This window comes from Schistocerca nitens, chromosome 5 (genome assembly GCF_023898315.1).
Source record: "Schistocerca nitens isolate TAMUIC-IGC-003100 chromosome 5, iqSchNite1.1, whole genome shotgun sequence".
Taxonomy (NCBI): domain Eukaryota; kingdom Metazoa; phylum Arthropoda; class Insecta; order Orthoptera; family Acrididae; genus Schistocerca; species Schistocerca nitens.
Window position 1 is genome coordinate 92,825,844 of NC_064618.1, and position 72,089 is coordinate 92,897,932.

Genomic DNA, 72,089 nt, shown 5'->3' on the forward strand with positions numbered 1-72,089 from the left:
ACGACCATTTCACGAGTGTACCGTGAATATCAGGAATCCGGTAAAACATCAAATCTCCGACATCACTGCGGCCGGAAATAATTCGGCAAGAATGGGACCATCGACGACTGAAGGGAACATGAACATTATTGAGCATATCTCGGATGCTTTGCAACGTACTATTCAGAAGATATATGTACCTCCTCGTACTCTAATGGATTTATGGACATCCTGCAGGATTCATGGTGTCAATTCCCTCCAGCACTACTTCAGACATTACTCGAGTCGGGGAATGAGATTTTCACTCTGCAGCGGAGTGTTCGCTGATATGAAACTTCCTGGCAGACTAAGATTGTGTGGCGGACAGAGACTCGAACTCGGGACCTTTCGCGGGCAAGTGCTCTACCATCTGAGCTACCCAAGCAAGACTCAGGACCCATCTTCAAAGCTTCAATTCTGCCAGTACCTCGTCTCCTACCTTCCAAGCTTCACAGAGGCGGTTCTGCGAACCTTGCAGAAGTAGAACTCCTGGAAGAAAGGATATTGCGGAGACATGGCTTAGCCACAGCCTGGGGGATGTTTCCACTCGACTCTAAAAGTGAAGCTATAGCCGACTGCGCTCTTCAGTACGACTTCTATTTTTTGCTGAATTGGCCCCGGAGTTGCAGCAGTGTTCTACGTGGCGCGTCTTGGAACATGTCAGTGTGTCCAAAAGCTGTTCAAATTCGATTCCCGTCTTTCGAAACTGACGGAGTCATGATTTACAACCACTCCGCCACATAACGGAAGTAAAGATTGAGCAACTAAAGGAGCCAATTCATATGAAGAACGTAGCTGAAGACAAATCACAAATGAATTGTTGAAATTTGGTATAATCCAAAGTAGCCAGCAATGTATGAGAAAAGTCTACGTACCAGTGTAACAGCTCTGAATAGATAAGACTTATTCAGTCCTCCCACTCTCGAAGATCACGTTATTCGTACGGAAATTAGCGGCGCCCTCACTGCTTAGCAGAAAAAATGCTGTAGAAGAATACATAATCGTAAAAGAAATAACTTAGTCAGAGTTGGTGCATTAATAACTAATAAAATAAGACAACCAAACGAACGGTTTATTATTTATTACCAGGTACACAATACAGTATATGCTTCACAAGTAGCTGCATATTAAAGGATGTTTTCTAAATTGATCAAAATCATTTGTCAGTGCAGTCGGTAAAAATGGTATTCTGTCTCGTCTTTACTGTACTCGTGCGTGTTGCTAGCAGTCGGAGTGCACACATCGTGGCTCTGGTGGATATTACGATAATAAAGTAATCTGGATTCAATAGACAGCCTGGCACAAATTTTAAATTATCACTACGCATTCATTCATGAATTTCCCACTAATTCAATCACAAGTAGGCCATTATTTCTTTTCTAAACCATTTTAGTTGAGTTTCAAGAATTTTAGTTAATTCGTTTTGCAGATTGCATACTTAGTAAAATAAATTCTTGTAGGCACACACGAATACAAAAAATTCTGAAATCCACTTTTTAACGCTCGACTGAATTCATCGTATGATATTACCCGGTAGTTAATAAAAGGCATAAAATATTCTGTTCTACATGTCATACCTTAGACAAAGAGTGTTAAATTTAGTATACGACATAGAGTTAGTAATCCCAGAAACCGCTTTTACGCTCATTTGAACTGCTTGCGTTTGCCACATCGTAGCCCATCTTACAGTGAAATAATCTCGTGAACGCTTTGCTAATTTCCACTTCTTATTGTTCTTAGGAATAACATCCTAGATCAATCCATCCTTAAGAAGATAAATGTTCAAATGAACAGTAATTTTCATCTTTCGGGAAGAATTCTGGTTTTACACCTATATCTATGTTACTCGCTTATATATAGTCCCTGTCAGACATTATCCACATATGCTGGCGCTTTTTTGAACCCAGTTACACTTCTGGAGTTCGATATTCGAGACAGCTTTTAGCTCTCCCAGCCATATGTTTTTAATCTCACCTAAGCTTTTGAAACGACGGTCCTTCAAAGTTTTCTTTATTTTTGGAAACAGGCAAAAATTACTAGCGGGATGTCGTACGAATGGGCTGGGACATTATTACAGCGTTGTTTTTGACCAAAAATTTACGAACAAAAAGGAAGTGTGAGCAAGTTCTTTATCACAGTCCTTACTAATCGAACTTGGGGTAAGAACTCATCGCCTACTACTTCATTAAAGTATAAAACCACAGTGAGCGTAACCTTCACATTTGAAATCAATTCTCGTGGTTTTTTCAAATTGCGCTTTACAGACTGTTTTGACTGGAGTGACTGAGTCTTACTTTCGACGTAGACCAATCTGTCACTGCCTGTTGTAACAGGTTTCAGTCGCTCTGTGTCTTTGTTGACTTCATTTAGCAGTTTCAGAGAAACTTGACTTCGCCGCTGTTTTTGATCTAAATCCAATAAATTTGGAATAAACTTTAGTGTCACATGATTTGCACCCAAAACAGCCGAAAAAAATCAAGCAGTGAGCTAATGGATACCCCAACATCATCAGGGGCGTTTTTCACTGTGACTCGGCAATTGTTCGTAATCATTCTTTCACGTTTTCCCCGAGTTCATCAGTTGGTGATTTGTTGGAGCGTGCAGGGTGCTCCTCTTCCTGAAGTCCCTTCACGCCCTCCTTCAGAATGCTTGTAACACACGTAGAACCTTGTTTTAATAATGGTTGACTCACCTAAAGCAATATTTAATAGCCTAAAAATTGTACTGACCATTATTCCGTTATCATACCAATATTTAATAGAAATTTTATGAACCAGTTTTATACAAAATAAATACGCTACCAAAACACATGGAGGAAACAAAACGTAGAGTTGTGTAGAACACCCAAATTATCTTACTTCATTTGTTAAGATGTTAGTATTCAGCAATTTCAGATTTATTCGAGTAAAAAGAATTAAAACATTGTCAACGTGTCACTTATCACTACAAAAGCTCAACTGCAGGCTAACGTAGTGAGTAGTTAGGAACGTTAAAGTTTTCTGTTTTTCACCTAAAACTCATAAGTAAAAGTAATTTTATTTTGATCGCATCCATGTTACTTCAATGTTAGTGCTGCTACACATATAAAGATAATCGATCTCATTATCATTGTTTTGGATTGTAGAGAAGTAACTCATTCGTTTTATAATTCTTACTTTTTTGTATATTTTCTATCCAATTCTTTTGAAGACAATATCCATTCCATGCAACTGATCTTCCAAAACCTTCGCTGTCTTAGGTAGACTTACAGTTTCATCGGGAAGCTTTAAGTATTATTTCCGTCTAGCTTGAAATTAAATTACCTTTCTAAATTTAGTCTGGGTATACGTCGACTTTTGCTCAATTTACAGACTGAGTTGCATAGGGGAGAGAATAATACCCTGTCCCTTTCCCTTCGCAACTACTTTCATAACTGCAGTCTGGTTTCTGTGCAACCTGAACCTTCCAGCCCGTGCTAACTTTGTAACTTCAAAGAGTGTAATCCACTCAACGTCGCCAAAAGCTTTCTCTAAGTCTACAAAAGCCGTAAATATAGATTAATGTTTTGAAATCCGTGTTCTAAGGTAACTAGTAATGTCAATATTAGCTCATGAATTGGTACACTTCTACGGAACCCAAAATGGTCTGCAGATTCTACCAGTCTTCCCATTCTTCTGTAAGTAATTCGTGTTAGTATAATGCAAGCAAGTACTACAAAACGGTGATTTGCTGATATTGACGTCTGTCAGCACCTACCTCCGTTGAAATTGTTATTATTATATTCTTCTTGAAGACTCAGGGTGTTTCACCTGTCTTACGTATCACGCATACCCGGTAGAAGGTTTTACCACAAATGATTCTCCTCACAATGTCCGTAAATATAAGGTACTGTCACCTCTGCTAGGTAGCTTGTTTCCATTTAGGTCTTGCAGTGCTCTGTAATAATCGTAGTAGCTTATACGTGATTTATTGATCACGAAGGTAGAGTTGTACGATGCGTATCGATACGAGCATCGACTCTCTTCTTTCCTGCCAACATGTCGTAAAGGAAAAACGTGGAGGAAAAAGTTCCTGTGACATAATGCGCCCTTCTGCGTGAGTGGTGGGTTACAGAATACCTACGTACGTCTGGAAGCAAATGGAGGCGTTACGATATCGTGTAAACAGCTAAGGAGTAAGACTATTAAAGACATGAAATTGTGCGTACCTTTGAATTTAGTGTTAATGGTGAGAAGCGAATTATTTAAATTCGTTGCGAGTATACAGATAAAGTACGGCGTGTTTCTTAGCGAAAGAACGTAGAGGAATGTATTGCAATCTACATCACAGTAAAGTTGCTTTATCTGGAGTCATTATGTAGTCAGCTTGAAGGAGGGGGCAGTCGAGATTCCAGACCTAGCAAATTTTCAAAAGGACGGTGTCGTCCATACGAAAGTGTAACTAAGTTGCTTCGTTAACTTAAACAGGACTTTGTAAAAGAACGATGAGGTTGATATCAAGATATTTTTTCTGGTGAAAGTAGAGATAAAAACATTCGAGATCAGCAGTGCAAAAATTCTAGTTAGTCCGTAGTGCACGTCGCTTAGGAATCATGAATGTGACAGAGGTTTGAGTAGGGCTTATATGGAGGCACATAAGAATTTTTATTTTGCTCCTCCTCAGAACGGAAAAGGACAGAAAATCGGGCACGACACGATTCGTGACGAAAGACAGGTGATGTCAAGTATATTATGGTTCAGGTCCGAGCCGCGAAAAACGACCACTGGATGACATCGCGAATAACAAAAAAAAAAAAAAAAAAAACAAAACAAAAAAAAACTTTGACGAAAAAAGAAAGAAACGAGAACCTCTTTGAGGGTAAGATGTTTGGACGACAACGTATGCGAGGCCAGGATGAATTTTTAACTTGCAGCGGAGTGTGGACCGATTTGATCTTCCTGGCAAATTTGAACTGTGTGCGGGGCCGGGACTCGAAACTGGAATCCTTTCCTTTCGTGGGCAATTGCTCAACCGACTGAGCTATCCAGGCAAAACTCACAACCCGCCCTCACTTTTTCCAGTGCTCTTTCTTAAATACCTTCCAAACTTCACATAAGTTCTCCTGCATAATGTACATGTTATTACCTTCTTGGAAGTAACAGATCACAATAGGGTAGGTAACCATGGTTTCGTAACGTACGAAACAAATAATGTAATAATTACTACAACAACACACAAACCAAACTTTATAACCAATCGTAGTTCTCAACTTATCCTGTAGTTCAGTCTCTCCCTACAGGCTTAATTTATATAGATTATTTCCGTGATGCATTCTTTGTCTTCGCCAATTTTCAACTAAAGTTTCAAATCACTACCTAATTTAGACGACAGCCTGTGCTACACATCAGATAATGACCACAGCCCCACGTTGAAATAATTAATAAGAGAAAGACAATGATACTACTAGTCAAAGCAAAACTACATTATCGCGATCTTCAATCAGTCGACCATTTCCTCTAGCCATGGATGTATGATATACTGTAGAACAGAATGAAGTCTTCCGGCTTCTCGGATTGCCATTTCCATTTGACAAATATAGGTTTCGTGAAAAGCACAGACAAAGCTAAAATTCACTGGAACCAAAGAACATGGTGTATACAAAACATGCCGCCCGCGGTGGCCCAGCAGTTCTAGTCACTTGTCCGGAACCGCGCGACTGCTACAGTCGCAGCTTCGAATCCTGCTCGGTCATGGATGTGTCTAATGTCCTTAGGTTAGTTAGGTTTAAGTAGTTCTACGTTCTAGTGAATGATGACCTCAGATGTTAAGCCCCATAGTGCTCAGAGCTATTTGAACCACTTTTTTATACAAAACATATGATCGACATCTGCAGCTGAATCATACAACATCGCCGACGCCGCTCTGAAGAAGTGTTGCGTTGTTTACCAGACCCGACAATCGCTAATGTTGATACTGAGTGTTTTCAAACTTAGTTGGTTGGGTGTTTGGTTGGTTTGGGGGAGGGCACCAAACAGCGAGGTCATCGATCCCTCAAACTTAGTGGTTGAAATGGCTCTGAGCACTATGGGACGTAACATCTGAGGTCATCAGTCCCCTAGAACTTAGACCTACTTAAACCTAACTAACCTGAGAATGTCACACACATCCATGCCCGACGCAGGATTCGAACCTGCGACCGTAGCGGTCGGGCGGTTCCAGACTGAAGCGCCTAGAACCACTCGGCCACTGCGGCCGGCTCAAACTTAGTGACACATGGGTAATGGTAATGTAAGCATGTTCCCTGAATTCTTATCTTGTTTAATATCACGCTATCAGTTCTCGGACGAAAACAGGCAGTGGACCGAGAAAGGAGTATGATATACAATAGATCAGTTCCTACGGATTCCCCAATCAAAAAAAACTCTTTCTCACCTATCATATTCGAGATTTCAGTCTAGAAAGTCAGTGTGGGATCTCAACAGTACCCACCGACCTCCTTCTTGACATTTACAACAGTGCTGGAGATCTAATAGCGCATGGTTTTCTGGGAACTTTACTGCTTACGGGCGTGAAATCAGCATGAAGAAGTCTGGAGCTACCTCAATCGCGTCAGGACCGAGCATGTAAAATGCAAAGCCTTCCTTTACGAATGGGAGATGGCACACAGCCCTGAATACGGTATTATTTGTGAATGGCTAATAAAAAGTGTTCATGGTCACTGGAGGGCCATCATGATATGCTCTCAAAAGGCTATTCCGTGGTTAAGGTCCCTGGATGTAGAACCTTGAAATTAATCTCTGTAAATGCACATGCTATAATTTGCCATAACTTTGCTATACTTTTCCACTAGTTCGTAAATTATTTCCTTTGCTTGTTTTATATCTTATTTCCTTCTTGCTTTTTTCTGTAGTTTTGCATCCTGTGTATAAATAAGTACCGGCAATCTGTAAAATGGACTTCGCGTATGCACGTAGATATTATTACTTTTGTGCAGCCTGTGATACGGTCTACATCGGGGGAACGTTTAAATTTCCTTCTAATGACTTTCTCAACTACGTACCTTGAGACTTCGTAACAAATACACTCCTGGAAATGGAAAAAAGAACACATTGACACCGGTGTGTCAGACCCACCATACTTGCTCCGGACACTGCGAGAGGGCTGTACAAGCAATGATCACACGCACGGCACAGCGGACACACCAGGAACCGCGGTGTTGGCCGTCGAATGGCGCTAGCTGCGCAGCATTTGTGCACCGCCGCCGTCAGTGTCAGCCAGTTTGCCGTGGCATACGGAGCTCCATCGCTGTCTTTAACACTGGTAGCATGCCGCGACAGCGTGGACGTGAACCGTATGTGCAGTTGACGGACTTTGAGCGAGGGCGTATAGTGGGCATGCGGGAGGCCGGGTGGACGTACCGCCGAATTGCTCAACACGTGGGGCGTGAAGTCTCCACAGTACATCGATGTTGTCGCCAGTGGTCGGCGGAAGGTGCACGTGCCCGTCGACCTGGGACCGGACCGCAGCGACGCACGGATGCACGCCAAGACCGTAGGATCCTACGCAGTGCCGTAGGGGACCGCACCGCCACTTCCCAGCAAATTAGGGACACTGTTGCTCCTGGGGTATCGGCGAGGACCATTCGCAACCGTCTCCATGAAGCTGGGCTACGGTCCCGCACACCGTTAGGCCGTCTTCCGCTCACGCCCCAACATCGTGCAGCCCGCCTCCAGTGGTGTCGCGACAGGCGTGAATGGAGGGACGAATGGAGACGTGTCGTCTTCAGCGATGAGAGTCGCTTCTGCCTTGGTGCCAATGACGGTCGTATGCGTGTTTGGCGCCATGCAGGTGAGCGCCACAATCAGGACTGCATACGACCGAGGCACACAGGGCCAACACCCGGCATCATGGTGTGGGGAGCGATCTCCTACACTGGCCGTACACCACTGGTGATCGCCGAGGGGACACTGAATAGTGCACGGTACATCCAAACCGTCATCGAAACCATCGTTCTACCATTCCTAGACCGGCAAGGGAACTTGCTGTTCCAACAGGACAATGCACGTCCGCATGTATCCCGTGCCACCCAACGTGCTCTAGAAGGTGTAAGTCAACTACCCTGGCCAGCAAGATCTCCGGATCTGTCCCCCATTGAGCATGTTTGGGACTGGATGAAGCGTCGTCTCACGCGGTCTGCACGTCCAGCACGAACGCTGGTCCAACTGAGGCGCCAGGTGGAAATGGCATGGCAAGCCGTTCCACAGGACTACATCCAGCATCTCTACGATCGTCTCCATGGGAGAATAGCAGCCTGCATTGCTGCGAAAGGTGGATGGATATACACTGTACTAGTGCCGACATTGTGCATGCTCTGTTGCCTGTGTCTATGTGCCTGTGGTTCTGTCAGTGTGATCATGTGATGTATCTGACCCCAGGAATGTGTCAATCAAGTTTCCCCTTCCTGGGACAATGAATTCACGGTGTTCTTATTTCAATTTCCAGGAGTGTAGCTCCTCCTTGGCTACTCGGTGAATGTTTTTGTGCCTACCAGCTCTAGAATTCTGATTCACCACAGATGCATCCAGAAAAAGAAAGATGGTTGGCATCTACCGTAAGCTTTGGCGGCCATTTCCGAATCTTCAAGCGCTAATACACTACAGGCCATTAAAACTGCTACACCACGAAGAAGACGTGCTACAGACGCGAAATTTAACCGACAGGAAGAAGATGCTGTGATACGCAAATGATTAGCTTTCCAGAGCATTCACACAACGTTGGCGCCGGTGGCGACACCTACAACGTGCTGACGTGAGGAAAGTTTCCAACCGATTTCTCATACACAATCAGCAGCTGACCGGCGTTGCCTGGTGAAACGTTGCTGTGATGCCTCGTGTAAGGACGAGAAATGCCTACCATCGCGTTTCCGACTTTGATGAAGGTCGGATTTCGGTTTATGGTATCGCAACACTGCTGCTCGCGTTGGTCGAGACCCAATGACTGTTAGCAGAACATGGAATCGGTGGGTTCAGGAGGGAATTACGGAACGCCGTGCTGGATCCCAACGGCCTCGTGTCACTAGCAGTTGAGATGACAGGCATCTTATCCGTATGGCTATAACGGATCGTGCAGCCACGTCTCGATCCCTGAGTCAACAGATGGGGACGTTTGCAAGACAACAACCATCTGCACGAACAGTTCGACGACATTTGCAGACTATGGAGACCATGGCTGCGGTTACCCTTGACGCCGCATCACAGACAGGAGTGCCTGCGATGGTGTACGCAACGACGAGCCTGGGTCCACGAATGGCAAAACGTCATTTTTCCGGATGAATCCAGTTTCTGTCTACAGCATCGTGATGACCGTATCCGTGTTTGTCGACATCGCGGTGAACACACATTGGAAGCGTATCACCCGGCGTGTTGGTATGGGGTGCCATTGGTTACACGTCTCGGTCACCTCTTATTCGCATTGACGGCACTTTGAACAGTGGACGTTACATTTCAGATGTGTTACGACCCGTGGCTCTACCCTTCAGTCGATCCCTCCGAAACCCTACATTTCAGCAGGATAATGCACGACCGCATGTTGCAGGTCCTGTACGGGTCTTTCTGGATACAGAAAATGTTCGACTGCTGCCCTGGCCAGCACATTCTCCAGATCTCTCTCCAATTGAAAACGTCTGGTCAATGGTGGCCGAGCAATTGGCTCGTCACAATACGCCAGTCACTGCTCTTCATGAACTGTGATATCGTGTTGAAGCTGCAGGGGCAGCTGTACCTGTACACGCCATCCAAGCTCTGTTTGACTCAATGCCCAGGCTTATCAAGGCCGTTAAAACGGCCAGAGGTGGTTGTTCTGGGTACTGATTTCTCAGGATCTATGCACCCAAATTGCGTGAAAATGTAATCATATGTCAGTTCTAGTATAATATATTTGTCCAATGAATACCCGCTTATCATCTGCATTTCTTCTTGGTGTAGCAATTTTAATGGCCAGTGGTGTATGTTCGTCGGTTACCAATTTCCAAGCGTAAGTAAATCTGTGCTTGCAAGCCTTGAGCAGAGATAATTGCTTTTAACCTTGTGGCTAGTCAGTGTCCCCCTTCCCCCCTTTCATCAAAAATAATCCAGCTGTTCGGCGCACGTACTTATTCTCCTACACTGAATAACTATCTATTAGTGCTGTCTACTTCAATTTGAACAACTGTAAAACCTTCCTCATAGTGTCTAAATAACTTTGAAAGACTCCCATCGTGTGTGAAGTCTTATCTAAGATGGAAAACTAATCTCCTGAGTCATTGTTAGATGTAGTTGCTGGCTGTGCATCCCTGCTGTAGCAGACCTGACTCACGAGAGTGCTCTTTAGTCGCCTGTGTGGCGATGGACAAGACAAGGCTGCATAAGTCGGCCCAGTTGGGAGATAACGTCATGAACAGAGTATACAAGGGGATTCTGGGAAGTTCTTGGCTTTATGAAGAAAAATACAGTTATATGTTTGAAAAAAAATTATTTGCTCATATTATTCCGCGAGCTCAACACATCTGCGGTGACTATGATCGAGCTTCATTAACTCATATAAACGAATTCGATTGCGCAGCAAACCACTTATGCGGTGTCTTTCTGGCTCCTTAGTATTCATTCGAGATGTTCATTGAGGTTCGGGACCAGATAATAGTCTGAGTTGGCGTAATCAGGTGAATATGGTGGATGTTTGAGGATCTGAAAGAGAATACCTGCGAATTTTTGGTGCTTGATGCCCGCCTTGTGACGAGGAGAATTATCTTTCGGAAACAAGATTCTCAGCTTTGTTCGACGTTTGGACAGCAATTTTTGCTTCATTTAGTCGATAAGGTAACGTCGTTTTCACCGTGATGGTTTTACCATGTTGTAAGCAGTCACTAAATAGGATTCCATCCTTATCCCGGAAGATGGTAGCGAGCTATTAGTCTGCTGATCCTTGTGTTTTGTATAACTCTGGACGTGGAGAACCCCTCTGTCTCCCATCTTTGGAGTGTTCTTTGGTCTCTGGATCATAAGTGTGTAGCCATGTTCCATCCATGGTGACGAGACGATGTAAAATTCCCACAGGATCCCTACGTAGTTGCACGAAAATGGCCTGCGAAGCAACCATTCATTCACCCATTTTGTCTTCATTGAAACATTGGAGAACACATTTGGTTGCGAGCTTTCTCATGTCAAAAATTACATGAATTACGTGACCTACACTTTCTCGGGATTCGCTCAGGGTCTCTCCTTGCTTTTTAGTGCGTGGCTATCCTCCGATCATTAAGTATCGTGGAATGAACAGCACTCACGGTTTCCAGAACTATGAGTTGGCCTTTCGGGACTGTCTACATCTTGTTTCAAATGCAGCAACCCAGTTCTTGAAACCAGACTGGCAAGGGCAATTACCATCCAATGTACGAGACGTATCAACATAAATTAGTTTGACAGTGTTGTCTTTTAAATAAAACCACTTAATCACAGAACGACTCTCTTTCGTTGTGAATTCTTTATTTCGTTGCTCCATGTTCATTTAGAACCTGCACTGAAAAGTAATAACGAATGCTAATGCAACGCAGTTACTATGACATATAATGTAAAGACGAAAGGTTAATCCCAACACATCACAATCTACGTCAGTCTTAACTAGGAAAAGCCAAGGACTTACCGAAGTAAGAGGCCTTTTTTCTTATCAGTTTCTACATAGCTCAACATCATTACTATTCGCTCTCATGAGTCGATTAAATGTCGGGGACGCGGAAGTGGCTAAATGGTGTGGATGTCGCTAACTCATAGCAAGTTGCCTGATTGCGGCACGGGCCACACGGAGTGACCGCGCGGTTTGAGGCGTCATGTCACGGACTGTGCGGCCCCTCCCGTCAGAGGTTCGAGTCCTCCCTCGGGCATGGGTGTGCGTGTTGTTCTTAGCATAAGTTAGTTTAAGTAGTGTGTAAGTCTAGGGACCGATGACCTAAGCGGTTTGGTCCTTTAGTTATTAACACACATTTGAACATTTGATTACGGCACCGATTTACCATACATCATGATCGTGTCACTACTTCACAAACATCTTTTACAGTAGGCATAGGGGTTTATTTATCACTTACCTGTCATAACGTATGCGTTTGGAATAGCCCAGCAACGCTATAATTCAATCATATGAGGTCCGGTTTATCGGGGAATGTAGGACTAAATGGGAAATAAAATCGGATTCACACGCATGTCTTATACTAGGGATGCTTGCAACAGTTAACCTATAGCTTTCTGGCTGAAAAGGGACGGAACGTATTCAAGAACCTTGACTGCACTGCTGAACAACAGGGAGAAATGCATTAGTGTGCCTCTTGAACTCATGGGTACTACAAGGATGTGGCAACCCCTAAATATTGCAGTGAATCGCAGAAAGACCAACGGTGCGATGACGGTAGAGGATACTGAAACTGAATCAATAAAGCGTATTGCATATAAACAAAGTTCACTGCTGTACGATTACGATACTGGTAATAAAGCCCTGGAAATATAACTTCTCACAAATATCACGGAGCACGCTAACCATCGGAAGCGACCTACAATGACTACATGGAAATGGCTGTAAGAAAAGCGTATCCATTAGAATAATTTTAAGGAAGTGCCATCCACAACAGCCCGGCGGTATGGCTGAGCGTTTCTGGGCGCTTCAGTCTGGAACCGCGCGACCGCTACGGTCGCAGGTTCGAATCCTGCCTCGGGCATGGATGTGTGTGATGTCCTTAGATTAATTAGGTTTAAGTAGTTCTAAGTTCTAGGGGACTGATGACCTCAGATGTTAAGTCCCATAGAGCCATTTGAACCATTTGAACCATCCACAACAGAAGAGCCTAACAGAATACTCGATCAACTTATTGCTCGTCATGTATAAAATGCGTATCTGACGATCAGCTGCTTTTTTATTTAAAATTCAAATATCGACCATTTTCAGTCACAGACTATCTTCACAGACTGCGGTTAAGACATCACGATTAAAACATCACATCTGTCATTACATGTTGCTGTGCTTGCGCACCTCATTGGCATGGATGCCTTCCAAAGTCCCGGCATGCCATGCTCTACGTATGAAACGTGGCCATTATCCATGTAATGACAGATATGATGTTGTGGCTTAAACTGTTTTAACTCTGATCCGCAAAGATCGTCTGTGACTGAAACTGGTCGATATTTGGGTTTTAAATAAAAAAGCAGCGTTGGTCAAAGATGCACATTATACATTACATGATGGCTCCTGATAGTCACCTTCCAAAAATGATCATTGCTAGTCAGCCTGTAACCCCTGCCAGGTCTGATTAGTTCAAGAGACAGAGGGGTTCAAACGAAGACTGGCGTGTTTCGTCACGAGATCGTTTACTCGGAGTGACACCGTTACGGAGAAGCTGAACAAGCTCCAGCAGCAGACGCAGCAAGAGAGGTGTCGTGCATTACAGATTGTCTGACTATTCATATAAAGAGAGACTATGTTCTGTTAAAAGTGGAGCAGTATAACATTGTCTCCTACATATGTCCAGCCAAGAGATCACAGCGAAAAAGCCCGTGAAATTTTAGCTACTACAATATTCTTCCCACGTGTCACTTGCGAATGTACCAGAGAAGGCGTGAACAGATAGTGGAACCAAAAGTACTATCTGAAACACTCTGTAAGGTGGCTTGTGAATTGTGGATGTGGGTGTGGATGTGTTAAAAGTCGACCTAACAAAGAGAATGTAGCAAGCGACAAAGCAAGTGACAAGCAGAATCCCGCCCGACCCCGCAGTACTTTTCACGATGTGCGTATGCCACTTCTGGAAAATCTCCCAGTGGAACACGTCAGCTGCGCGGACTGACTGTTGACAGACCCTAGGCGTTTAGACCGCGCGGCCTCCAAGTGGCGACCCGGCCAGGAGCGGCCAGGTTTACAGGGCGTGCCCGCAATCGATGGCGGCAGTCGGAGCCGTGCTGTGGCGTGGCGTGGCGTGGCGTGGCGCGGCGTGCGCACTGCACCACCTGTTCACGGCCGGCCGTCGGCCCCACTCGCTACTCGCCGCTGCCTGCTCGCTACGCTGCCCTCGCTGGGCTCCGCCCGTGTAGGCAACCCAGCGCAACAGGCGCAATCCAGCTGCGCAGTCGAGACACCCCACGCAATTCTCTAGTGCAGTGGTTCCCACCGAAATTTTCTCGAGGACCCCCTCATCGAGCATGATTGTTACCTTGTCATATCACAGTATCAAGTACCTAAAAAAGCCAAATTAAGAGTATTTTTATACGTTTTCTGTGTGTCAGTTGGATTCTAGGAAGACGCTAGACGCATAAGTTAGCATTCGCTAGAGCTCAGCTCACGCAGGAAGCCGCCAAAACAAAAAATCTGTTATCATACGAAATATATTTAATGTATTTTTAATTCTAATAGCATCTTGCGGACCCCTCTGGCATAGCTCGCGGACCCCTGGGGGTCCACGGACCACCTGTTGCGAACTACTGCTCCAGTGCTTTTCATAACAGATGCTGTTAGCACGTGAACTCAATTACAGACACATAATCGAGACATATTCTACACCTCCATCAAAAATCCGTGAGCTTATACACAGCCCTCACAACACCCGATGTTGTTCAGAATGTTCAAATGTGTGTGAATTCCTAAGGGACCAAACTGCAGAGGTCATCGGTCCCTAGACTTACACACTACTTAAACTAACTTATGCTAAGAACAACACACACACACACACACTCCCATGCCCGACAGTGGACTCGAACTTCCGGCGGGAGGGGCCGCGCCGCCCGTGATATGACGCCTCAAAGCACACGGCAACTCTGCGCCGCTCGACGTTGTTGACACAATAATATTCTGTCAATATATTGCGCCATAGGACGACGCCAAGAACGATACAATATTTTTGGGAAATATTTATAATATATTTATAATATATTTTGGCCCTACCCGACATATCTGTGTCGGTTTTGGATGCGGACTACACCAACGTGTGACTGTGGAGCAGTGCTGGGCCCTCCAGACCATGTGGTGTATGAGTGCCCCCTATTCGACGATGTTGCACAACAGTTTAGAGAACAATTACCCAACAGCGACACGCACCACGTGCTCAGACAAGAGGACGCATTTAATGTCTTGACCAAACTATCAGATGCGATTTCAAGTAAAGTTCTCAGGGAACAATTAAGATACAATTAAAAGAATAAACAACACCAGACTTAGACTCCGTACACCTTCCCTGTTCCACCGGGACATGGAACTGGCAGGGCCGCCTCACGGCTGGAATTCGCCATGTTTTTTGGATTAGGAGGGGGGGTTGTACATCATCACCGGACTTGACAACGCACCGATCACGACAGTAGAGATAGCGATAGACTAGTTGTAGGATTAGAAATAGGAATGAAGACTAGTATAGAACTGCAGCGAAAAGGTCATCGGCCAGCCCAGTGCCAGGGACTCTCCCACTGGGGTTAGCTCGGTGGGAAAGGCCAGCAAAATTAGGTTTGTTTCTACTGGCACACCTGTGACGCTGCAGGTACAGTAATCACAGTAACATACCAAAAGTAGTATTCTAGTCTGTTGTAGAGGAAGATATAATCCAATCATCTTAAACAACACGTATAATAAACAACAGTAGGTCCACATAGTGGTGAAGGAATTGTAGTATTAACCTGTAGTGTTAGAAATTAAAGCTGCAGAATTGTCAATTGTTAATAGTTGGAATTATGACCTACTAATGTATTTAGGTAGTAGGTAAACATGTATAATTGTAGTGACCGAATAAAGAATTTTTTTAAAAAATATTTATACTCAAGATGGGTTAGTTGTAAGTAAGCCTTAAAAGCGAAGATGTTCGCGCTCGACGATCTCAATCTCTCGTATATAGTCACTGAATTGCTTTTCTTCCTAAACATAATCAGCAGAAAGAGCTGAAACTCCGAGAATATTTCAATGGGCCAGGTGCTCTTTCATGGCAGAATGGATTTGTAACCGCAGCAACTTATTATAAATTAAAGAAATGAATTGTATAATTTACCTCTAATGTAAATTCTGTTGGAAACGAAATAAATGAATTCTGTTGACTGAAATTTTGTTGAATCTTATGTACATACTGTGGCAACACTTGCATTGAAAATGAACACGTTTTTCCTCATTGGACATCTGCTCCAATATTATTTGTAAATTCTGAGAACAGCTACAATAAATACATCTGCTTACTGTAATTACTTCATGATCTTCTGTGTCTCCTTCTATTGTGGACAATGAAGTATCGGGCGTTTCTTGATCAATCAGGAACTTCGTTTCTTCAAATCACCAGACGGTTCTTGCTATACATCAGCTGATCATTTGTCATTTGTTTTTTCAGTGTTTTGAGGAATTTCGTTCGGGGCGAATTGAGTTTCTCTCGGTCTCAACAAGAACTGACGCGTGCAGCACAATACCAACCTTACACGACACAATATATCACACGATAATTGGATGAGCGTCAATATTTTTCAAGCTATATGATCTTGCTCTATATATTGCGCAAACCGCCAAGACTGATCTCAGACGGTGAATATTATTTTAAATATTATTGTGCAATAATATTGGCCGGCCGCACTGGACGAGCTGTTCTGGACGCTTCAGTCCGGAACCGCGCGACTGCTACCGTCGCAGGTTCGAATCCTTCCTCGCGAATGGATGTGTGTGATGTTCTTAGGTTAGTTACGTTTAAGTAGTTCTAAGTTCTAGGGGACTGATGACCTCAGATGTTAAGTCCCATAGTGCTCAGAACCATTTGAACCAATAAGTATTGAGCCTATGAGGGACCCTTATGAGAACATCAAATGGATTGAACACATAAGCTCATTGATATGACGATATCAGGCATGTGGCGCTCATCGAGCACCGAGCAAATGCTCGTCGAATACCAAGTAGTGGGGATGTGTCGTCAGCTGTTTGCTGGGGTTCCTTGTGGCGGGGTAGTTGTTACCCGCACCATGTCGGTCTATCATGACACATCACAGTGCTCTGGTATTCGTCTAAAGCGTGTACTGTGCTATGCCACTTTCACCTACACAGAGTGGCGTATCGTTTCGTGACGCTAATCTGTATACTGACAATAGTCTTGCGTTCAAGACTATACTCACCTCGTCCCAGTACTAACATAAATAGTTAAATTTTCGTCCAAGATGTTTTACTGAGTGAAAAAACTACTCATCCGACTAAAACAGAAGTACACAGGTTACAGGTCCCTACTACATTGTACACACTCTGTCAATACTACACTCGTCAAAGGCGTTGCAATGCGTTAAAGCGGTGGAGGGCCAACACACATTACAGTAGCACACTAGCGCGTTTCTTCATGCGACACGTGAACACCAGTAAACTTTATCCACGCTATTGTGGCGTGAATTAACCGATTCCTCCACGTATTCGATCGTAGCAAAAATCTCTCCAGCCCTGCGACCCGAAATAAACCCAAATCAATTAGTTTAACGTACCCTACTTTATCTCGCAAAACAAGATAAACTGAAGCATATACACTGGTAAAAACGTGTAACAACTCGGACACACTAAGTTCTCATCGACAACACCAACCGAATACCAACTCAATACTTCAATAAACCCTCTTGACGATACTCTCACACAGTTTAGTAGTCGCGATCCTACCTGGTTCCGCGACCTGTTGCCTTTCCCAGTGATTGTTAGACATTTCAATTAATTAGAACTTGCACCTACCAGCTCTAGGGTAGGATTCCCTAGCAAGACTCAAATCAGAACTGAACTTCTAAATCCCAGAATCCAAAGGAGAACCAATTTAGACAATCACTTCGCATTTCCATTGCTTTAAACAATTAAATGTAAGTTCTTCGGCGGCCTTTGTGTCGTTGAACAGCGGCCAGCTCGGTGTTATTCTATCTCTGGCTCGGATAGCTGATGTCTGCTGCTACCGGCGCGAGGAGACACTTTGCCGAAACTTGCTCTTTCTGTCATCTGTCAAGCGCGGTCGAAAGCTCGCTTTTCTACATGAGCTGCGCACATAAAGACTTTAGTTACACAACATACAAACATTTATAACCGTTCATCACGTATTTAATACGAGCCAAACGCGAGGTTGAAGCAAATCAAAGTCTGTGACGGCACTCAAAAACTTTTGTCCCGTCACAACCTGCCTATCAACGCAGACCACAATTCGGTTCTGCTTTCCACAGTTCATGGAGCGGCATTCAGTCACCAACCCAGTTATTCCTTACAGCATTCACTCTCGTGGGAGCGTAATTTTGATATATTTGTGCAACAAGTTAAATTAATCTTCATTTGTATTTGACCGTCGTTATTTTCTTTCAATAGTAATGACGCTGACTTTGGAAAATACCGTTAGTCACTCTTAATTTGAGTCGTTCGTATTTACCACTAACCGATTCCTAAATCTACATGTACGCTTTGTAGCCCACGTACACTGTTGTACTCCACTCACATATAGCTACAGGAAAAATGTACGTTCGACATCCCTCCGTGCGATTGCTTATCGTCAACAGTTTCAAAAAAAAAGTAACGAACAATTTTTTATCACAAAGATGTCGGTCTGGAGAATTTCCATGGTCCTTGTACTGTTAGTTATTGTTATTGTTAACATAGTTAAACTCTTCATTAGACATTCTAAAGGATTATTCGAATTTTCCTGATGGTTCTGTTAGTAAGTCTGTCATTAGGTTTGTGTCACTTTACCTATAGCAACAACAGATTTCAATAGAATTCCCAAATCTACATAAAATGGTAATTTAAAAGATAAATTCATGTTGCAAAAGCAAGTGATAAACAGAAATTTACCTTTAAGTGGTTAATACTTGTGTTTCTCTGCCTTAATTGACAACACCCACTGTCTGCTTCTTCTCTCTTCTTCTTCCTCGACATACTGCCACAGGGCAGTACTAAAGAAACAGCCGAACTAACACGGGGCTCTCGCTTTCTATTCCCTGTACTGAAGGAATTCGTCGTTTCCCAGGAGACTCGGTGCACGGCAGTGTGTACAAGCTAATCCAAGGCACCCGCCAGCTGTGCGAACCCATCGATACTGCGGTGAGCCCCCGCCTGTTCGGGATTCGGCGAGAGCTTGATCGCTGCTTGCCGAATCCATGAATCCATCTCTGGCCCCGGCTTCAGGTAGAGCTGGTGGTTAGTCTTCACCAAATCCCTCATGTCTGGCACCGCGTTTAGGTAAAGCTGACGATAGTATTCGGATCATTGCTAGGATACTAGGAAACATTCCGACTGTCTTCGAAGAAAATTCCTTACAAACTGCTAGTGGTCTCTATCCAGTGAATCAGACGCATAGCAGACTGGTCTAGTGAGCGATATCCAACGAAATAAATATAGCCACAGCTTTGTCTACCCGCGTAAATGGTGAAAAAACTGAATCAGCAGATGATTGCAGGTAGATGTCAACTATTTCGCGAATCATTATTTACAAAGATTCAAGAGCCAGTATTAGATGACGATTATACTACAACCTCCGAGTACAGAACCCAGATAGATATCGGAGAAAGGATTACGGTAATTAGCGTGCGCACATAAGCATTTGGCGGCCATTCTTCCCGCGCTCCGTACGTGAATGAAACTAATGTGCTACGATGGCTAGTACTTTCCGTCTTGCACTTCAGAATGATTTACCGAGTTTGATTGCAAATCTAAGGGTAAACCGTTACGATATTTTAACTACAATATACATCTGAAACTTCGATAAATTAATTTCAGCTGTCTGAACAATATTCATCGAGCAACAACTACAATTACCTTTCCCCTCCTCCGCTCTGTGGAAACAACCTGCTTCAATACAAAGCATTACTAACAATTTCGACACGGTTATTGTTACTATTGTTCTAAACTTAATACGTCCATTAGCTCCACTGGAAACCGTTTCCGTAGAAACTAACGCAGTTAGTTCTCTTCCAATGAATTTGAACGTTTACCAGAATCATTTAGAGAAGGTATAGCAATTTTTAGTACCAAAAAATTCAAATTATTGGAATCTTAAATTGAATCGTTCCGAACCTGGGAGTATTTACCCCTGCGGGGTAAAAGGAATTATGTAAGGTATCCAAACAAAGGGGTTCAGTTGTGATTTAGTCACGAAACTAAATTATATTCAAAACATCATTACTATCTTTATTATTTCGTAAAAGTATAACAGAGATTATATAAGTTACCAATAATTATTTTGTTTCTTTAAATACTAGGACTAACGCGTGGCACAAAGTGGTGGTGGAAACAGCTAGTGAAAGCACTGAATGAACACCACCTTTCTCCCACAGTCCACCCACTTCATACATACTTTCTACTTTCACCATCCATGTATGGCCGTAAAACTGAGAGATATACATCACGTATGCTTAAACATCTCATGAAAAACACCTCCTACCAATTGTGTCTAGCTCCAGTAATGGGCCATAAATTGCCTGATTATTCACTTCACAACAGTAAACGAACTAACTGACAGCACAACACAAGAGAAACTATGTAATGCCAAATGTACTGTTGCAGGATCTACGCTGTATTGTTATCATTATTGCTAGTGGCAGAAGTCGAACACAAAGCATTGGCAGCGTGAAGGCATACAATTTTGCCAGGCTGAAGTACGGAGTCCAGTAATAATGTGACTTACAAAAGTTAGGCCAAAGTATAGTGAACAGATTTTACGTCGGTTGGTTTTAAATGATTTCCAGAGCCATGTGTCGCTAGGGAGAGGCGAAGAGGAATCAAGTTTTGTAATTGACCATGTGACAAGATCACATGGACAGTTACGCTGCTAAAAGATCCAATCGCCATAGGGGAAAGGTAACGAGCATGATGTAACACAAGTGGTTCACAATAATGTTCGCTCACTCCACAGCTGCAGTGGGGCATTCGGTCACTACCACAGGTCCCATGGAAACCCAGCTGCATGTCACCCATAGTGTAACACTGACCCCACCAGCGTATATCCATGGCGCGGTGCTCGTTTCAAGCAGCCATTTGCCTGAATGATGGACTATGTACACACGTTCATTGATTTCTTATATTATTTAAATAGACCAGGCGACTCGTTTTCATTAACCGGTGCCCCAGTCTAAATGATTCCTTGGCCGCTGCCTACGATGCTATCCTAGGGATTTTCTGCTGCTCAAACCCATTGTTTAACAATGTGCACTACACAGTGTGCTTTAAAACACTTGCGACTGCACCAGAATTCTGCTCTGTCATCATATCTGCCACAAATTGCAGGCTATCCTGGTTTATAGATCGGTGAACCCTCCCAACTTCACTTTCTCTTATGAGGTGTGGGTGGCCAATTCTGTATCACTGATTCATGGTTTGGCCATAATTGTGAAACTTTTCACAGATGCTCACGGCAATAGAACCCAAAGAGCTGACTTGCTTCAGTTTCCAAAATGTTCTCAGGCTGAGGGCTATAACGATCTGCCCCTTGTCAAAGGTCCTTATATATTGGACGTGGTGGAGACCTGTCATCGCTAGAATGACTCCCAGTTCGTCTCTGCTCTACTTATACAGGGTGTAACCGGTATAAGTGCACATACTTTTGTATATGGTATATAAACACACATTAGTGTGATGGTTAGTTTTTGTCTGCGTCGAACAGTCTTCCCAGAAATATATCACAAACTTTACAGCCTGATATTTTCTGAATAGTCGTAACTGCACGAGCAAATGGACTACGCCTGTCGATACAGACTGACCGTTTTCGTCCTCGTTTCCAACCTTCAACGACTGATCCGCTGCCCAATGGAAAATAAGCACTAATGGCTTCCTCTTGCCCCACATACTTGGATGTATTAGCGAACCTACAGACATATGTCTAACCTTTTGTAGTCTGCAAATGAAATAAATACTGATGTAATGTTGGTCAGCGATCCGCCCTCAGTCACCAATGGAAATAGCTGCACTTTACCCGAACACCCTGTATACTGTAATTACCGGGTCACACGCCTGTAGCGCCCCCAGACACCATCCAGTCTGCTGGGAGTTTGGTCGTTGCAATGTTACGGATCACCACTATAGGTGAGACACCGTTTCTGTGCAGGCTTACCAGATAAACAAGTGCAGGAATTGTCTCTCAAATGACGAGCCTGACCTTAGGAAAAATATGAGTATAATGAATAGCTTTTCCTTATTCTCGTTCTGCTTTCCTGTACTTACCTGTTGACATTTCAAACCTGTTCTTCCTCACTTTCGCCGGCCAGTGTGACCGAGCAGTTCTAGGCGCTTCGGTCTGGAACCGCGCGACCGCTATGGTCGCAGGTTCGAATCCTGCCTCGCGCATGGACGTGTGTGTTGTCAGGTTAGTTAGGTTTAAGTAGTTATAAGTTATAGGGGACTGATGACCTCAGAAGTTAAGTCCCATAGTGCTCAGAGCCTTCCTCACATTCCCCGTGTCATATTTCTCTTCCTTCACCCCCATGCGTCTGACGACTGTTGGCGACAGTGCTTCATAAGCGAGTCAGCCGGACGCATACCTACTGGTGCAGCCGACCAGGCCTAACAACGCAGCGAAGCGTGCGGCGGCACGCGTCGCTAAGTAACGACGCCATTACGGCTGAGCTGTTGGCCGCGCGGACCGTCGCTGGAATATAATAGCCGTCTCCTAATGAGCACGCCAGCTCCCTCCATCCTCGGCAGACTGGGCCACACTGTGATACAGGAAGTCGTGTGAAGTTAGCACCCCTTTTTCAAGAAATATACATTTTTTTCACAGTTCTTGATAGATGCAGCATAGTTCTAGAGTTCTTTGTACGAAATTTCAATAGTTCTGCAGAATTTAGCGAAGAAAACAATACTCGAAAAAATTTTCGTATCGAAAACATTCTTTGGCAATTTCCGCAAAATGTAAATAAGTACAAGAGTTCTGAGCACAGTTATGAACAGAGCTCCAAGAGTTCTTTCGAAAATCCAAGTAACATTTTTTTGGGCAGCTAATAGTTTACGAGATAATTGCATTTTAATGAGAAAATCTTTTCACTTACTGTGAAGTTGGCACCCTTTTTTTCAGAAATATATATATTTTACAGAGTTCTTGATAGATATGGCATAGTTCTAGTTCTTTGTACAAAATTTCAATAGTTCTGCATAATTTAGCGAAGAAAATAACAATATTCGAAAAAATTTTCGTATCGAAAACATTTTTTGTCAATTTTCGAAAAAATCATACTTGTACAACAGTTCTGAGGACAGTTCTGAACAGAACCCCAAGAGCTCTATCGAAAATCCCAACAACATTTTTCTATGGCGATAATAGTTTATGAGATAAATTGATTGAATGTGGGACACACTTTCTCTACGGAAAATATAAATATATTCGTACAACAGTTCTTATGACAGTTCTGGACACCACGTGAAGAGTTCTATCGAAAATTCTAGTAGAATTTTTTTGTGCAGGTAGTAGTTTAAGAGGTAATTGCAACTTAATTAAGAATTCCATAAGAGCTCCTACTGTGAAGCTGACCCCCTTTTTTTCAGAAATATATATTTTTTCAGATTTCTTGATAGATAAGTCATAGTTCTAGAGTTCTCTGTACAAAATTTCAATAGTTCTGCGGAAATTAGCGAAGAAAACAACAATACTCGAAAAATTTTCGTATCTGAAACATTCTTTGGCAATTTCCGCAAAATGTAAATAAGTACAAGAGTTCTGAGCACAGTTCTGAACAGAGCTCCAAGAGTTCTTTCGAAACTCCAAGTAACATTTTTTACTGCAGCTAATATTTTACGAGATAATTGCATTTTAATGAGAAAATCTTTTCACTTACTGTGAAGTTGGCACCCTTTTATTCAGAAATGTATATTTTTTTCAGATTTCTTGATAGAAATGGCATAGTTCTACAGTTCTTTGTACAAAATTTGAATAGTTCTGCAGAATTTAACGAAGAAAACAACAATACTCGAAAAAAATTTCCTATAGCATACATTCGTTATTAATTTTCGCAGAAAGTTAATTCGTACAGCAGTTCTGAGGGCAGTTCTGAACAGAACCCCAATAGTTCTATCTAATATCCTAATTACAATTTTTTGTGCAGCTAATAGGTTACGAGATAATTGCAATTTAAGGAGGGAACCTCTTCACTTACTGTGAAGTTGGCACCCTTTTCTTCAGAAATATATATTTTTTCAGAGTTCTTGATAGAAATGCCATAGTTCTAGAGTTATTTGTATAAAATTTGAATAGTTCTGCAGAATTTAGCCAAGAAAAAAACAATACTCGAAAAAATTTTCGTATAGAATACATTCTTTGTCAATTTTCGCAAAAGTAAATTCGTACAACAGTTCTGAACGGAACACCAAGAGCTCTGTCGAAAATCCTAATAATATCTTTTTGTGGCGATGATAATTTATACGGTAACTGTTTTGATGTTAGACCCACTGTCTCCACAGGAAAAAGTAAATTCGTTCAACAGTTTTGATGAACAGTTCTGGTTAACACCTCAAGACTTCTATCGATAATCATTATAACATTTTTTGTGGTTGTAATAGTTTGTGAGGTAATTGATTAATTGTGGGGCTCACTTACTCTACAAAAAGATTATGTCTATTCGTATGTTCTGATGACAGCATTGTAAGATAGCATTGTAAGAGTTCTATCGAAAATACTAGTAACATATTCTGTGCAGGTAATTGTTTACATAGTAACTGCATTTAATAAGGAATGCTTATGAGCATTTCCCGTGAAGTTTGAACCCCTTTTACGAGAAATATACATTTTTTTCATAGTTCTTGATATATATGCAATAGTTCTAGATTTCCCTGCACAAAACACGAATAGTTCTGCAGAATTTCTGGAAGAAAACAATAACTCGGCAAAATTTTGGTATGGTAAAAAATTATTTGTCAGTTTGGAAAAAATAAATTTGTATAACAGTTCTGTTGGCAGTTCTGGATAGCACCCAAAGAGTTGTATTGAAAATGATAAGAACATTTTTGTGGCGATAATAGTTTATACAATAATTGTTTTAATCTGATACTCACTTTCTCTATGATACCCAAATTCGTAGAATAGTTCTGATGACAGTTCTGAATATCACCCACAGAGTTCCACCAAATACTATTATAACATAATTTGTGACGATGACATTATATGAGATAATTAATGTGGGACTCACTTTTGTCATGTAAAAGTAATAAATTCGTATAAAAGGTCTGATGGCATTTCTTAATAGGACCCTAAGAGTTCTACCGAAAACTGTAATAACATTTTTTGTGGGGATAACAGTTAATAAGATAATACCATTTTCGAGAGACCCATTTGGTCTACATTATAATAAATTGGCACAACCCTTTTGCTGACAGTTCTGGATAGCACCGAAAGAGTTCTTTTAAAAACCCTCATAACATTTTTATGGTGCCAGTAGATTATGAAATAGATTGTGTGTTCACTCTGCAGTGGGTGTGCGCCGATGTCAAACTTAGTGGCAGATAAAAAGAGTGTGCCGGACCGGGTCTCTAACCCCAGGCTATGACGAAGGAATATCGTCACAATATCCTTTCGTCCAGGAGTGCTACTTCTGCAATTTTCGTAGGACAACTTCTGCGAAATTGGGAACGCAGGAGATGAGGTACTGCTGCAAGTACAGCTATGAGAAGGATCGTAAATTCTCACTTTTATTTTGGAAAACCGAAATTCGAAAACCCGGATGTATATTCTACTAAATACAAAAAGTCTAAATTTTCAGCACTATACAAATGCCAGTACACCTTCTTAAGACTGACTGTAGTAACTGTAGGTGGAAGCGTGGGATGTGCACTCTTAGATGATTCAAGGAGAGAAGGCTCGTCAGTGCAAAACAAACAGATGGATGAGAGAGCAGATACATTCACACGCGCCACTAACCAGATGGTGTCACACCTGTCGAGAATCGCACCAGAGGTACAATGAGCTGTGGTGGAGTGCTGTTGGCGTGGTTACTATGCAACTTACTTGATGGGCATCAATACACCGTTATGTTAATGTACAATACTTGAGAAACAATGTCATTCACACACTCTGAGTTCCTTATCACTCAGTACTAGACTAAATTACCGGCCTAGTGATAAGCAGCCTATGTAGCTCACCGACTACACATCTTCGTGTTATAAAGAAAAAAGAGAAAAATACCAAGGGACACAAATTATGACTCCGGATAAACCTGAAATCCGGATTACTGAGGACCAAATAAACGAGAGCCTTGCTTACAAATTTCGAACTTCTTATTAACTTTAATACTGTATCCCCTCAACATAATAACACCTCTATCAGTCATGTATTGGATTAGGATTTAAACATACTACTTAGTTTGTTTGTACAATATATTCATTTAAATATACTTACATTTCTATACATTGTAAAGACTTTTGACTCTCGTTGTAGTGTAACTCATCAAACTTCCACACTTCCTTTCTAACTAGAACAAATGTTTGCAACAATGTTAATGACAGCAATTTCAAATTTATTCGTTACACACAGCACATATTTTTATGTATCCTAGCGTCTGGTGATGTTGCCACATAACTTTCATCCATGATGGTCCTGGGCATATTTTTAGCTGTTAGTGGATCCTGGATGTCATGAGAGCTTAAGACAATTACTGTTTTACGTAATAAAATTCATCTGGTTCTTCCTGATTCTAAAAATATACACTTCATGTACAGTACTTCGTAATTCTCGTGCTTAAATGTCATTTTGTTTAATTTGGCGTGCCGCGCCAGATTAGCCGAGCGGTCTAGGGAGCTGCAGTCATGCACTGTGCGGCTGGTCCTGACGGAGGTTCGAGTCCTCCCTCGGGCATGGGTGTTTGTGTTTGTCCTTAGGATAATTTAGGTTGCGTAGTGTGTAAGCTTAGGCACTGATGATCTTAGCAGTTAAGTCCCATAAGATTTCACACACATTTGAACATTTGAACATTTAATTTGGGTGCCGCAGTTTCCGTATAACCTCGTTTATGTAATACCTTTGAAGAACCTGTCGACTGTCGTATGTGCAGGAAAAATGTTTACACGGCATAAAACAAAATCAGAATGCGTTTCAACAGTTGCAATACGTTTTAATGGTGGAGTAAAAATGTTACAAAATGCCTCTGAACACTATGGCACTTAACTTCTGAGGTCATCAGTCCGCTAGAACTTAGAACTACTTCAACCTAACTAACCTAAGGACATCACACTCATCCATGCCCGAGGCAGGAATAGAACCTGCGACCGGAGCGGTCGCGCGGTTCCAGACTGTAGCGCCTAGAGCCGCTCGGCCACTCCGGCCAGCCTGATGGAGTAAAGATTAAAAACAATGAGCAGAACAGGCATAAAAACTAGGAACAACATGAAAATTGTGCTGGTATGGCGGACAGGCAACATGTTACATAAACTGAAGAAGCTGCTGAATGCATGAAAAAGGAGGCCAGAATAACAAAGGAAAGAAGCAAAACTAAAGAAAATGAAAAGGACAGGAATCGTATCAACAGGATTATGGAGCAGGAATGGTTTGCAATGTCGTCATTGAGAAGAAAATGACATGCAAATCTTTAGTTACAATTTTCTGCAATCAACGTTTTTGCATACAGAGATACTGTTACCAGTATCTCATCCACTATTAAAGCTACATAAACAAAGCTATGGATGAATAATAATATAGTGCTTGCCTACACACTGAACCACATTATTCAAGAATGGATTAAATATTTTAAGCTGTAGTATTTCATATTATGTTCTTAAATTATTAGGAGAAAACATTTTCTCTTAAAATACATTGTTTTTAAAATAATCAAAACATGAAACTGAAAAATATTACTGGTTTGCTGTTTCAACAAGGTAATAATTCAAAGAATAAAATTTGTTTTTTATCTTTTAGTTGGAATAGCGTGTAAGTACATTGAACCTAAAATAACAATTACGTATAATTCTGTATGTAAGAGAAACGTCAATATTCACTGCACAATTTATTCCACAGATTTACAATGTATTTCACCTAGAGCTCACAATATACCAATTCTTTGATAAAAGTTTCATTCCTAAATCTATTGACAGTCTTGCATTATTAAATTTCAAAGTACCTGGAAAAACTACAGGCCGTGATGTACAGGTCCCCTTAACAGCTCTTCTTCAGGATACACTAAAACCCAGAAGGAAATACATATGTAGGGAATTCAGTAATAAACAAGCATAGAATTTATGAGGTGTGAAACAACTATGAAAAATAAGTACAAAAAATATATACGTGAAATTTAGGGCATAAAATGCTCTTATTCTAGTAACTAAAACAGGAGGGCTGTGGTTCCAGAAACATAAGAGCTGTATTTGTAATATTTTGATACCAACTTTTAGCAGTTGCTTACCTTATAAAGCAAAGTTCCAATGTAGGAACTACTTGTTTCGTCTCGTCGGTCTTGTAGCTGCCATTTGAAAATTTTCCTGTCTTGACATACATGAACAGGTGTGGAGGAATTATCGTTTCTTTTGAAACTCTCTGTACATCTTTATACAGGTCATCGTACTGCTTCCAGTAGGTTCCATCGAAGACATATGCCGTGTAGTGTTTGATGGAGCTATTATAATGAATGGCACCAACGAGAGTGTACTCTTGATTCTCGACTACGATTTCTTTCGTGATCGTTTACAACACACATTTCTTCCTTTGATTCGGAGGAAACTGATCTTCAGTTAGTGGACAAGTTGTTATACTTGTATCCATCATCAAGTAGCATCCGAATTTATTTTATTCGACTGCTTCTCCTTTACATTTCTTGCATTTTATGATAGTCTTTAGACCTTCATTTGTTGCATCTACAGCCTCTTGCATGAAATTATAACCAAGTCTGAAAAGCACATACGTATCAACGGAAATATAATGTAGTTTCACACAGCGTTAATTTAGGCACGTCAGACACGATATCTTTTTGTTGCAAATCGGGTTATCTTTTAATATTGTCTCGTATAATTCCCGAACATTCGACTCTGCATTCAGAGACAATATTTTTCAAGAGATTACTCCTTTTTTTAGGAACGGTATCACATATAAAAATATCAAATCTCTGCTTAAAATGCTGGGAGTTGATAATTTTTTTGTCCAAAACATCCAAAGCCAGATCCAAAAATGGATGGCTCACCATTTGAATGGTACTTTTGAAATCATCACTGAGTGATATTGCTTGCATGAGTAAGGTTATCAAAGAATCGAAACCGCACGTTCCCTTCAAGTTGTAGGTAGCAGATTTGAATTTGCTTGAGGACCCATTTGCGAAAAGTGGCAAATTAATGTCTATGAATTTCTTAGTCGAATTCCAGTTTGGGCAATCATCTAAGTAGTTTTTCTTGCTCTTAGTTTGCATGCTCTATGTGACAATAATTTCATTCTGAAGCTTTTTCAGCATTGCACTCTCCTCCATTTTATTGTTACAGGTCTCTCGATTTTCTTCTGTTTTCGAACCACAGGATGAAATTTCATTGACATCCCTGGTGAAGCTTGATTCTCGATAGTCTTTTGTGGAATGACATATCTCTTTAGAGTCCAAATTCGGCGGTAAATTATTATCTGAAGAGCGCTGAAAACACACACTCTCACTTTTGACTAAGGGACAGTTGTTCTCCGCATTCATAACAAGTGCGCTCGAAGTAGGAGAAAATCTGTGTTCAAAACTATTAAAAATTTTGTTTAACTCTGTCTTATTGGCATCATCGAGTTGGGTCTCACTTCTTAAGGTATTGTTCAGTGTGCTCTCAGAATTATCAAGGATATGGTTGCTTTTGGGGTTTGTTATCTTCAGCTTCTTATTTTTTCCTCTCCAGTTTTCTTCTTCATGGTAAGGCAAAGATGCTTCAGTTGGTTTGTGCTTCACAGCTTGCTTTGAATCTTGTTTTTCCATCATAAGTGGCGCTAACAGTTTTATTTCCTCACGCAGCCACTTCAAATGTTGAAAAATGAATTTGTCTACTCGTAAAGGCAGCTTGTCAAAGCTCATTGTCTTTAATTTTGAAAATTGTCCTTCAGTCGCTGCTGACGAACGAATAGATAAAGGAATATGGAAAGAAGGATACATCACAGCTGTCCACAGTGGTATATAGTACATCAACTCTTTCAGCATCTCTGCAGCATTAGGAATGTTGTACGGATTCACATCAAATAGATTGTCATCCTTAGTCTGATTCGCGTTGACTTCAGCTTCATTGTAGATACGTTTTGCCCTATCAATCCACGCGTTTGCAGTAGATTCCTTAGAGTTCAAAATTGATTCCAAAAGACAGTCATCATTGTTTTCAACATCATCAGTTCTCTTGTCATCATCTTTCTTTTCGTCAATATATGAATGACGTGGACCACCTCTGATAATGTTATCAAGGTGGCGCTGATGTTCCATTGATGCATTTTCTTGACCGCACTCATCAATTCCAAGATGTTCACTCAACGCAACAACCAAAAGTGAGCGCAAAGCACTTTCAATATCACGGAAATCTGTCATCATGTAAATATGGGCCAAAACTCGAAGATAAAGTTGTTTGACTTGTGATTTAACTCTCGAGAAGCATTTCCACCTCGAAATCATGACCATAAAATGGTTTAAATCTATTCTCAAACAACACGAGGGTAGAATTACTCTTTCATGCAAAACAATATGACTATAACACCTATTCAGATAATCTGTTAAGACCGAGCAATTGGCTATTGCTCTAGAAATGGCAACCAACAAAGCCTTACCAAAATCAGTTACCATGATTTTGGGTCTGGGAGCTCCAGATCTGACGATTTCCATAAAAAATGACAAGAATGATGCGTCATGCCTAGAGGATATCATCTGATAAGTTGGGCAACTGATTGATGATCGATTGACGGTATTTGGATCTTTACTAGTGACGTTTACTTCGCAGATGCACATGTACTGATACAGGTATATGTACTTTGACTTAATTTCCACACAGTCAGTCCTGTTTGACAGATCCCCAAATCGTGAAATAACTCGAAATGCAACGCCACCTGTAGCATCTACCGAATCGTATACACTGCTATTGATTTGATGACAATATTTGTGCAACTGACTTTGATCTTTCAGCCAATATATACAGAAGAATGGGTCCAATCCGATTGCATGAATTTCGTCCCGATGTGTTGTATGTTTTGCAGTTTGCAGGATTTCAACAGGCTTACTGGTTGTTATACCAAAACGTTTGTCCCTCTCCTCTTCTTTAGCCTTTCTCAAGACATCAGCATTTGGTAAATTTGGAGGAATCATGTCTCCGAAAGACATATTTTTCGCTTCATAATTTCGCCAAAGAGCTGCAGGCATCCTGTTAGCAACCAATTTAGCAGCTACCTGTTGTCTTCTCGTGCCACTAAGTTGTCTTCTTTTAAGGTGAATACTATCGTCTGAAAAGTTTGAAAGTGCAGTTTATAATAATATCGTTGTCCTTTTTTGGCTTCTTCAGAGCAATCCCTTCGAAAGTGGCTCCGCATTCTGTGCATCTTCCTTTGATCTTCAAGAAATACTTTGAACTTGAACTTTCACATACTTTCGCGTATTTGAAAGAAAAGGCACATGGAATTTTGTGATGTTCAAAAATTTTATCAGCCATCAAATCGGTCCATTTCACTATTTCCAGTCTTGAAGGCTTTCCAAGCTTCCTCTTTGTTGGTTTTATGGTAGACCATTTTTCTGCTGACAGTGGTAAGTCGAATTGCTTTGTCATGGCCTTGTTGCACGAAGAACCAAAAACATTCCACGACTCATCTTTGCTGTCGTCGTCTTTTTCTTCAACGAAAAATTCCAGCCTGAAAGTGTTTCTAACAAAAGCAAGCAGATCGTGACGATCTTCTTTAATTGTTGTGTAAACATGTTTTGAAGACATTTTCGAGCCGATGTCGGCCATGGTATCGGACAGTTTTTGAAAGACCAGATGAGACGGAGTGAATTGAATGCCTCTATCATTGATTACTTTAAATTCCTCCATGCTGAGAAGACGTTTCAATTCTGGTAGATTGTACATTTTTATGGGTGTTACGGTTCATAAATACCACTTACACAACAGCACCGACTGCACAACAGGCACCGACTGCACAAGAGCTCTGACTGAACGAGCATAGCGATTATTCGCATGAGAGTGAGCAGTATTGTTACGTTTAGTCATTAGGGGCAGATCAAGGAAATGCAGCGCTGGCGGGCGGCTTCACACGACGCGGCTCGCGCCAACCAAAAAGTGCAGCTGTTGTTGTCATTAGCTTTGATGCTACCGTGAGAAGCTTTGATGCCACCTCTATTGTAACTACTACACTGACGTCATTTGCCGATTGTTTAAAAGACGCAGTTCACGTGTTCATTGTTTCCACATGTAGTGCCACGACTTTTGCATTTTTGTTGTGCTTTGTTTAATATTTTTTGGTCTTGAGGGGTCTCAGGGATGTATCATAGTTTTCATTATCCTTCCATCGGGCGCAGCTGTTCAGATTGACACATGTCGAAATTTTCTGGAAATTAATTTTAAACAATTTGCAGTATTGGCGCTGCTTCGTTAACAGCTTCCCTTCTCCGTATGCTTTTCATTGTTGTGTGTTGTGAAATACGAAAGTGCACAGTGGATAAAAACGAGCAATCGGCTCATATCTCATCAAGAGAGCATTAGCGTCGATACTGAATCATACAACAATGAAAGGCATACTATTCAGTATCGACGCTAATGCTCTCTTGATGAGATATGAGCCGATTGGTCGTTTTTATCCACTGTGCCCTTTCGTATTTCATTTCAGCGATTAATTTATTTGTTTATCAACGTAGTAAGTAGTACAAAGCTAATCCAGAATGTAAACTGCACTTAAATTCTGTTTGAACTGTTTAATCGTCAGTGTCCGCTGTCTGAGCGTCAAACATCAGATTAATACACTGCTCCTGGTTGCGTTATTTTATAGGAATTTTATTATTTTAAGTGGGAAGTACTAGATAATGTTGAAGAAATCCAATCAGAATTTTGAGATCATCAAAGCCTTATTTCAGCGTGAGAGAGGGGTAAAATCAATAGATGTTATTGAATTGAAACCCTTCATCAGTCTCTTGTTTTTAATTGTTGTTAACAAAAGTAACAGATAAAGCCTGGAAGATCTGTGTGGAACTGATGGTGATGGCATTGAAAAATTTCACATCGCAAATGAACATAAAACGTTTCAAATTTATTGAGGAGTGCCTTAGATTTTACAGTCGCGCTATTCGTGATGAAAGGAGACAATTAGACAAGCTAACAGCTATTCGGGATATATTTACTGTTTTTGTACGCAACTACCACAAATCTTACACCTTTGGAGAAAATGTTACAGTAGACAAGAAACTGGAAGGATTCTGTGGAAGGTACAGTTTTCGCCAATATGTATCTATCAAAACAAAAGTGTATGGATTCTTAAGTGTGGATTCTTAAGTATTTCACCTGTACAATTTGGAAATATACCTGTGTTGCAACCAGAAGGATTTACCAACTGAGCAATAAACATTTTGATGTTGTTCTGTGACTGTGTAAACCTATATATCAGTCAGGTCGAAATGTGAAAGCGGACAACTGGTTTACTAGTACTGGAATGATAATAGAGCTATGAAGGGAGAATTTTTCTTTTGTTGGTATGATGAAGAAAAACAAGCGTGAGATTTCTCTAGAGTTTGCTATCAGTAAAAGAAGGGCTGCCCACATTTCCTTTTTTGGCTTCCACAAGACTGAACTCTAGTTTCCTCCGTACCTAAAAAGGGGAAGTGAGTGATCCAGGCATCACGTTTGCATGAAGATAATTCGATAGATGCTGACATTGTAGATAAACGGAAGCTATCCACCGTAAATTTTACAATAGCGTTAAGTGTGGTATTTTCACAGCGGATAAGCCGAATGCTTTGTATAACGCTGCAAGAAATGTGCGCCGCTGGTCAATGGTCATATTTTTGTAATGATCAGTACAGTTGGAATCTATGCACAAGTGATTTATTGTGGCAACAGTAAGAATTGTATAAGAAGGAAAGCGTTCCGGAATCAGCTATGTTATACAGTGTGGTTTTCTTCGCTAAATTCTGCAGAACTATTGAAATTTTGTACAGAGAACTCTAGAACTATGGCATATCTATCACGAACTCTGAAAATAATATACATTTCTGAAAAAGAGGGTGACAACTTCACAGTAAGTGGAAAGATTTACTCCTTAAATTGCAATTATCTCGTAAACTATTAGCTGCACAAAAATATGTTACTTGGGTTTTCGATGGAACTCTTGGAGTTGTGTTCAGAACTGTGCTCAGAACTGTTGTACTTATTTACAATTTGCGAAAATTGACAAAAAATATTTTCGATACGAAAATTTTTTGGAGTATATTTGTTTTCTTCGCTAAATTCTGCAGAGCTATTGAAATTTTGTACAAAGATCTCTAGAACTATGGCATACCTGTCAAGAACTCTGAAAAAAATATACATTTCTGAAAAAAAGGGTGCCAACTTCACAGTAAGTGAAAAGATTTTCTCCTTAAATTGCAATTATCACGTAAACTATTAGCTGCACAAAGAAATGTTACTGGGATTTTCGAAAGAACTCTTGGAGCTCTGTTTGGAACTGTGCTCAGAACTCTTGTCCTTAGTTACATTTTGCGGAAATTGGCAAAGAATATTTTCGATACGAAAATTTTTTCGAATATTGTTGTTTTCCACGCTAAATTCTGCAGAACTATTGAAATTTTGTACAAAGAACTCTAGTACCATGGCATACCTGTCAAGAACTCTGAAAAAAATATACATTTCTGAAAAATAGGGTGCTAACTTTACAGTAAGTGATAAGATTTTCCCCTTAAATTGCAATTATCTCGTAAACAATTACCTGCACAAAAATGTGTTACTTGGGTTTTCGATAGAACTCTTGGAGTTCTGTTCAGAACTGTACTCAGAACTGTTGTACATATTTACAATTTGCGAAAATTGACAAAGAATGTTTTCGATACGAAATTTTTTTCGAATATTGTTGTTTTCCTCGATAAATTCTGCAGAACTATTGAAATTTTGTACAAAGAACTCTATAACTATGGCACATCTAACAAGAACTGTGAAAAAAATGTATATTTCTCGAAAAAGGGGTGCTAACTTCACACGACTGGTACAGGACTACTGTTCCAGGATTTCCTTTACTGTCGCAGCATCATAAAAATCTGCTTGCATCAACTACTTTCCGAGGCCCACAGTATCGTCACACGTACAGTATCGGAAAAAATTAGGACAGCATTTTTCACTCAGTATTTATTGTTGCAAGAGAACACACGGAGTACATTAAATGATCACAAGACGTTCTAAGGTTCCGGGTGCCGACACAAGTGCAAACACCCATATTACACTACTGGCCATTAAAATTGATACACCAAGAAGAAGCGCAGATGATAAACAGGTATTAATTCGACAAATACATATTACTAGAACTGACATGTGATTACATTTTCACGCAATTTGGGTGCATAGATCCTGAGAAATCAGTACCCAGAACAACCACCTCCGGCCGTTTTAACGGCCTTGATAAACCTGGGCATTGAGTCAAACACAGCTTGGATGGCGTCTACAGGTACAGCTGCCCATGCATCTTCAACACGATACCACAGTTCATCAAGAGTAGTGACTGGCGTATTGTGACGAGCCAGTTGCTCGTCCACCATTGATCAGACGTTTTCAATTGGTGAGAGATCTGGGGAATGTGCTGGCCAGGGCCGCAGTCGAACATTTTCTGTATCCAGAAAGGCCCGTACAGGACCTGCAACATGCGATCGTGCATTATCCTGCTGAAATTTAGGGTTTCGGAGGGATCGAATGAAGGGAAGAGCCACGGGTCGTAACACATCTGAAACGTAACGTCCACTGTTCAAAGAGTCGTCAATGCGAACAAGAGGTGACCGAGACATGTAACCAATGGCACCCCATACCATCACGCCGGGTGATACGCCAGTAGGGCGATGGCGAATACAAGCTTCCAATGTGTGTTCACCGCGATGTCACCAAACACGGATGCGACCATCGTGATGCTGTAAACAGAACCTAGATTCATCCGAAAAAAATGACGTTTTGCCATTCGTGCACCCAGGTTCGTCGTTCAATACACCATCGCAGGCGCTCCTGTCTGTGATGCGGCGTCAAGAATAACCGCAGCCATGGTCTCCGAGCTGATAGTCCATGCTGCTGCAAACGTCGTCGAAGTGTTCGTGCAGATGGTTGTTGTCTTGCAAACGTCCCAATCTGTAGACTCAGGGATCGAGCCGGTTATCATCTGCATTTCTTCTTGTTGTAGCAATTTTAATGACCAGTAGTGTAGTATATTTCCCGTCTCTCCCAGGGATGTTCTCTCTTGAAATTTCAATAATAAACCTCAGTAGTACACCTATAATGCCCACAGCACGATTTATGATGTCACCTGCGTAGGATTATGACATCACACGCTCGGGATTATGTCGTCACATTCACAGGGCACAGGGCAGGAAACTCAAAACTGTAAGATGGCGAACCTAGTCCTCTCTCTCTCTCTTTCTCTCTCTCTCTCTGTCTCTCATAAGTCGTTGTGCTCATTGCTGAGCGTCATGACCCCATGAACCAAGCGTCTCCATCTCAAACGGTTGTCAGTTTCTCTTAGTGCCTGCTGAAGAGGTAGACTGGTGATCTTCTTGATCTGATCCATCCATCTGCTCGCTGCTCTTCCTCTTGGTCTCGTGCCCCTAATCTATCCTTGCAAGATTATTTTCCCTAGATTTTCTCCATCTCTTCTCACAATATGGCCAGAAAACTGGAGAATTTTTTCGGTGACTCGAAAAGAATGGCGTCTGGAGATATCGAGTTGTTCAGTAATGGACACATTTTTTTCTTCTTTCGGTACATTTTATGCGTAGCATTCTACGCCAGCACCAAAGCTCAAACGCATCTATGCGCTGTTTCTCTCTGGCATTGAGTGTCCATGTTTCGGAACCGTAAAAGAAGAGAGAAGACACGAGTGTTTCAACTAGCCGGATCTTTGTGCTATTTGTTATTGCTTTGCTCTGCCAGATCTTGGTGAGCTTCTTCATAGCCACTCGCCCTAACGTGATTCGTCTTCTTATCTCATCTTCACAACTTTCCATGCTGCAGGTGGTTGTCCCAAGATAGATGAAGGAATTCAAAACTTCCATTTCCTTTAATCAATCTGTGAGCTGGATCTGTTCTTCTCGATCAATTCCTAGTGGGAAATAAAAATAGAAAAATTCCAAGACGGCAGAACTACACAAGTTGTGCTTTGCAACCCCTCTGATGACATTGTCCAAATTGATGCCATGTTCAAAAGTTATCATACAATGTAAACTGTGTAAATTGGTACCATGTTCAAAAGTATTTGAATGATATGAAATGCATAAACTGGCCCCATCTTCAAACGTATCTGAATTGAATAACTGGTGCCATGCTGAAAATAATCCAAACAAGCAGAATTTCGTAACTTAGTGCCTAGTTCAAAAGTATCTGAACAAACTGAATTGCATAAGTTGGCGCCATGGCCAGACTTATTTATCGAACATATATAGTGATATTGGCAATACTGATACAACTTACTGTATTTCCACATCTGTAATATTCATCAAAAACTTGTAAATATACACATAATTTTTATGTCAACGTTATTTTACGCAAAAAATTCTGTCAAAAATATGTATACGGTGGAAATTGCACTAACCCCACATATGTATTATTTATCAAAGTATGTCGGCAACACACGCACGCACACAAAACGATAATGTCACTGTTATTTAGCTGTCGAAAACGATTGTCAGAAATCTGTGAAAAATGTTGATTCTACTGGCATAACTTGCAGTATTTCAACATCTAAAATGTCTGTATTCCTTATCGAAGTACATAAAGTTTGAATGATTGCAATTATTGTGTAACTTACAGGTTAAACTCCATGAGCAACTTTCGATCACTGCGCTACAAATGGTGCAGGGCACAATGGAGCCCCAAATAAAATATTTCAGTGTTCAAATTTTTCTTGTATAATAGTACAAACAGGTTAGCTAAAATAATTTGCGTGCTACTGGAAGAGTGTAATTTTGTACAACTTACATGTTAAGATGCACTTGATTTCTAAAACATGACTGTGGACTCTGATAATTAAGTGCTACAATGCTATTTCAGCCTCTAATTTGTTCTTATTATTGATTTATAATAGCAAAAATGAAAGGAGGATAACTTTACTTGCAAAGTAAGCAAAGTAGCAGATGTCAACAGTTTCACTTTGGCATAAATGAGGCTTTGTTACTGGTGACACAAAAATAAATTTTCATCGACTGACCAAGCACCGTTTAACGAGGGAAGAACATGATGCATCATCTTCTACACTAGAAAAATGTAACTGATAACACTAATGCCTACAACATTGTCCAGTGATGTCACATTTTATCATACTTGAGTACAACAAAGCACTTTAGAAGTGGTGCCTTTATGTGGGATCTTTAAAGTACTGTATCACTTAAACTGAATATTTTCTTAATATGCAAGTATATCTCCGAAATGCTCCAGATACGACACGTTACCTTTGTAAACACAGCTAGATCATAGAAAATGATGGACAAGGTACCCGATTGACCTCTGGCTGTGAACGAAGATTCGATTTTTACACCTAAATGAAACTGTCTGTATTATTTATAAAAATATATAAATATTCCTTCCATAAGAGTTCAAAACACATGTGCCGCTTAATTGTACTATTACAATAAAAAATACACATAGCTCAGATATTGCCAGTATTGGTTTAACTTACAGGTTAAGCTGCATTTGGCAGAATCGCAAACAGTGACCTATATCAGTTTAGCGCCCTCTTGTGGCGTAATGTGCGGCGCCATCGAAGCGCAGTCGAAAGAAAAAGATGCGATCGGTACTGCACGGAATGTAGGTATTCCAGCTTTGCTTGTCTACTGCCACAGAAACGCTTTCAGCTCGCCCTAAATCCTTGTATGAGATTTATCGCTATCACTGTATTCTACATTCACATTACTCAGTAGTACAGAGAAATATTGTGGTTGTATACAATCCGTAGACGCAACTAAACTTTTGTTTGTTTCATCACGTACGCAGAAACAACATCTCTAAATATGTCTCTTGAAATAAAGTACTTATAAATCACTAACTCCCACCAAGCACTTAATCATTACAATATACATTACTTTCAATTACACTCTCCCTCACAATGCAATTGCTTCACAACGTTAGTTCTTGTTCCACGTACATGGAATTATCTATCCCTTAAAATCGGAGAATTTATTCATGTCTCTCAAGTGAAAAATAACCAATAAATTTGCATTGTAATAACATGATTTCCGTCCTTATTTCTACTACACGTTTTGACTCTGATAGCTCACCAGTTTCTCTCGATTCCCTTTTTCCTGGTATCTATTCATTTTAGAAAGTGTATTTCAGCAATGCACTCGAAAACAAGAAAATGATGCACCATGAAGGAATTAGCCGAATGGGACGGAAATATGTAGATGAGACGAACGTGTACAAACAGCCAAATGATTACTATTCCTGGAAACTTGGATGATTTTTTCAAGAGAGATAGCTTCACGCATTGAACAAGTCAATAACGCGTTGGTCCACCTCTTGCCCTTATGCAAGCAGTTGGGTGACTTCTTGAGGGGTATGTGTAAAATTCTGTCGAATTAGCTGGTTAGATCGTGACAGTCAAAGTTCGATCATTATGTTTCAACCGTTCGAGACAGATCCTGCTACCTTGCTGGCGAAGATTGGTTTTGGCAACCACGAACAGTAAAAACTCTAGCCCTGTGAGGACGGGCATTATCTTGCTGAAATGTAAGCCCAGGTTGGATGGCCCTGAAGGGCAACAAAACGGGACATAGAACACTGTCGACGTACCGCTGTGCCGTAAGGGTCGGTCGTCTGCTGCCACAGCCAATTAACGTCAAATTTCACCGCACTCTCCTAACGCATTTGTTCGTCTTAAGTCCCACATTGATTTCTGCGGTTGTTTCACGCAGTGCTGCTTGTCGCTTAGCACTGACAACTCCACGCAAATGCCGGTGCTCTCAGTCGTTAAGTGAAGGCCGTCGGGCACTGCGCTACCCGTGTTGAGAGGTAACGCCTGACATTTGGTACTCTCGGCACACTCATGACACAGTGGATATCGAAATATCGAATTTCCTAACGATTTCCTTTACGGATTTTCCTATGCCTCTATCTCAATGTGCCATTTCGTGTTCGAAGTCTGTTAATTGCCGTCGTGCAGCTACAATCACGTCGGCAATCTTTTCACATGAACTACGTGAATACAAATGACAGCTCTGTCAATGCACTGCCCTCTTATGCCTTGTGTACGTGACACCACCGCCAGCACGTTTATATCCCTATCTCATGACTTGTCACCTCAGTGTACAATTGGCAGTGGTCAAATAAGGCATAAGAGAGGGAAGAATAGACTTGCTAAGGCTTCCAACCAGCCTTATTTAGCAATTGGCAGTGGTCAAATAAGGCATAAGAGAGGGAAGAATAGACTTGCTAAGGCTTCCAACCAGCCTTATTTAGCAATTGGCAGTGGTCAAATAAGGCATAAGAGTGAGAGGAATACACTTGTTAAGGCTTCCAACCAGCCTCATTTAACTTTTGACCCACTGAGCCACCGGGTTACACACAAAAAGAAAAAAGCAAATACCATCCGACAATGTGCCCATATACATGAAGACCTTATCACATATTACGCAGATCGTACAAACTTTGTAGTATATGGATAAAACTTCAGGATTATACAACCATACATACGTACGTATTTACGCATAACGCTTCATCTGTAAGAGGTCTTTACCTCAGATTTTCCACATATTGTAGCCGTGCGGTTCTAGGCGCTTCAGTCTGGAACGGCGTGACCGCTACGGTCGCAGGTTCGAATCCTGCCTCGGGCATGGATGTGTGTGATGTCCTTAGGTTAGTTAGGTTTAAGTAGTTCTAAGTTCTAGGGGACTAAAGACCATAGAGGTTAAGACCCATAGTGCTCAGAGCCATTATCCGTGGATCACCATGTTGTTCTGAGGGCCTTAGGCAGTCATTAGCACGCAGATGCCTGTTTTCCATTAATGTAAACGGACGACACTTTTAACAGCATCTCTCAAACAGTACACGTCACACGGTACTTCGAACAACGTCTCTGCACATCAACATTGTTTAGAGTGCAGGTGTTTATTCGAAGCTTCAACTTCTACATATTTTTACCAGATATCATTTGACAACGGACATATACATTGACGATCTGCTTTCCTTCAGAAATTGTTTCCTGTGAGTCACATAAAAATTGATCAACGTGTTTTCGTAACATCAGGAACCACTGGGAGAAAGATATTGTCTAACTTACCTCTGCATCTTTTTCGCTCCAGAGTATCTGCAGCAATTTAACCTACGGGAATACAATAAAGTGGGAATACTTCTTATTCCATGAAACAACGAACTGTAGTTGCATTTAAAGCTAGAATTTGTCCTAAATATTGTGGAAATTTAAGTCTAGAGCCACCCAAATCTATATATATATCTACTTCACTGATAAGAGGCAATGTCGAAATGAGTTTTAACCACACTTTACATTATTAAAATTCTGAGATTACAGAAAAGCCTTCATATCATTCGTTTTAGGTATGGACGAATGAATCTTCGGATAGAAAATACTTCAACGCGCAAGAAAGGCACGGTAAAGCGTTTCTGTTGCTTAATTTCTTGTCAAGCGTACTAAATAGCTGTATCACCTCTCCTTTTAACTGTTACTTACGACACAAAAAGCTTCGTTGCTATTTTCCAATACCAAAATTTGTGTCTATATCTCGATGGTTAGTACGATTTAGAAAACATATTAATTCGTGGTTTATGTGCTTCTTTTGTTATACTTTTAGGTGAGGATGTATCGAAAGTTACTTGATGTGAAAGGATTATGAGAAACTCCCTTCATGCATTAGTTCATTGTACGATCTTATCCACTGAACAAAACTCGAAACACATAAAGATCTCCGTAGATTACCACATGAAGCTATATCAACACGAATCATTACATATAATAAAAATGGATGCATGGATATGTGTATGTGTGTATGTTCCACAGTCCCTCCTAGACCACTAGACCGATTACAACCAGCTTGTCCTTTACTGTCAGTGAAAAATTACTTTGCAGGTAAGAACCATCTACCTATCATAGTTCAGAAGACATGACATCAAAAACAATGAGATGCCTGATGAAACTGCCACATCACACATGTTTAAAATTATTACTTCTCCGTTCTCAATATACGTCGCAGACAATAGCCACGTATGCCGTCTGCAGCTCGTGGTCTAGTGGCGAGCGTTGCTGCCTCTGGATCACGGGAGCTCGGGTTCGAATCCCGTCCGGGTTGGGGAAACAAACGAAAATCTAATGGTGCGGAGTGGGAAATGTAAGGAGGCTGATGGATCACAGTGAACCCTAGGTATCGGACTGTTGCAGGTGTTGCAACGCTCGTGTGGGGTCTATAGCATTGTCATGCTCAAGGATATGGTGCTCCAGGTGTGACAGAACTCTTCGAATTCGAAACTCGATTACAGCGCACTGTTCCTGACGCACCGACATAGTTACGTTACACACCGCTCTGTTACACGGTACATCTCAAAAAAATGGTTCCAATGGTTCTGAGCACTATGGGACTTAACTTCTGAGGTCATCAGTCCCCTAGAACTTAGAACTACTTAAACCTAACTAACCTAAGGACATCACACACATCCATGCCCGAGACAGGATTCGAACCTGCGACCGTAGCGGTCGCGCGGTTCCAGACTACAGCGCCTAGAACCGCTTGGCCATCACGGCCGGCTGAGGGTCAAGTTCGACGATTAGCCCGAATATATTAGGTTGCCTTAAAATAGTAAACTCATTGCTCCCTTCACTTCTGATGTCCAACAAATTATTACAAATGTTAAGACAGTCGATACATCTTTGTTCTTCACGGGATAACGTTTACGTCAATGTAGCGCTTAGAGGCCGGCCGGAGTGGCAGAGCGGCTCTAGGCGCTTCAGTCTGGAACCGCGCGACCGCTACAGTCGCAGGTTCGACTCCTGCCTCGGGCATGGATGTGTGTGACGTTCTTAGGTTAGTTAGGTTTAAGTAGTTCTAAGTTCTAGGGAACTGATGACCTCAGCTGTTAAGTCCCGTAGTCCTCAGAGCCATTTGTAGCGCTTAGAACCGCTCGGCCACCCCCGGCCGGTGGTACATCTCAAATTCATGTAGTGGAAAAGGGCTACAAATAAGTAAACATAAAGAATGAAGATGTAGAATGTTAATGATTTTTGTTTTATGTATAAAACTTGAAGTGTTCTGAGAACGAAAACACGGTCCAAGCAGACTGTAATCTATTCACTTTCTGTGCTGTAACTTATTTCGAGCATCGGTAATTTGCAAGCACTTTCACAAGCCTCATGTTTCACGTCACCTTTTGTTAAGTTCTTGAAAATGAGCGACGGTCGAAATTTTCTAATAGGATAGACAATAAATTGATTACAGTCTGCTTCGGCCATGCTTTCTTTCTCACACTAGATTGACGCGGTGGTCCTACAGACGTGCACAATATTACGGATTTTCACATTAAAAATTCGGAACCATTACATTTGAGCACGCTCTTGTTTTCCTCTCATCATAGCACGTGCCCGCAATTGCAGCAGACGGCTGTGAATTTCATGGAGGGCGGTGGTCACGCTAATCAGTATATATACCTATGGACTAGATTAAGTCATATCTTTGCGAGAAGGGATGCGAAGAAAGTACCTCGTGACACAGTTCAGACAAATGTGAAATTATTCATGTGTGACGAGGATTGAGGTGGAAAGATCTTCAAATCATAGTCATAAGAACGCCTCACGTATAAAAAGTTTTTCGCTTAAAAAATTTTAATATCGTATTGAAATGGAAATGCCGTGTAGCTAGTGCCTCTTTCGAGTTGACGCCACTTCGGCGACTTGCGCGTCGATGGGGATGATGTGGATGATAAGGACAACACAACACCAAGTCCCTTAGCGGAGAAAATCACCAACACAGCCGGGAATCGAACCGGGGCCGGTAGGTATGACATTCCGTCGCGCTGACCATTTAGCTACCAGGCGCGGACAACATCGTATTGAAGATAATATAATAAGAAAACTACTTGGTTGTCGCGCAATAATGAAGTACCTTGTCTCACAGTGATCACTATCATTCGAACTGCCAATACTATTTCTATAAAACACCATGATACCACATCTCAGACAGTTATTTTCAGGAAAATATTGCCACAGTAAAGTGAGGTGACGAAAGTCATGAGATACGAGGTGTGGCTAGAAAAAAACCGGACTAGTACTGGTGAAACAATAAAACGAATGCAATAAGGCTCAAAGTCGCGTGGCCTGTCACGTGACTCTCGCTCCGCCTACTGCTCGAGTTTCATCTGCCTCCTGCACTCAGTCTGCCCGTGGCGTCTGTTTTAAGTAGTTGACGTTTTGTCTGTGCGTCGGAAAATGTTGAGTGTACAGAAAGAACAGCGTGTTAACATCAAATTTTGTTTCAAACTAGGAAAATCTGCAAGTGAAACGTTTGTAATGTTACAACAAGTGTACGGCGATGATTGTTTATCGCGAACACAAGTGTTTGAGTGGTTTAAACGATTTAAAGATGGCCGCGAAGACACCAGTGATGACACTCGCACTGGCAGACCATTGTCAGCAAAAACTGATGCAAACATTGAAAAAATCGGTAAACTTGTTCGACAAGATCGCCGTTTAACAATCAGAGCAGTGTCTGAGTTAACAGGAGTTGACAAGGAAAGTGTTAGGCAGATTCTTCATGAAAGTTTCAACATGAACAAAGTGTGTTCAAAAATGGTTCCAAAGTGTCTCACAATTGAACAGAAGGAACGCCGAAGAATGATTTGTTCTCACATCCTGGAAAACATTGAAAGTGATCCCACTTTCTTACAAAATGTTATTACTTGCGATGAATCGTGGTTTTTTATTTACGATCCCGAAACTAAACGCCAATCGATGCATTGGAAAACTCCTGGTTCTCCACGACAAAAAAAAGCACGAATGTCAAAATCGAAATTCAAGGCAATGATGATTGGTTTTTTTTTTTTTTTTGACATCAAAGGGATTGTGCACATTGATTGGGTACCAGAGGGACAAACAGTGAATCAGCATTACTACATTAGCGTCCTGGCTACCCTACGTGAGCGAGTACGGAGAAAACGGAACGATTTGTGGAGAAAAAAGTCATGGATCCTTCACCAAGACAATGCCCCAGCTCACAGTGCGTTGTCAGTGAAGACGTTTTTGGCAAAACACAACATTCCCATCTTAGATCATCCACCCTACTCACCTGATTTGGCCCCATGTGACTTTTTTCTTTTCCCTAAAGTCAAGTCAGCTTTGAAAGGGACTAGATTTGAGACTGTTGAAGCAGCAAAAGAAAAAGCGACGGAAGTAATGAGTGGACTTACAGAAAATGATCTGCAGCATTGCTATGAACAGTGGAAAATTCGTATGGAGCGGTGTAGAGACCGAGGAGGAGAGTACATTGAAGGAGATAACATGAAATTGTAAATAATTGTAAATAAATGTTTTTTCCAGCATCAGTCCGGTTTTTTTCTAGCCGCACCTCGTATGTACTGATATGGTACTGGACCTCCATTTGGCCAGTGTAGTGCAGCAATTCGACGCTGCATGGACTCATCTCAAGAAGTATCCGGAAGCCCCTGCAGATATACTGAGCCCTGCTGCCTCTGTAGCCGTCCATAATTGCGAAAGTGTTTCAGGTGCGGGAGTTTGTGCCCCACTGACCTCTCGACTATGTCCCGTAAATGTTCGATGGCATTGATGTCGGGTGATCTGGGTGGCCAAATCATTCGCTCGAATTGTCCAGAATGTTCTTCAAAACAATCGCGAACAAGTGTAGTCACGTGACATAGCGCAGTGTCATCCATAAAAATGCCACTGTTGTTCTGGAACATGACATCGATGAATTGCTGCAAGCGATCCCCAAGTATCCGAACATAACCATTTCCAATTAATGATCGGTTCAATCGAACCAGAGGACCCAGTCTATTCCATGTAACTACAGCCCATACCATTTGGAGACGTCACCAGTTTGCAGAGTGCGTTGTTGATAACTTGGATGCATGGCTTCGTGGGGTCTGCGCCAGACTCGAGACTCGGGACGCACCGTCAGCTCCTACCAACCGAAATCGGAACTCATCCGACTAGATCACGACTGGAAGAGTCGTCTAGCGTCCAACCGATATGGTGACGATCCCAGGAGATGCGCTGCAGGCAATGTCGTGCTGTTATGAAAGGGGATCAAGTGCCTCGTCTGCTGCCGTAGCCAGTTACTGCGAAATTTCGCCGCAATTTCGGATAAGTTTGTTGTACGTTTCGTACGTCCCACACTGATTTCTGTCCAGTGTTTCTTGCTTGTCAGCACTGTCAACTCTATGCAAACGTTGTTGCTCTCGGCCGTTAAGTTAAGGCCGTCGCTACCCATGGTGAGAGGTAACGCCTGAAATCTGGTATTCTCGGCACTCTCTTGACACTTTGGATCTAGGAATATAGACTTCACTAGCGATTTCCGAAATGGAATGAGCCAAGCGTCTAGCTCCATCGACTGTTTCGCGTTCAGAGCCTGTTAATTCCCATAGTGTGGCCATAATCACGTCCGAAACCTTTTCATAAGTATCACCTCAGTGCATATGACAGCTGTGCTAATGCACTGCCCTTTTATACCTCGTGTAGCGACACTGTCGCCGTCTTTAAATGTGCATCTCGCTATCCGATGACTTCTGTCACCTCAGTGGATACTGTCTACAGCCATCGGAGACAGTCGAATGAGACACGTCGTGCTGCAGAATCTGCTCACGTACCGGTTCTGGCTAATACAGCTCGAGACTACAGTTTAGGATCCACGTGGAAGTAAGCGCAGAAGACGAATTCCATTCCTGACCGCTGGCCGACTCCACCCCCTTTCAGGCGGTACTCTCAGTTGACTGTCGCCTTCCGACTTGGAGCACTTCGGGCATTGTCGTTGCTACCACTTTACTATATGATGTGGCACCGCAGTCCACACTCGCTCTGTGTGTGCAGGGAAAGTCTCTTGTAATCAGTCAGGTATGATTATATGTAGCATCTCAAACGAGGGAAAAAAATCTCATTAAAGTGTTCTGGAAAGGTTACAGGAACTGCTAGCTATTACAGTTGCAAAATAAAAATGGTTGGGAAGAGGTAACTACGAGTACTTCCCAAAACTTCAGTACTTCAACAAACACTGTTGTTATCTGCAGAGCCGCGCGAGGTAGCCGTGCGGTCTGGGGCGTACTGTGACGGTTGGCGCCGCTCCCCCCGTCAGGGGTTAGAGCCCTCCCTCGGCCATGGGTGTGTGTGTGTGTGTGTGTGTGTGTCAAACCGAGGTCATCTTTGGCGCTCCCCACCAGTGCACGAGTTTTATTTGGAGGACAAAACACAGTTCCGACCTGGTGTTTCTTCAAAATGCGGGCGATTTTCCCCGAGAGTGCGCCTGTATATGGGATAAACGCAGTGCCTACCTTCTCCCTCGTGATTTCATCCATCTCCACAGGTTGTGCTGTAGTGGTGGGCGGAGAGCACGTTGAATCTGCCACTCTGAGTACCCATTTTTTCGAAATACAGTTCTCAGATGTTCCAATTCCTGGGGTAGACTCTCTGCGTCAGAGATAGTGCGCGCCCTATATACTAGAGTTTTAAGCACTGGTGGGGAGCGCCAAAGATGACCTCGGTTTGAGGAAGGCCGGCGTGTACCAGATTCCGTGTCAATGTGGCAAGTCGTATATTGGTCAGACGATGCGTACCGTCGAGGATCGATGCCGTGAACACCAGGGGCACACTCGACTGATGTATCCGAGCAAGTCGGCGGTCGCTGAACATTGTTTGTCAGAAAATCACGCTATGGAGTATGACCGCACGAGGATTCTGGTACAGACGTCGGTCGAGATACTGGGACAGCGTTGTTAGAGAGGCCATCGAAATTCGCACCAATGACGACCTCATAAACCGTGACTGTGGCTATAATCTTAGCAAGGCTTGGGAACCAGCGATTGGGTTAATCAAGAGTAAATCGAGCAAATGTATAGTTGTGACGACCACGGCGGACAGAGCCATCACACCGACGTCATCTCAGACGCCGTCGCAATCTGTTCCACCGCGCTACCGTGGCGCGGGGCGCGGACGGCGGAGTGAGTGCGCCGCGGGCGGAGGGTATTTAAATCGGCCGCCGCTGCGACCGCACCCAGTTCCCCCTGAGCAGCCATAGTGTACGGATCTCCGTGCCAGCACGTTCACAGGAGCTCAGTCCGTCAGTTCACCTGATGATGGCGACATGTATGATCGCCGAAATATTGTGCCCGTTGGACATTGTAGACCGGCAGTACACCCGTGGATATTTTGATTATCAAATACGCCGGGAGAAACTCAAGAATCACAAATATTGTAGATGGTTTTTTCGTGAGTCTTTAAATGAATATATTTTGTTTTCTACCCAAATTGGTGTGTGTTGTAGGAGCATAGAGTTGATAAACCTACCTGAACATTTGCTTAGTCAGACCACACGATATTTGACCAATCTTGTTCGATGAACATTTGGTGTTTTGGAGTCCACTCATATCCTGCCTTTCTAATCTTGTCAGAGAGGCCAAGGCTTCTCCCCGGCTGTACAGCATTTTAGACCAGCTTCTTGAAGTCGGCTACGAGTGGTGCGAGAAGATATAGTTTTGTTAACACTTTTAGACTACTCAGCAGAGAGGTCTAACGATGCTTTCTTCCTATCTTTCAACGACACTCATACTATCATTCGGTTGTCATGATCTGTTGTGATCAACTTCCTCCCGGTTATGGGCGACCGAGTGATTTGCTCAATAGCGCACTGTACAGATCGACGTGAACATTTCTCAGTTTTCGTAAGCTCCACCTGCATTTTCTCTTGCTCATGGAAAATCTTTATCTCTACTTGTTTTTCTAAACTAAGTTCATTTCTTTTAGGCATAATGCAGCAGTATCACCGATGTCGCAGATGTAAACAGGCAAAGAGCACTAGATTAGTCATGTGTGTCCAGAACGAGTGAATGTAGCGAACTGATTGGCACACCGAGAAACATTCAAATGACAAATTTTATCACACCAGATGTTTTACTGGCGGATTTGAAGTGAATCATTGTTTTTGGCCTTTTTCGACGTCAACAAACTAGTTTTTAACCCAAAGATTTTATTTTTTATGACGTATATCGCACACGCAAAAAATTTTTAGTGTGCTCAAAACGTTTGGCCTACGGTGTACTTTTCTACTGATATCACAATTTTCCCTCCGTACTTTTTATTGGGAAGTCCGACTCTCGTGAGATCCGGTGGTTATTTCCGAATAACATAAGGGTGCTCGGATACGAATGGTTCAAGTGGCTCTGAGCACTATGGGACTCAACTGCTGTGGTTATCAGTCCCCTAGAACTTAGAACTACTTAAACCTAACTAGCCTAAGGACATCACACACATCCATGCCCGAGGCAGGATTCGAACCTGCGACCGTAGCAGTCCCACGGTTCCGGACTGCGCGCCTAGAACCGCGAGACCACCACGGCAGGCCCATGCTCGGATACGTTTGATAAGATATTGTACTACGTGTTTAAACACAGTCTGTGTTCTAAGGCCTGTGCTCCTCCCCTATCGCACGGTGGCTGTTCTCGGAGGAGCCTCCACCGCTACGGCTGTTCGCTCCCCAAGCGCACCGACTTCGCAAATGCGTACCAAATCGTTTTGTGCGCACTGTACGTGCTGTGGACGGAAACGGAGTTGATCGGGTAGCTGACGACTCGATGCGGATCCTGACGCGGTGTGCATTTCGCTGCCTCTTGGCCCGCCCGCTCTCAAAAGACGTCTCTCGACAGGCGGCCTGGAGGCAACCTCTGGCGTGGTTGCATGCCGAGAGCCAGCCGCAGGCTTTCGTGCGGGGCGCTGCCACACGCGAGCGCGACGGAACAATGCAGAACCACTTGTGCCCGCCCCACCATCAGTCCGCCAGGGCCGCGGGCGAGCCTTCGATCCGAGGAAGGGAAAGCGCTTGGGGAACGCGAACTGAATGCCAAAAATTCTCTAGAAATAGAATCACTATAGATGTATACATTTGCCGAAAATCAGGCACTGTTCCAATACTACGGAAGTTCAAACTGTACATTATTCAGGTTGCACATTAATATTGATTTTAGTTTCTTAGCTCTGCATCTATACTCGATGTTACCGTAAGAGCGTGCAAGACAATAACAGCGCACGGAGAATGCTCCACTGAACAGTCTGAGATACGGAACCTGGGGCCGCAGAAGCCAACTTAAGAAGCAATAGAAGTAAACTTGTCTACCGCTTTGTCTAGTATTACTGTTGTCCAGCTTACTTACAACTAACATGCGTTAAGTTTACGTGTACTGCGCTGATTATTTACAAACGCATTTTTTATTCCCTGCAAGAAAACAAGGAGGACGAACCTGATTACAAGGAAGTCATGATGCAGAATTTATTTACCTTACCTGTCCATAACGTGGCTCTGTTGCATCGTACACTCCTGGAAATTGAAATAAGAACACCGTGAATTCATTGTCCCAGGAAGGAGAAACTTTATTGACACATTCCTGGGGTCAGATACATCACATGATCACACTGACAGAACCACAGGCACATAGACACAGGCAACAGAGCATGCACAATGTCGGCACTAGTACAGTGTATATCCACCTTTCGCAGCAATGCAGGCTGCTATTCTCCCATGTAGACGATCGTAGAGATGCTGGATGTAGTCCTGTGGAACGGCTTGCCATGCCATTTCCACCTGGCGTCTCAGTTTGACCAGCGTTCGTGCTGGACGTGCAGACCGCGTGAGACGACGCTTCATCCAGTCCCAAACATGCTCAATGGGGGACAGATCCGGAGATCTTGCTGGCCAGGGTAGTTGACTTACACCTTCTAGAGCACGTTGGGTGGCACGGGATACATGCGGACGTGCATTGTCCTGTTGGAACAGCAAGTTCCCTTGCCGGTCTAGGAATGGTAGAACGATGGGTTCGATGACGGTTTGAATGTACCGTGCACTATTCAGTGTCCCCTCGACGATCACCAGTGGTGTACGGCCAGTGTAGGAGATCGCTCCCCACACCATGATGCCGGGTGTTGGCCCTGTGTGCCTCGGTCGTATGCAGTCCTGATTGTGGCGCTCACCTGCACGGCGCCAAACACGCATACGACCATCATTGGCACCAAGGCAGAAGCGACTCTCATCGCTGAAGACGACACGTCTCCATTCGTCCCTCCATTCACGCCTGTCGCGACACCACTGGAGGCGGGCTGCACGATGTTGGGGCGTGAGCGGAAGACGGCCTAACGGTGTGCGGGACCGTAGCCCAGCTTCATGGAGACGGTTGCGAATGGTCCTCGCCGATACCCCAGGAGCAACAGTGTCCCTAATTTGCTGGGAAGTGGCGGTGCGGTCCCCTACGGCACTGCGTAGGATCCTACGGCCTTGGCGTGCATCCGTGCGTCACTGCGGTCCGGTCCCAGGTCGACGGGCACGTGCACCTTCCGCCGACCACTGGCGACAACATCGATGTACTGTGGAGACCTCACGCCCCACGTGTTGAGCAATTCGGCGGTACGTCCACCCGGCCTCCCGCATGCCCACTATACACCCTCGCTCAAAGTCCGTCAACTGCACATACGGTTCACGTCCACGCTGTCGCGGCATGCTACCAGTGTTAAAGACTGCGATGGAGCTCCGTATGCCACGGCAAACTGGCTGACACTGTCGGCGGCGGTGCACAAATGCTGCGCAGCTAGCGCCATTCGACGGCCAACACCGCGGTTCCTGGTGTGTCCGCTGTGCCGTGCGTGTGATCATTGCTTGTACAGCCCTCTCGCAGTGTCCGGAGCAAGTATGGTGGGTCTGACACACCGGTGTCAATGTGTTCTTTTTTCCATTTCCAGGAGTGTATTTACGTTGTCCTATGACATATCGTGCTATGTGTCAACGACAGACCCACTCATTACTCAGCGCTATACAGAGTAGTACAGTACAGTACGATGGAGCAGTACCGGTACAGTATTTCCTGGTCACTGGATTGGAAGGGGGAGGGCCTATACTATGGTCTGCAACCGTCAGCTAGTGCTGTTACTCAGTCCACCATCATTTATAAAAATAAGTTCAATTAGAAAAAAAGCAACCTAGTCCACTATTGAATGAAATTCAAGACTTATTTTACTCTGATTTCATTGAGACAAAACAACTCACCCTTACATCAAAGTGCGACATCAAGTAGAGAGATAGCCCGCATCTCGTGGTCGTGCGGTAGCGTTCTCGCTTCCCACGCCCGGGTTCCCGGGTTCGATTCCCGGCGGGGTCAGGGATTTTCTCTGCCTCGTGATGGCTGCGTGTTGTGTGATGTCTAGGGGACTGATGACCATCGATGTTAAGTCCCATAGTGCTCAGAGCCATTTGAACCATTTTTGAAGTAGAGAGAGAATCAGAATAGCGTACCGAACTACGAATCATCGTCTTACATCCGTTGTATTAAAAACAATCTACACACGACCATAAACATTACGTAATAGTTTCTTTGGGTTACTGTTACTTTTTGATAAAATATAATTTTATCTCCGGCAGTTTGCTGATACCTTAAATACTTTACATCGCTTATTTCATGAAGGTAACAAGAAAACAGCTTTATATCCACAGTAATTAACGACGGTAAAATGAGTGCCACAAATCTACTTTAGTTTATGAGGATAAACTTGCCAGACGATTTGTGGTGCGATGGTTCAGGGTGCCATGAACTGAAATGACGTTACATCAGTGTCTCTTACTGGGCAAACACGGGGCAGTCCAGGACAGATGCTTAAGCAGGACAACGGAAAGACTTGGCGCCGTTAAACTATGTTACCTTCTATCTGCAGCAGCAAGATCATCGCATCTGTCGACCACTGAGCATGCTGGGGACACCATATTATTACGTCCGGTTCAATCTCCAATACTGGCAACATTCAACGCAAACTGGAATAACAGATAGAAATGTCCCAAGGTGGCAACTAACAAAACTTTCTACGTTTATTTGCACAATTGCAAAGAAAACGTATCCAGAAGGCATACAAAATACTTAAATCTCTCTACAGCGTGTTCCCGAAAGAGTGTGCAAAAATTTACTAGGACATGGAAGATGCTTCACTGAACAACTTCAGGAAGGGAACCTGGGATAGGAGAAGCCAGCTTAAGGAGATAATAGGAATAATATGACATTACTGTGTACTTCCTTATTTACTTCAGTTAACTGCAGATACCATCGTTGATGAAATAAACGTACCATTTGTACTGTATCTTACAAAATATGCTAAAACTGATGGCCATCAACCTGAATACATCACAGGCAGCTACGATTCTGGCAACTAATTCCACCTCCGTATCCACCGGGATCTCATACACAAGGGACTTCAGATATCCCCATAGAAAATAGTGAAGGGGATTGTGTGGAGGTGTGGACGATCCGTCGGCTTTCTCATCAGATCGCAAATTCAGTGTATGCAAACAAGAACCTGCTTCATTCATTAGTAATATACGAAGTCCGATATTTTATAAAGGCGATACAGTGCAAAATTTATTCACGTATTTCAACGCGTTCTTAAGACAACCACGCAGATCCGATGGTATTTCAGTAACTTTGTCATGAACCTAATTCAAAGGAATAGCAAAGGCTAATGCATTGTCTATTAGGCGCACTACGAATGTAGTGTTGTGGACATGTTGGGAATGTGGATCTCACGGGGAGCGTGCAAGGGATAAGTCCCTGCAGACGCACTATTCTCTGTGCCCGCGGTGGCTCAGATGGATAGAGCGTCCGCCATGTAAGCAGGAGATCACGGGTTCGAGTCCCGGTCGGGGCACACATTTTCAACATGTCCCCAATGAAGTGTATCAACGCCTGCTTGCAGCTAGGGTGTCTATTTAATTATCATTTCATTATCATAATGTACTTCATAAAAGAACACTACTTTTATTTCCACTTCCATTATTCATCAAGGCAAAGATCGGACAGAATAACAATATCAGTATTTTTCCAAGTTAGAGAATATAAGTTTTCGTCACGTAGTATTACTGAAAGCTTTTCTAAATATTTTGCATTTCATTTACGTAAGCTACGTGACGGTAAGTTATGGCGTGCAACACAGTTAAACACAATACTGTGTACTGGTTGCACTTAAATTGTTTCATTCTTTTCTCTTCCATAATACACACGGTTCTCATGATTTCAAATATATGTCTAAAACGTTTCATGTTACAGAACTGTTTTAAAACCCTGATTGAAAATCTAGGGTTTGCACTGGAGCACTGTTCTGGAAAGTTCCATTGCATAATTATTATTTGAGACACAAACTAGCAAATAGGAGTAGCGCGTACTTCAGGGGGCTGAAGCCATCCGTGGCAGAGCTTCTGTGATGGAACTGAGAGGAGAAGCCTGAGTATGTGAGCACCACACAGGGTCAGTACTTTGGCAGTGACACGAAGTCTTACATCGAGAGCTTTAACTAGCCCTACGGCGTAAAAATCTATTATATTATTAGTAATATACGAAGTCCGATGCTTTGTAAAGGCGATACACTGCAAAATCTATACACCTATTTGAACGTGATCTTAATACAAGCACGCAGATCCAATGTTATTTCTGTAACTGTGTCATGAACCTGATTCATAGGAATAGCAGAGGCTAATGCATATAAAATTATAATTATTATAATGTACCGTATCTATAATCTATAATAACTAATATTTAATGTTAGTAGCTACAGATTAATGCCTTACCTTCTTTATTATACGAACAACAAAATAATAGCGGAAATATTAGCTTCTGAGCAAGTCACATAAAGACTGAATCGTAGTACGAAACATTAGCAGATGACGGAAAAATCTGTTAGCCATTCGCTTGACACATACATCCTGCACACCGAACTGCAGGGTTTTGTCATGGTTGGTTCTCCCAAGGCTGTCAGTAGCTCTGATGGATCGTCATTCAGAGCTGTGTCAAACTCTTCTCGCAGTACCATATCTCACATCTCATCTTCATCTACGTCGTCTTCCATTTCTGTAATATTGCCTTCAAGTTCATCTCCCTTGTATAGACCCAGTACATTACTCCTTCCACCTTTCAGCTTTCCCTTCTTTGCTTTTCCATATGTTCCTTCTATTTAGCGATCCTTCGGAGCACCTCCTCATCCCTGATCAGCATCTTCCTGTTCCGCCACGTCTCAGACCCTTCGTTTCCCATTTTTTCTGGTTTTCTCACAGTTCATGATACACTACCAGACAAACCTGTACTGCAGACACATTCTCAGAAATTTATTCCTCTGATTGAGGCCGATGTTTGATACTAGTACAGTTTTTCTTGCCCAGGAATGCCCATTTTTCCTATGCTAATCTCCATTTTGCGTTCTTCTCGCTTCGCCGTCGAGTGTTATTTTGCTTCTAAGGCAACGGAATTCCTTAGCTTCGTCTACTTAACTTGGTGAATGAATTTGGCGGCATTTTTCTCGTGAAATAGTTTTGCGAAGATTTAGAAAACACGTATTTGGGGTAGAATGTGCAACAGTTCTGCGATGTCCATCGGAAATCTTCATTATGTATCGTGATAATAAAATATATGAGACTGTATACTAAGGGACACAAAGTAATTTTGTCTCAATCATTTGTCGAATGGAATGAGAAGTGTGTTTGCTAATACTGATAAAAAAGACCTTTACTAATTCGCGGTGCATTGAAGTACGGAGTATACGCTATGCATATGTAACTGAAGATACATACCTAAATGCTGAGACCTCACAGTAGTCGTAGAGAACAACACGGTGACTGCGGAACGCTTCCGTCGAGATGACAGCGCCCGACTGTGAATACAATGCTTTGCAGGAGGGCTCCGGTATTTTAGCCTTTGTTGGAGCTCCTGCGCTCGCCCCTGTGAAACTTGATACGCTGCTAAACTGGATTGTGCAGTTTCCATTAATAGCGTCCATCGGATTTACTGGAGGATTTATCAATAAAGCGTTCACTAACTCGTTTAGTGTCGCCGTAACTACGTCACGCCGCACCGGCGCTAAAAATTAAAACCTGTGCGCAGGACAAAATCGCTCTCCTGAACTATTTTCCAGGTCAAGTGTTTGATATAATCCTCTTGTCATGACCTTTCCTAAGCTGAAATATTCTGACACGGTATGACTGTTGATATTTCTCATTGTTTATTAATCTTTCGATTGGTTGGCGGTTCTCATCTGAAACTATTACGAGCTAATTCATTTCCTTATAATTAGAGACTTATACTTGATGTACAACTTGTTTTAAATATGTCAGTTTTGGCCATTCTGTGGCTATCTTACCATGTAACATTCCTCCTAAAATATTTGGGAGGAACTGACTGCGTCGTATTATGTAGCTAATTCACTCTATAGAATGTCAAATGAAACACCTTTCAAACATCTAAATTTCCAAATCGTTATTTTATTGGGCTACCAGATTCGGCGATATATCACTCCATCTTCAGGCCTTCTGACCGTCGTGTAGGAAGATTTCCCACGTCCGTCCAGTCAGATTCAACGACTGGTACCCGCAGATTTTTGCGACAGCGATAACTTCCAACATCACCTGCCGAAACTGGTAGCCCAATAAAATAACGGTTTTGAGACATAGACGACTGAAGGGTGTTTGATTTAGCATTCTGTACTGAACAGTCGAGAAACCGCAATCATGTGTGAAAAGATGGACATACAGAGAATTCATTCTATTATTTGCCTGAATGAACTCTCTTTGCCTATTATTTGCAGAACTTTCTGGGTGGTGGTTTTATCTGTCCTGCTTATTTTTAACAGGCGTCTCCAGCATCATACAGGGTGACAGTTATTGAACTATATGATAGAAACGGAAGGCAGTTACACACTACGGCGTGCACACACTTGATTCAACATGTAAACGTCCCTAAAGCTATTCGGATTTAGGTTATGACATGTTCGATACGCCTGCCATCATTGGCGATGTCGTGGCGCAGACGAATTGCGAAATTCTGCACGATCCTCTGAAGTTTCGGAACATCGATGCTGTCGATGACCTCCTGGATGGCTGTTTTCAGCTCAGCTGTGGTTTTGAGGTTATTGCTGCACACCTCCTCTTCAATATGGCCCCACAACAAGGAGTCACATGTGTTCCGATTCGGAGAATATGGCGGCCAATCGAGGCCCATGCCAGTGGCCTCTGATCACCCCAGAGGCAGAATGCAGTCTGCAGAGTGCTTCTCCAGGACATCAAACACTCTGCTGCTTCGATGGGGGCGAGCTCCGTCTTGCATGAACCACGTTTTGTCGAAATCAGGATCACTTTGGGTAATGAGGATGAAATTATCTCCCAAAACCTTCACGTATGGTTCGGTGGTCACCGTCCACTCTAGGAATATCGCACCGATTATTCCGTGACTGGACGTTGCGCACCACACGGACACCCGTTGAGGGTGAAGAGACTAGTCGATCGCCAAACGCGGATTCTCAGTCCCCCAAATTGCGCAATTTTGCTTATTGACGAACCCACTCAAATTAAAATGGGCTCTGTCGCTAAACTAAACCATGATGCGCATACTAATTGCCGCCATTCCCCGCGGCCAACCGTGCGGTTTGAACGTCCTAAATCAAACCGTTCAGAAGGTATTACGATTTATTTCATGTAGTTCAATAATTGTCACCATGTACCTTAAATGCTTCAAGAAAATTCATTTAATTTTTGACTGTTGTCCAAGTTCCACAGCCATAAAATGCTACGCCCCAAATCCAGCTATTACCCGTCTTTTCCTTCCATCAGTTGTCTGAACAAAGCATTGTTCTGTTACTCAACATTTGTTTAGAAGAGACGTGTATTATGAGTATATCAAAAATTACCCTTTATGTAAAGAGAGATCAGGTACTGTGTATTTGTAGAAAACTGGCGACGGACATCAGTAAATTAAAAAGAAAACATTTAAGGTTGAGTTGCAAAGCACCAGCTTACTCTGGGTCACTGTTGTTTTCCAGAAACATAGAAGTTTAAAGAGTAATATGTGATCGTCTTCTCTATGATTAATTGGATATGAAAAAGGCAACAAATTCAAGCTTCAGCTCCTTGTGGGCACTAAGATTTGTTCTTTCTTTTTCATTCTTCCGTCTCTGGCAATGGTATGTTAATGTGGAGGATAAAAACAAGTTGCAAATTGACTCAGATTTTACGTACGTCACCCCGCAATTGTTTGGGCGCGTCGGTTTAAGCATTGCAGTACACATTACTTCCAACACAACATAACTATGCCTAGTAAAGCATTGGAGTGTTCGGACCAGACTTCGTCTTTTGAAGACCTTTGCTTTATTTGTATAATCGTGGAAGTCATGTTTTCAATCAACATATAGCGGAGAACATATTGTGTTACAACGATTGTAAAATTACGAAACTGCCTAATGTTCATGGGAAGTACGACAAAACAATTTAGGACGATGTGTAAATTGCAGTTGAACATCAGCAAGCGCATGTTTGTGTTTATGTCTGTGTAACGGAGTTGCAAGTAGTCATAGTAATATCAACTATAAAGAATCAGTGGGATTGTATGAAATTCTTTTGACCGCAAAATAATTGGTAAAGATACACCAGTGAATGAGAATTTTTTGCCATAACAACTGCACTGAAACTAGTACACGAGTTTCACAAAATAACCGACTATGACAGAAGTATAAATAATATTAAATGCAGAATTCGAACCGTAAGAAAAGCTTTTCCGAAAATAAAAACATAAATACGTTAACATACAGGCTTACTACAATGAAGAGCCGAAGAAACTGCTACGACTGCCTAATATGGTGCACGATGGACATGAATGGATGCAGGTGATCAGACAGGATGCCTACGTACGTGTCATCTGTCAGAGTCGTCTGTCTAGAAGCATCACGGGTCCTGTATCACTCCAACTGCACACGCCCCACACCATTACAGAGCCTCCACCAGCTTGAACAGCCCCTGCTGACATGCAGGGTCCATGGATTGATGAGGTTGTCTCCATACCCGTACATGTCCATCCGCTCGATACAATTTGAAATGAGCAGGCAACAAGTTTCCAGTCATCAACACTCCATTGTCGGTGTTGACAGGCCCAGGCGAGGCGTAAAGCTTTGTGTCGTGCAGCCAGTAAGGGGACACGACTGGACCTTCGGCTCCGAGAGCCCATATCGATAATGTAACCTTGAACGGTTCGAAAGCTGACAGTTATTGATGGCCCAGCATTCTAATCTGCAGCAATTTGCGGAAGGGTTGCACTTCCGTCACGCTGAACGGTTCTCTTCAGTCGTCTTTGGTCCTGTTCTTGTAGGATCTTTTTCCGGCCTCAGCGATGTCGGAGATCTGACATTTTAGCGGACTGATAGTCACGGTACGTTCGTGAAGTGATCGTACTGGAAAATCCCCACTTCATCGCCACCTCAGTGATGCTGTGTCCAATCGCTAGTTCGCCGTTTTAACACCACGTTCAGACTGACTTAAAACTTGATAACCTGCCATTGTAGCAGCAGTAACCCATCTAATAACTGCGAGAGGCACTTTTTGTCTGATATAGGCGTTGCCGACCGTAGCGCCGTATTCTGCCTGTTTACATGTCTCTATATCTGAATATGAATGCCTATACTACTTTCTTTGGCGATTCAGTGTATACATGCAATGTTATATTTTCTGGAAGTATTTATGTAGTGGGTAGCGTTCTGCAGAAGCGAAACAAAGGCCATAAAGACTACAAAGAAGAAGGTAAAAGAAGCTTTTGAAAAGTGGTATTGTGGAATGCTGAAGATTAGGTATATTAGATTTATGAAAGAGTACGGAATTGAAGCGTACGGAAAAGAATTTTATGGCATAGATTAACTAAAACAAGAGGTCGGGAGATAGGGGGCACCTTGAGGCATCAAGCAAGAGTCATTCAGGTACTGGAAGGAAGGGCGGAGCGGTAAAACCGAAGAGAAAGACCGTGACTTGATTGCAGATAGCAGGTTATAATGACTGTAGGATGAAGAAGTTATGTGCAGGTATACCAACGTGAAGTGGTGAATCAAACCAGGGTTCTGATGGAAGACCACCGCTGCACCAACAAATGCCTCTTGACCATTATAATGAGTGATTCAAAAAGAAAGAACAGTTTTTAATTTTTATTACTTTAAAACTATGAAATAAATAAAACACATCGTGCCTGTCACTCTATAGAGGAAGTTTCAAAGTTTTGATACAGATGCGCTGTTTGCTTGTACCAACACGTCACCACAAGAGGAACCATTTTGAGAGTTGGCATTTGCGCAAAGTCAAACCATTGTTCAAGTGAAACCTACATTCCGCCGTCGATTCAGCAAGAAACAACCTCTGTTCAAATAGATTTACGACTGGCATACAAAATTCTGGGAAGTTGGTTGCGTATGCAAAGGGAAGAGTATTGGTCGGCTACGCTCGTCTGATGAAAACGCGCACACGGAACCGTCGAAGTCCACAAGACGGACAGGCCCGGAACTTCAATTTCCTCAAACATCGGTGTGGCGTGTTCTGAAACGAGGCCTGCATGTGAACCCTCACAAACTCCATTTCAGTTATTGCAGAAATTTCATCCCGTCGACAGTAACAGAAGGTAGGAATTTTGCATTTCAGGTCTCCAGCACATGGCAGACGACACTTTTTCCGAATGACTTACCTATACGGACGAATCTACGTTTCATTTGACTGGTGAAGTAAACCGCCGTAATGTAAGAGACGTGAAAGAGACTCATCGAAACTGAATATCTTTTGCCTCGTATCTATTCACAAAGTTTATGCACCTTTCTTTATTTGCGGAGGAAATTGTGACAAGTACGTCATTCCTGGACGTGCTGCAAAATTGGTTGCTTACTGAAATTCACGAACATTGCAATGATTTCATTTTCATACATGGTGTCGCGCGTAAATTTCACCTTGAAGTGGGGCGTTATTTTAACAATACCATCCCACAACGTTGGGCAACAAAATCTTGTTCACTGATTTTGGCTTCCCAGCTGACCAGACCTCACGCCTTACGATTTTGTTGTCTATGTGGTTACATAAAAGAGAGAGTTTTTGTCTCACCCATGGCTGCTACTCTACGAGAACTGAAAACTCTAATTCTTACAGCTATTGATTCAATAAATAGGTAGCACACTGGACCCGCATTTGGAAGGACGGTGGTTCAAACCCGCATCCGACCAACATGATTTAGGTTTTCCGTGATTTCCCTAAATCTCTTCAGGCAAATGCAGGATGGTTCCTTTGAAAGGGTGGGGTCGACTTCCTTCTTTATCCTTCCGTAATCCGATGGGACCGATGACAGTGCTCTTTGGTCCCCCTCCCAAATCAACTAACCAATCAGTAAACAGCTACCTGTTGATTCGTGTGTGGAATGAAATGGACTACCATTTCGATGTTTCTAGAACAATGCATTGTGCTCATTTTGAGTGTATTGTATGGTGTTTGTGCGAACATAAACTTCGAACCTGCCTTCCACAAAGTATTTCTTTCATACTGTGAAGCGCCAAAGATGCTGGTATAGGCATGCCTATTCAAATAAAGAGATATGTAAACAGGCAGAATACAGCATTGCTGCAGGGAATGACTATACAAGACCACAGGTGTCTGGCGCAGTTGTTAGGTAGGTTACTGCTATACAATGGCAGGTTATCTAGATTCAAGTGAGTTTGAACGTGGTGTCAGTCGGCACACGAGCTATAGGGCATAGCATCTCCGAAGTAGCAATGGAGTACGACCATTTCACGAGTGTACCGTGAATATCAGGAATCCGATAAAACATCAAATATCCGACATCGCTACGAACGCAAAAACATCCTGCAAGAACGGGACCAACGACGACTGAAAAGTCCGTTCAATGTGGCTGAAGTGCAATCCTCAGTTATTGTTGTAGATTTTGAAGCCAGACCATCAACAAGTGTCAGTGTGCGAACCATTCAACGAAACGTCATCGCCGGCCGAAGTGGCCGTGCGGTTAAAGGCGCTGCAGTCTGGAACCGCAAGACCGCTACGGTCGCAGGTTCGAATCCTGCCTCGGGCATGGATGTTTGTGATGTCCTTAGGTTAGTTAGGTTTAACTAGTTCTAAGTTCTAGGGGACTAATGACCTCAGCAGTTGAGTCCCATAGTGCTCAGAGCCATTTTGAAACGTCATCGATATGGACTTCCGTAACCGAACGCCCACTCGAGTACCTGAACGACATAAAACATTACACCTCGCCTGGGCCCGTCGACACCGACATTGGGCTGTTAATCATTACAAATAAGGTGCCTGGTCGGACGAGTCTCGTTTGAAATTGTATCGAGCGGATGGACGTATAACGGAATGGAGTCAACCTCTTGAATCCATGGACCCTGCATGTCAGCAGGTAACTGTTCAAGCTGCTGGATGGTCTACAATGGTGTGGGGCGTGTGCAGTTGGAGTGATATGGGAGTCCTGATAATTCTAGATACGACTCTGACAGGTGACTCGTATGTAAGCATCCTGTCTGATCATCTGTATCCATTCGTGTCCATCGAGCATTCAGATTGACTTGGAGTAATTCCAGGAGGACAATGTGACATCCCACATGCCCAGATTACCCACTTCCACTGGCCACCAAACTTCCCAGACATGAACATTATTGAATATATCTTCGATGCCTCTTAACGTGCTGTTCAGAAAAGATCTCAAACCCCTCGTACTCTTACGGATTTATGGACAGCCCTGACGGACTCATGATGTCAATTCCCTCCAGCACTACTTCAGACATTAGTCGAGTTCATGCCACGTCACGTTGCGGCGCTTCTGCATGCTCGCGGTGCCGCACACGATATTAGGCAGGTGTACCAGTTTCCTTGGCTCTTCAGTGCAGTTTGTCTGTAATGAACCACTGAAATCTTTTCAGTCACCCTGCATTCTGTTACCAATCATGCTTAGTAAATGTATGGCCCGAAGTAAACGTGTCAGCGATTGACTGACTGCAATGCCGGTATTATGAACTCGACCTCATTACGGAGGAAGATGTGGGAAAGGGGAACTTGCAAGTAACTAAATTTATTACGTAGTACTTATTATGTCCTTGGCTTAGACATGAATGCTATTTACTAACGATTAGTAACGAAACAATAAGGTTTGCAGCTGCCCAGAACCACGACAGGGATTCCCAGTCACACAGTTATCGACAAGCCCGCGGAGTACGCAGGAGCATTTCAGCAAAGAGTTGCGCAACAGTGGTGGTGAGTGCAACACGCCGCTTGTTCCCCACACCTCTCCCTGACTGCCGAGCGGGTGGCTCGTGCCGTTGGAGCAGTACTTCAGTCGCCGTCATCTCCGCTCCGCCAGAGGACGCCGCGGGGTGACGTAGTGCCGTCCTTGCCCTCCAGGTAATTCGCCATCACGCCGGGAGGTCGCCGGGCTATTGAGTTTGCGGCACAATCTTTTACGCGGAGGAGCATCGCAATTAGCTCGTGAAAATTACGATGCCGGGAACGGCTACTGGAGTGGGGAGTGGATGGGGAGAGCGGAGAGGGGAGAGCAGGGGTTGACGCTTCTCCCAGCGCGCTGTCTGGTGGTCGGCCGCTCATATAGACTTCCGGGACGACGCCAATTACATCACACTTCTCCTCCACCACCTCGAGCATAACAACATATCTTACAGTCTCCGCAAACTGGACTTCAACCTTCCTATCGTTTTTCCTTTCATTTAGAATCTAGGCACTTTGCCACCCCTATATCGACGTATCGCACCTACCGCACACCTACACACGCTCCATACTGTCTTATAACGAGACTAGAATCACCTCTGTCTTCGTAACAATGAAATTTGCACCGTAAATTATATCCTATTAAATGCAGCTCTTCCCTTCCTATCCTATCCAAACACAGGGATCCCTTTCCCCTTATACACACTGAAGAGCCAAAATTGGTATACATGCCTATTATCGTGTAGGGCCTCCGAGAGCACGCAGAAGTGCCGCAACACGGTGTGGAATGGACTAGATTAATGTCTGAAGCATTGATGGAGGGAACTGAAACCATGAATCCTACAGCCCTGTCCATAAATCCGTAAGAGTACGAGAAGGTGGAGACGTCTTCTGAAGAGCACGTAGCAAGGCATCCCAGATATGCTCAGTAATGTTCACGTATGGGACATTTGGTGGCCAGCGGAAGTGTTTAAACTCAGAAGAGTGCTCCTGGGGCCACTCTGCAATTATTGTGGATGTTTTGGAAGTCGCAATGTTCTGCTGGAATTTCCCAAGTCCGTGGGAATACACAATGGACAAGAGTGGATGCAGGTGTTTAGTCAGATTGCTTACGTACGTGTCACCTGTCAGAGTCGTGTCTAGACGTATCTGGAGTCCCATATCAGTCCAACTGCACACACCACACCAGTACAGATCCTCCACCAGCTTGAACAATCCCCTGCTGACACGCAGGGTCCGAGGATTCATGAGGTTCTCTCCGTACCTGTACACGTCCATCTGCTAGATAAAATTTGAAACGAGACTCGTCCGACCAGGCGACATGTATCCATTCATCAACAGCCCGTTGTCGACGTTGACGGGTCCAGGCGAGGCGTGGAGCTTTGTGTCGTGCAGTCATCAAGGGTACACGTGTGGGCCTTCGGCTCCGAAAGCCCATATCGATGATGTTTCGTTGGATGGTTCGCACGTTGACACTTGTTGATGGCCCTGTGTTGAAATCCGCAGTAATCTGCGGAAGAGTTGCACTTCTGTCACGTTCAGCGATTTTCAGTCGTCGTTGGTCCCGTTATTCCAGGATCTTTTTCCGGCCACAGCGATGTTGGAGATCTGATGTTGTACCGGATTCCTGATATTCACGGTACCCTCGTGAAATAGTCCTACAGGAAAATCCCCGCTTCATCGGTACCTCGGAGACGCTGTGACCCATCGCTCGTGAACTGACTGTAACACACCGCTCAAATTCTCTTATTCTTGATAACCAGCCATTGTGGCAGCAGTAATCGATCAAACAACTGCGCCAGACACTTGTTGTCTTATATAGGCGTTGCCGACAGCAGCGTCGTACACTGCTTGTTGAAATGTGTATGTATTTGAATACGCATGTCTATACCAGTTTCTTTGGCGCTTCATTGTATTTTCTTATCTATTTCCTCTTGATAATATGTGCTGCTCTGAGCCAATGTCTAATTCCCTTTCTGTCTCTCTACCGTCAATCCGTACACTTACCTACTTGAACGCTTAAACCTAACACTCTTATTAGTGTTTCTTCCCTGTGCAGTTTTCTTCATCGTTGTATGAAAGAAAAATGTTAGCTATTTAATTTTAATTAATACCTGTTCCATCCATAAATTATTTTATATAATTTTAGAAACATACAACAGTTCAATATGGACGTTACGGTGTGGCTCGTTGTTACAAACTAACAGCTCACTTAGGAAGTGCAGGTGGAGATATGCACGTCTTCTAGAGCTGAGTCCTTCTTGAACAAGACCACGCACGATCGTGGGTCCGTTGATGATTTCGCTACGTGAATCTGTTACAGGAATGAGCAAGTGTACTTTCCAGTAATAAGTCCATAAATTTTGACTACTGCCAGATTTATTCCACATTTCCAAAGCCCGAAGCAAAGTTTGTCAACAGTTACTGGTACACTGACAATTATCCTGGTACACAATTCTTATTATAGCAGAAATTCAATTAAAGTTGAATAAAGCTGTAGTGCTAGCAGTGAACACACTTCCGCTCTGGCCACGCCATGCTCTTCCAGTGATTTCTGACAGCCACTCCCGGCGACCGACGCCACTGAATTCGTTGTCGAGCTGCCAACGAATTTCTGTCCCTTATTTCTGGCCTATCATAGGCCACGAAGGCAAAGCCACTATATAAGGCCATGCAACTACCAACCAATGACAGGTGAGAAACTGTTTTCACGTGGACAGCCACGTCTTGTGACCACGTTGTAATTGGCTGTGGAATATTGGGATTGAAGCCCTATTGCACAACATTACATTTGAGACCAGGTCAGTTAGCCATAAATCTTACAAACATGTGTAAATATACCCTTTGGGATACATTATTTGCTGTGTTTTTAAACGGATTGGCTGACAAGGTTCAGGGAAGGCTGATGGAACAACAATCTTCACCATCTTCTCCTCCTCCTCCATTTTCTTCTTTTTCTTCTTCTTCTTCTTTTTCTTCTTCTTTTTCTTCTTCTTCTTCTTCGAGTCACGTGCTAGGCACTTGTCGGTTGAGATATCCACCGAATCATCGGTTTCCTTTTCCTTGAGATTATGTAACAAAAAGACAAAAGAAGTACAATTGGAAGCAACACCAGTAGTGTGGGAACAGCCAAGACAAGGGTTGGCTAGCGATCTTCTCTGCAATAGTTCCTTCAGTATACTGTGAAGAAGAAGTTGTTAACACAAAGCTGTTATTATACGCAACAGTGACAGTAATTTTGCCACATGATCGACGATACGTATAGAGCAATAACTTCAGGCCCCCTTTAGGGTAAATGTGATTCTTCAATCTCGCACTGATAATAAGGCTAAAACAGAACAGTCGGATATAATTTCGGGATTTATTCCTTCATACTATCTCCTGTTGTTGCCGAATGTGACCAAGATATGCTGCCGGTAATGGAGTGCGAATTATACGTGGGCCCGTGACACGTCATCAGCCGTTAGGTTTTGTGATCGTGGTACCCAAAGCTGGCGAGCCTTCTGCAGAGCGCTTTGTGTAACGTAATACGTCTGTGTTGAAGCTACGTTCTGTGGAAGAGAATTCCTCTCTGATGCTATGGAAAGGCAATATAATTGTCCCACGAATATTCTGCTACCTTTCACGGTCGCCTCAACAAAGTCTCAGTACCATTGTCAGGTGCATTACCACAACTTGACACCGCGTGTTGCTCCTATGTGTAGCTGCCTGACGTATTCCGATAGCTGGTGGAAGCCGCCTTTCCAAACTGTCATCGATTCCGTGAAGACAGAATCTGATCTCGCCGCTACACACACGTTTGAGCTAGTGAAATCTGGCGTCGTGTCATACACTGTGGCTAGATCATTGAAACGGGTTTCAAAGGAACTGTTTATAATGTCACTGGGTTGGAGACTGGAATGAGAAAGATGATGTTTACTTGGTACTCTGCAGATAGGATGGTACTGAGGATATTAGTGACTTCTGTCTAAGTAGCTGACCGTAAAACGCAAGACTTACGTCGTGCATTGGCAACTCCCCCAAATGCGAGTCAGGGGTTGGCCCATGATAACCGTACGTCACTAAGAACCACATGAATCATAGTCAGACTGAAATTTCGCCAGTGTTGATTAGTCTTCTCAGCAGAAACCACCGTTGATTTATCTTCACAGGAGGTACTGTACTGCTACATCATATTCAACAAATATGCGTTTCTGAAGAGGTAAGTGTATCACAAAAGCTATGTGGTGCCTTTAAAATTTGATACGTCTCCGAGCGAGAACTGAAGACTTTAGGTTCATTACTGTTACCGACAGGAAAAAGTAATAAAATAAAAATAATAAGAAAATAGTTTTAGCATCACGGGTGAGTTGCTTAATTAAGGCCAATTTCTTGAGTGAGAGATCAGCACATAGAATTTTACAGCTAATACGTCCTTTATATGCTGTTGCACGACACAGTCACTTATTTGTTTTAGAAAAACACGGAATTTACTATATAGCACCTAACACATCAATTACAATGATAACGCTCTGTTATTGTGTTCTTCATTCCGAAGACTCGTACCGTGCAGCTCTCCACACTATCCTATGTGAGCCTCTTCGTCCCAGAATTACTACTGAAACCCACAGACATTTGAACCTGTTTGCTGTGTTCATCCCTTGGTCTCCATGTACAATTCCCCCTTCCACCACTACTTCCCTGCTGTACCAACTTGACAATTCCTTGACGCCTTAGAGTGTCCCTTTCAACTATCCCTTCTGTTAATCAAGTTTTGCCATAAATGTCTTTTTGCTCCAATTCTATTCAGTACCTCTTCATCTGTTACGCGATCTACCCATCTACCCTTCAACGTTATCCTATTGTAGCATGTTTCAAAGGTTTCAATTTTCTTCTTGTTTGTACTGCTAATCGCTCATCTTTGGCGTATGGCTACACTCCAGACACCTTCAGAAAAGACTTGCTAACACTTAAATTTATTTTCGATCTTAACCAATCTCCCTTCTTTAGAAACGATTTCGTTGTCATTACAGCCTACGTTTTATATCCTCTCACTTCGGCCATTTTGATTTACTTTAGTTCCCTTATCTCCTGCGTTTAGTATCTCATTTCCTAATGTAATTCTCTCTGCATCGCGTGGTTTAACTGGACAACATTCCATTACTCATATTTTTCTTTTGTTCATGTTCATCTTTGATTCTCCTGTCAGAACACTGTCCATTCCGTCAACTTCTCTTCCAAGTCGTTTACTGCCATTGGCAAATCTCGGGGTTTCAATTTGTTTTTGGCAAACTTCTTTTTTACAAACTTCTGTTTTACATCGTCATGATCTCAAATTCTTCTGACAGTGCTCCTCTGAATCTCACCCTTACTTTTGTTTCTGTCTGAATTTCTTTTATGAGTTCTCGTGTAGCACCATGTAGTCCTCTGTTCTTCAGGATCCTAACAAGAGTCTGTCTGTCGATGGAGTCATATGCCTTTGTGAACTCCACGACGATTATTACTGTCTTTTTGTTTTTTAAGGCCCTATGTTCTATCGGTTGCTTCATTATAAATATCTGTTCTATATATCCTCTTCCCTTCCTGAATCCCGCATTGTAGTCGCCAACTGTACTTTCTACATGTTCTTCTACTCTCTTCAGCAAGAATTTTGATAGCACCTTGTATTCGACCTCTGGTAGCGATATTCCTCTATAGTTGTTTACATCTCTCTTGTCCCCCTTTTCATTTATTTGTACAACAATTGCATTCTTCCATCCTTCTGGCTAATTCTTTGTTCTTCAAATCTCGTGGATTATGTTGGTCATGTTGTCTATTGCTTTGTTGCCTCCCCACTTTGTTATCTCGGCTGCTATACCATCTTCTCCAGTCGCCTCATTATTCTTTAGATCGCTTATAGCATGTGCGGCTTCATCTCTGGTTGGAGGGCGTGGCTCTCTCTCTTCTGTATCAGTCCCCAATTCCAGCTCGTTTTCAGGTGGTTCACAGTTCAGCAGGACGTGAAAGTGCCCTACAAAAATGCTACAATCCTCCTTCGCACTAACAGACACCTCCCCTTTCTTATCTCTTATAAACAGATCTCTACCCTTGTATCCACTCAGACTCTTTTTGAATTTCCCGAAAATGTGTATGCTGTTGTTTATCCTGAAGTTGGTCTCAATCTCGTCCAGTTCCTGCTTCGTCTTCTGGTCCACCTTATTGTTCGGGCCGATTCCTTTCTTGCTCCTAAGAAAACTTCCCATTTTTCCGGGTCCTTCTTACTGCTCCAGGCTCTCCAGGGTTTCCTACGAGTCTCTACCACTCCCTCACATTCCTTGTTCCACCACCAGTGCTTCCGTTTCTTTCCTTCCTTTCCTCATAGTTCAGCCTGTTTCGCCATATTTCGCTTCATGTCGTCCCATTCACTGAATGGTTCAATTCCTTCCTTATATCTGGATCGATTTGTCTCTGTCTGTCTTCATGTTTCCGGTTCTTCTTCGTCTGTGGCAGTCTGTCCCTGTTTGGAATCCAAAGGCACTAAACTTCTGATCCGATTCTATTCTTGTGTTCTTCCTGACCTTTATGTTACTGATCTCTTTAGTGTTTGTCCAGTTGATTGCTATGTGGTCAATTTGGAATTCTCAAGGCGGGTGCGAGGGTTTGCCCATGTCTTTTTCTTACTTAGTTTGGCCCTGAAGTGTGTTGTCCTCAATCTCATTTTGTGTTCTCGACATATTTCAATTAGTCTTTCTCTATTTTTGTTTGTCCGCTGGTGTGCAGGGTACTCGCCCACTACTTCTTTATGTTGCTTCTCTCTTCCAATCTGTACATTATAATCTCCTACGAGTACCTTCACATGTCTATATGGTATGTTTTTCTGTGTATCATCTAGCTCCTCCCAGAAACTGTTTGCCACTTTCTTGTCTTTCCTGTTCTTGTCATTTGTAGGTGCATGTCCATTTACTATTCTATACTTCTTGTTCCGTGCTTGAAATCTCAGAGTTGATATCCTTTCTGACCTGCTCTACATTTCAGATATGCCATCCTCGTGTCTCTTGTCTACTATAAACCCCGTACAAAGCATCTAGGTGCAGGTCTTTCCTTTCCCACTCTAACTCCTGGTTTCCCTTTCAGTATAATGAAGCCTTCTCACTCCACTGTATCTTCGTCAGTGTATCTTGTTTCTTGCATGGCTAGTATTCCAATGCTTCTCTCTTTCATCTCATCTATTACCTGTTTAAGTTTACCAGTCTTAATCCCTGTCTGTACATTTATGGTTCCAATTCTGAAAGTCTTTTTAATTTTAATCTTGTTTGAGTTTCTTGGGAGCTCCGACTCTCCCCTTAGGCACTTTTTGGCAGGTCCCCCAGAATCCAAATGCCTGCTTGCGTCGACCTCGGTCACTGCAGGATTGTCCTCCTGGGGTAATTTCGATTCAGTAGTACGATCCATTCCATGAGCTAAGAAATTTTTTTTGTTGGGACGGCTCGTGACCGTCCAATTATACGACTGAAGTTGTTAGCCCCAGAAGATGTGTTCAGGCCACCCCTGACATGGGGACGCAGACACCTTTGGTAGCCGTCCCTAACTTGATGTACAGCCGCTACCTGATATGTTTCAGTGGCTCTTCCGCTCTCTCTGCCTTTGGGAAGTGAAGTTCCTCTTCCGCCTTCGAGACCGTTGTCCGGACTTGCCTGTAACCCTAGGTAGGGGCCCTAACTGGGTGCTACCATCTGGAACCAGATGGACCAGCTTTCTTTACGATGTTGTTACTTCTCCCTTTCCTCCTTCCCCATCATTTGCGAGATGGGGCCCCGGGCTTGGGACTGACAATGGCGGAGTTAACCTCCTCATTCCTAGATTGCTTAAGGATTTTTAATTAATTAATTCATGTAATTACAGGACACTCCATAAGCAGTCTACGTCGTTCTATTTGTGAAGATTATTACGACCACTGAATCACACCAGCAAGTTATTCACTTCATTAATAATTTATCGGTGGTTGGAGATATATTTCGGTGTTAACACAGCAAGAATAGGGAAAAAAATTATACTATTCTACGTATCAGTCTAGTAGGTGGGCTACAAAGGGTATCTTACCTGCGTTTTAGGAATGATGTCCTTCAGCGCTCCTTGGAGCACGTCAGTTAGTCCTCATTTTTCTCTGCAACTACCTCCAACACTTACGTTATGGTATACCTATAGCCTGAAATAGTCAGAGACGGCCATAATAATCTACTGTTTTCAAGAGAATCTTTCCAAAAAAAGCAGCTTACCGGATGAACGGTTTCAGCAGAGCTACGCTGTCATCCACAGATCTTACATCAGTCTTGCAAGTCGTTTCATATTGCATATACACTATGTGATCAAAAGTATCCGGACACCCCCAAAAACATACGTTTTTCTTATTAGGTGCATTGTGCTCCCACCTACTGCCAGGTACTCCATATCAGCGACCTCAGTAGTCACTGGACATCGTGAGTGAGCAGAATGGGGCCCTCCGCGGAACTCGCGGACTTCGAACGTGGTCAGGTGCTTGGGTGTCACTTGTGTCATACATCTGTACGCGGTATTTTCACACTTCTAAACATCCCTAGGTCCACTGTTTCCGATGTGATAGTGAAGTGGAAACGTGAAACGACACGTACAGCACAAAAGCGTACAGGCCAACCTCGTCTGTTGACTGACAGAGACCGCCAACAGTTGAAGAGGATCGTAATGTGTAATAGGCGGACATCTATCTAGACCATCACAAATGAATTCCAAACTGCATCAGCGAGTACTATGACAGTTAGGCGGGATGTGAGAAAACTTGGATTTCATGGTCGAGTGGCTGCT